Here is a 53,890-nt window from a genome sequence, read left to right on the forward strand (position 1 = left end):
CAGGATGGTCTCAAAGCCCTCCGGTTCTTCCTCGACCAGAGAAGCAACCTATACCCGGCCGCTGACACTCTCCTCCGCCTAGCGGAGCTGGTCCTTACCCTCAATAACTTCACGTTTGACTCCTCACATTTCCTCCAAATACAAGGCGTAACTATGGGCACACGCATGGGCCCCAGCTACGCCTGCCTCTTTGTCGGCTACGTCGAACAGTCCTTGTTCAATGCGTACCAGGGTCCCATCCCCGACCTCTACCTCCGTTACATCGACAACTGCTTTGGGGCCACCTCCTGCACCCATACACAACTGACTGACTTCATCCACTTCACCACAAACTTCCATCTGGCACTCAAATACACCTGGACCATTGCCGACACTTCCCTACCATTCCTTGACCTCACTATCTCCATCGCAGGCGATAGACTTCTGACCGACATCCACTGTAAACCCACTGACTCCCATGGCTATCTGGACTACACTTCTTCCCACCCTGCTTCCTGTAAGGACTCCCATCCCCTACTCCCAATTCCTCCGTCTACGCCGCATCTGCTCCCAGGATGAGGCGTTCCACACCAGGGCATCTGAAATGTCCTCATTTGTCAGGAAACGGGGGTTCCCCTCGTCCACCATAGATGAGGCTCGCACCAGGGTCTCTTCCATACCCAGCAACACTACTCTCTCTCCCCATCCCCGCACTCGCAACAAGGGCAGAGTCCCCCTAGTCCTCACCTTTCACCCAACCAGCCGTCACATAAAAGTAATCTTCCGTCAGTTTCGCCACCTCCAACGTGACCCCACCACTCGCCACATCTTCCCATCTCCCCCCATGTCTGCCTTCCGCAAAGACCGCTCCCTCCGTAACTCCCTTGTCAATTCTTCCCTTCCCTCCCGTACCACCCCCTCCCCGGGCACTTTCGGTTCCCACCTTGACTCCGTTCAAGGACCCAAGCAGTCGTTCCAGGTGCGACAGAGGTTCACCTGTATCTCCTCCAACCTCATCTATTGGATCCGCTGCTCTAGATGTCAGCTGATCTACATCGGTGAGACTACGCTGAACACCTCCGCTCGGTCCGCAAGAACCTACCTGCTCAGCACTTCAACTCCCCCTCCCATTCCCCGTCCGACCTATCTGTCCTGGGTTTCCTCCATGGCCAGAGTGAGCAACACCGGAAATTGGAGGAACAGCACCTCATATTCCGCTTGGGGAGACTGCATCCTGTGGGCATGAACATTGAATTCTCCTAATTTTGTTAGCCCTTGCTGTCTCCTCCCTTCCCTCAGACCTCAGGCTCCTCCTCCTCCTTTTTCCTGCCTTCTCCCCGCCACCCCCCATCAGTCTAAATAATGGTTTTGGCCCGAAACGTTGACTATTTCCTTCGCTCCATAGATGCTGCTGCACCCGCTGAGTTTCTCCAGCATTTTTGTGTGCCTAAGATTTAATAGGAATCTGACCCGAAACGTCGCCTATTCCTTCTCTCCAAAGATGCTGCCTCACCCGCCGAGTTTCTCGAGCATTTTTGTCAGCGGGGTGAAGGCTGCGGACGCCAATAGGATCAACAAACTCATCAGGAAGGCTGGCTCCATCAGAATTGGATTCATGAGTGGTAGTCTTGGAGGGGAGAATGATCCTCAAACTGTGGAGCATCCTGGACAATACAGCTCACCCCCTCCAGGACACACTGGTCAACCTGAGGAGCACCTTCAGCAACAGACTGGTTCCTCCAAGATGCAGGACAGAACGCCACAGGAGATCCTTCTTCCTTGGGCTATCAAACTGTACAACCCCCCTTCTGTAGGGTAGACTGACTCTATGTTGGGGGAGGTCCAGAACCAGGGGTCACAGTTTAAGAATAGGGGATAGCCCATTTAGGACAGAAACGAGGAAAGATATTGTCATCCAGAGTTGTGAATCTGTGGGATTCTCTGCCACAGAAGGCAGTGGAGGCCAATTCACTGGATGTTTTTAAGAGTTAGATTTAGCTTAGGGGCTAAAGGAATCAAGTAATATAGGGGAAAAAGCCAGAATGGGATACTGATTTTAGATGAGCAGCGATGATCATATTAAAAGGCGGTGCCAGCTCAAAGGGCCGAATGACCTACTCCTGCATCGATTTTTCTATGACTCCCCTTCTCTCTCCCCCCAATCTTTGCACATCCCCAATCCTGGACTTTGCACTCGTCATTTTGATTTCATGCATCTTGTCGTGTTTTAGACAGTCGACCAATTTCCATCCTGGGATAAATAAAGTTTTATCGAATCAAGAGCTATTCAGTCCTAAAGTGAACGGAGCTAAGCAGGTTGAAAAGCAAGACCTTTCAGGATAGTGATCGGCAGATGGAATTAGTTCATTACTTTCACGTTTTCAGTAAATGACATTAAGTGCAAGAAAAAATCCAGTAAAGTCTGATGAAAGATAGGCTGAGGCAGACAGTAGGTCCGATGAGTGGACAGCACTACGCTGGTACGCGTGACATTAATCCATCACCCTACGTCACTCCCTCCCACTGGCCGTCAGCTGTAGAATAAATGGCCCCAACACCACTGGCCCAGACTGGGCCTCTACGTCAGCGGAGGAGAGGAGAATGTTCCAGAACACTCCCCTCTCTTCACGAGGCACGGGCAGACTATACATTCCTGACCCAATAACACCACCAGGATGTTCATGGCCAAAGGCTCGACTCCATCTCTGCAAGAACCCAACACTTGAAAGCTGCAAGATGGAATGAGAAACACACTGAATGCGCAGGCCATCTGCAAATCCACTCAATCAGTGGGACTGTTGTAAATTAGTTTACAGATACAGGACCTTCGGCTCATCGCGTCCTCACCGACCAGCACATCCTACACAGCAAGGTCATAAGGAATGGTAGAATTAGGCCATTTGGTCCATCACGTCATTGAATCATGGCTGATCTATCTCTCCCTCCTAACCCCAATCTCCTGCCTTCTCCCCATAACCTACACCCACACTATTCAAGAATCTATCTCTGCCTTAAAAACTATCCACTGACTTGGCCTCTATTGCCTCCTGTGGCAAATAATTCCACTAGGTCAAATTCACACTTTTACCAGGGCAATTAACCTACAAACCTGTACGTCTTTGGAGTGTGGAAACCAGAGCACCCGGAGAAGCCCACCTGGTCATGGGGAGAACGTACAAACTCCGTAGAGACAGCACCCGTAGTCCGGATGGAACCCGGGTCTCTGGTGCTGAGGCAGCAACTCTACCGCTGCACCATCCCAATGTATACAATTGTGTGTGCGCGCAATAAGACTTTACTGGATTCTACACGAGCAAGTCCCCAGTAACAGATTCACAGGGCAGTGAGCGGGCGATGTCCCATGGATATCGCCAGGCCCCACGACTCCTGTACACCACACACTGCAACACAGCTCAGTCTGAAAAGATCAAGCTTCACTTTATTGTCTGTACATATTTACAAGCATCCAGGTTGTGACACCATCCGCCCACAACCTCTCCCCATGGTCACGGGGGACGAGGACCGACGGTCGGACTGTGCCGGTAATGTGGGCAGGCACTGCGGAGAGGAGGCACAGACCGGCCGGCTTGTGGGGCCATCAGCACCGAGCCTCTCGCCAACAATGGGGGCAAGTCACCCCCTCCCCCCCCCAGGGAGGTTACAATCTCTCCCCCACCGTCTGGGTGAGATGTTCCCCTCCCCCAGAGTCTGGGTCAGATGGTTCCCAATCCCTGACCCTCCCCCCTCCTCCAGTGGCCAGTGGTCAGGGCTGGACACCTCCTCCTGCAGCAGCCAGTGGTCAGGGGCTGGACACCTCTCCTCCTCCACTGCTGTGTTTCTTCTTCTTCTTCTTGCTGCCGGGCGTGATGACGGTGGGCTCGGCTGCCGGCAGTTTCCGCCGCAGCTTCTTGCTTTTGCCGGGGGTCTCCTGCATGCCGTTGGACACGCTTTCCGTTGCATCCTCCTCCTCCTCTTCCAGTTTCTGCTTCTTCTGTTTATGCTTCTTCACCACCTCCCCGTCAGTGACCTGTAGAGAGGGGGGGGAGATCAAAATCAGATACACACTGGCTGGAGGTTTATTATTGTCATGCGTACGGAGATTCAGCTAAACCCCCCCACCCCGGGTTATTCAAAAGATGCTGCCGGTGGAAGAATGGACGAGCCCAGAGATGAAGTCGGGCCCTGGACCGGAGACTGCGGCGGCTGAACTCACGGCCCTCGGGTCGACGGCCACCATCTTGCCCGGGACCACGCCCGCCCACAGCCTCGCTTGGGTCCGCCGCCTGGTGGGGAGGCTGCTGCTCTAGATGCTGCCTCTACCCCCCCTCCCCCTCTAAGCAGTGGTGAGTATTGGGACCTATAGGTGAGTGGTGGAGTATTGCATTCGGGAACCAGCCCTCCCCTGCGATGCCGCGCCCCCCCCAATCTCTACCTCCCTCTCCCTCTTGCCGTTTCTGAGCAGTTGGGGGCTATGCACGAGTGGGGGATGGGGTAAAAGGAGTGAATGAATAATATTAATATAATATCAAGGGGGGGTAGTGCGTGTGTGTGTGTGTAGTGTGTGCGCGTGTGTAGGGGGTGGTTAGTGTGTGTAGGGGGTGGTTAATGTGTGCGTGTGTGTAGGGGGTAGTTAGTGTGTGCAGGGGGTGGTTAGTGTGCGTGTGTGTAGGGGGTGGTTAGTGTGTGCAGGGGGTGGTTAGTGTGTGTGTGTGTGTGTAGGGGTGGTTTGTGTGTGCAGGGGGGGGTGGTTAGTGTGTGCGTGTGTGTAGGGGTGGTTTGTGTGTGCAGGGGGTGGTTAGTGTGCGTGTGTGTAGGGGGTGGTTAGTGGGTGTAGGGGGTGGTTAGTGTGGGTGTGTGTGTGTAGGGGGTGGTTAGTGTGTGTAGGGGGTGGTTAGTGTGTGTGTGTGTGTGTGTAGGGGGTGGTTAGTGTGTGTAGGGGGTGGTTAGTGTGTGTGTGTGTGTGTAGGGGGTGGTTAGTGTGTGTAGGGGGTGGTTAGTGTGTGTGCGCGTGTGAGAGACGCTGCAGGCCACACACCCTCCTCCCCGCAACCACGCATTGAGAGGACGGGACCCAACGGGTCCCACTTGGTCTAGTTATACATAAACACAACCAAGACAAACTCAAGTACAATAGGTAGAGCAAAGGGAAATATACAGAGTGCAGAATATAGTTCTCAGCATTGTAGCGCATCAGTTCCACAGACAAAGTCCAATGTCACTTGCCCAAGGTCACTTGTCCAACCTGTCACTTGCCCAAGCAGTTGTCCCCACTTGCCTTAAAGCCACCTCCATCGTGCCAGTGCCAAAACACTCCACTGCGGCAAGCCTCAACGACTTCCGCCCAGTTGCACTTACTCCCATCATCACCAAGTGCTTCGAGAGGCTGGTCCTGGCACACCTCAAAAGCTGCCTACACCCCACACTGGATCCCTATCAGTTTGCCTACCGCAAGAACAGGAGTACGGAGGATGCCATCTCAACAGCACTTCACTCCGCCCTCTCCCACCTTGACAACAGAGACACTTATGTAAGAATGCTGTTCATCGATTACAGCTCAGCATTCAACACCATTATACCATCAAAACTGATCACCAAACTCGGTAACCTGGGCATCGACCCCTCCCTCTGCAACTGGATACTGGACTTTCTAACCAACAGACCCCAGTCTGTGAGGTTAGACAAGCACACCTCTTCAACCCTCACCCTGAACACCGGCGTTCCTCAGGGCTGTGTGCTGAGCCCCCTCCTCTACTCCCTCTTCACCTATGACTGCACACCTGTACATGGTACTAACACCATCATCAAGTATGCAGATGATACAACGGTGATTGGCCTCATCAGCAACAACGATGAGCTGGCCTACAGGGAGGAGGTCCAGCACTTAGCAGCATGGTGCGCTGACAACAACCTGGCCCTTAACTCCAAGAAGACCAAGGAGCTCATTGTAGACTTCAGGAAGTCCAGAGGCGGCACGCACACCCCCATCCACATTAACGGGACGGAGGTGGAACGTGTTTCTAGCTTCAGGTTCCTGGGAGTCAACATCTCCGATGACCTCTCTTGGACCCACAATACCTGTACTCTGATCAAGAAGGCTCATCAGCGTCTCTTCTTCCTGAGGAGACTGAAGAAGGTCCATCTGTCTCCTCAGATCCTGGTGAACTTCTACCGCTGCACCATCGAGAGCATCCTTACCAACTGCATCACAGTATGGTATGGCAACTGCTCTGTCTCCGACCGGAAGGCACTGCAGAGGGTGGTGAAAATTGCCCAACGCATCACCGGTTCCACGCTCCCCTCCATTGAGTCTGTCCAAAGCAAGCGCTGTCTGCGGAGGGCGCTCAGCATCGCCAAAGTTTACCCTCCTACCATCCGGGAGGCGCTACAGGTCTCTCCGTTGCCGAACCAGCAGGTCGAGGAACAGCTTCTTTCCGGCGGCTGTCACTCTACTAAACAACGTACCTCGGTGACTGCCAATCACCCCACCCCCCCCCGGACACTTATTATTTATTTTTTATTCAAATCGTTTGCTATGTCGCTCTTCAAGGGAGATGCTAAATGCATTTCGTTGTCTCTGTACTGTACACTGACAATGACAATTAAAATTGAATCTGAATCTGAATCTGATGTCCATAATGGGGGAGAGGGGAATCGGACATTACCCTAGCTTATGGAAGCTGCAACAGGATATTCTGCCCTCTGGTGTTTTTCTGGTGTACTTATGTAGTTACAAAGCTTTTCACTGAATCTCAGTACACGTGACTATAATAAACCAATACCCACACTGAACAGAGTCAGTCAGAGAGCAGGAACAGGCCCATCGGCCCAGCCTGTCCATGCCGACCAAGATGCCCCATCAACGCTAGACCATCTTGTCTGTGTTGAGCACAGTACCTGTCCTATCCATGTACTGGCCCAATGTAAATGCTGCTTAGTCCCTACCTAACTACCTCCTCTCTGGCAGCTCATTCTAGACAGCCATCACCCTCTGTGAAAAAGTCACCCCTCAGGTTCCTATTAAATCTCCCCCCCGACCTTAAACCTATGTCCACTGGTTCTTGATTCCCCTAGACTGAGTAAGAGACCCTCGCTCTCTCCCCCTCCCTCTCCTTTTTTTCACCAGCTGGTAGCGCTATAATTAAGCCCATAGCGCTGTTCGTTTAAATTCCCATGCTAAACTGACAGCGTGGATAAACAGGCAGGTCTAACCTTACAAAAATAATCCAGATCTTAAAATTTAAAATACTAATATATAATTTTTAGAGTTACAGTATGAGTTTTTATATCTTTGCATTTTTTAAGCAGCAAGATAAAACAGGAAGTCGGGCCAATTTAAAAAAAATCCGTATTTTACAGAGCAAATCCGTACATCCGTATTCTTATCGCATTTCCGTACAAAATACGGAAAATCCGTACTACTTGGCAGCTGTCTATATCATCTTGCGCTCGAAGTCCCAGCCTGCCCCAAGCTCTCCCATGCCATTCACTGCGACCCCCAGGTTAAGAACCACTGCACTATACTATCTCTATAAGATCACCCCTCATCCTCCCGCACTCCAAAGAATAGAGCCCCAGCCTGCCCCAACCTCTCCCTGTAGCTCACACCCTCCCTCTAGTCCTGGCAACATCCTCGTAAATCCTCTCTGTGCCCTTTCCAGCTTGACAACACATTTCCCAGAGCAGGGAGATAATTGAAGGGTCCTGATCCGAAGCACCGCCTTTCCTTTTCCTCCACTGATGCTGCCCGGCCCACAGTTCCTCCAGCAAATTGTGCTTTGCTGACGATTGCAGCGCTTGCCTTGCCCGTGCCCCGGACTCACCTGTTGGTCGGTTTTAATCCTCTTCTCCGCCGGCTCTCCCTCCTCAGCCTCGTCCCCCTCAGCTGCCAGAGCCTCCAGCGCCTGCTTCTCTCTCTTCTTCTTCCTCTTCTCTTTCTTCTCCAGTTTGCGTTTCAATTTTGCCGTCACCTCAGCTGCCTGGAGACAAAGCGCTGGTCAGAAGCCTGGCCTGGTGTGGTGCAGACCCACCCCCACCTGTGTAAACGGGGCAGGGGACCACTCCAGTCTTCACCCAAAATAGTGACATATCCCCCTCACCCATTGTACCCCCAATGTCTCAGGGAAACAAACCCACATCTTCCCCCCTTCCAATCCCGGTCAGAAAGCAGCTCTCCCTCCCCCCCGCCCCAATGCCAGGCGGATCTGATGGGATCAGACTCATTAAATCAGTTTTCCCCTCCAGAATATGATGTCAGGAGGTCGACTTCACATCATTTCCAACAGATCCAGGCACAGAAAGGCCCTGAGCCCAACCCCCCCCCCCCCATGCTGTTCAGGATGCCCCTAACCCCATCCACACATCCTAACATATCTTTTAAAAATAATACCTTTAGTACTCCCCCCCCCCCTCCGTCCCCTAAACCCCCTTCTCCCCACCCCCCTCCCTCTGTCTCTGCCCCTCTCTGTGTCTCTACTCTTAATAATATTAATATAATATCAAGGGGGGGGGGGGGGGGGGGTAAGTTAGCGTGTGTGTGTGGGGGGGTGGTTAGTGCATGTGACGCCACATGCTGCCCGCGCACCGCAACCGGGCGTTGGAGGAACAGACCCAACGGGTCTGCACTTGGTCTAGTATCTTTTAAAAATAAGAGTCTTTAGTATCATCTCCCGTGAAAGTGGGAACAGTAAAAACCAGGTGAAGGTGTGGCAGAGGAGGTGACCTGTATAAGATGGACTGGTTGCACCTGAGCTGGAGGTGGGACCAGTAACCTGCCATCGTGCTACACTGGCAGGTTTACACTGGAGAGGGTCGCAAGCACAACGCAGGCAGAGGGAAGTGTGGGAGCAAATACTCCAGTCACAAAGCAAGGTTAGGCAGGTGGGGTGGGGTGGGGTGGGGAGAGAAAGACAGAGCGAGAGGTCTACTCCGCCCTTCAATCATGGCTGATCTATCTCTCCCCCTTAACCCCATTCTCCTGTCTCCTCCCCGTAACCCCTGCACTAACGAGGCACGACAGGCAGGTGAGAGGTGAGTTGCCTATTTGGTTTCTAAGGACATTAGTGTTGAAAGAGGCCATGCTTGAAGCTTCACCCAGTGAGCAGGCTACACAGGTAGAACGGAGAAACAGGAAAGGATGATCATTTGACGGGACTATATTCCAGGCCGCCCGGCATTCAGCAGAAGGGGTAGGTGTGTAGGGGGATCGGCAGGTAGCTGTGTGGTGGGACACAGTTTAATGCACGCACGGTTGGGCCCAGGCAGCAAGACAGGGACTCCCCCCCCCCCCCCCCCCCCCCCCCCCCCCACCTCACTGGCTGGCGGCCTCCTTCATGACATCGACGTTTTTGCGGGGAGCCTCCCCGGTCTCGTAGAAGGCCAGTCGTTCCTCCACCTGGTCTCGCAGCTTCAGCCCAAACACACTGGTGAGGACGTCTGTGGACAGACACACAGGCCGGCTCAGTGGGTGGCCCTGTGACCCCCAGTCGCCCACCCCCCCCCCCAACCCCTTGAGGGGGCAGGGCACCAGGTCTGACGCAGGTGAGGAGGATGTCAGTGGATAGTCCGGGTCGGGGAGTCGCCCCATCACCCCCCCACCCCCGGACCCTCCATGGTATGGCGAGTCCCCTCAGACACACCCCGAGTGATGGAACCGCACGCTAACCCCCCCTCCCCCGGGCAGGTGGTGCTCAGATCCAGGTTGTCAACATTCACGCGAGTGAGATGCTGTTGACGAAAAATGCAACATCACAGCAGCGCCGCCCGTCCTTCCCCCCTCCCCCCCCATATCTCCTGCCCCTACCCCCCCCCCCCCCCCCAACCAGCCCCAGCATCCCGTCACCCCCCCACCGTAGCCCCGACCAGTCCCCACCCCCCATTACCCCCCCCCCCCCCCCCCCCATGCCTGCAGCCCCAGCATCCAGTCACCAAACCCCCCCCTCCCCCCGTGCCTGCGGCCCCCCCAGACTGACCGGAGAAGCAGTCGATGCGGGAGGCGATGGTGCATTTGTTGGCCAAGTAGCGAGAGATGCGGCCCTTGTTTTTGGTTGCCGCTCTGCCGATGAAGGTGGAGTGGAAGATCAGGCCGTATTTGGGGGTGTTGCTCTTGGTCTTCAGCGCCCTGGACAAGGGGGGGCGGGGGGGAGAGCAGAGGTTAGAGCGCTGCGTTCACCCCCTACGCTAGGCTCAGCTGCAGGGGGGAGTCACGCTACAGTGATACAGGACAGCAGTCAGGAAGCATTTAGAGTATTGAGCAGTTCTGGCCACCCTGTTGTAGGAAAGATGTGGTCAAGCTGGAAAGGCTACAGAGAAGATCTACTAGGATATTGCCAGGACTAGAGACTCTGAGCTACAGGGAGAGATTGAGTAGGCTGGGTCTCTATTCCGTGGAGCGCAGGAGGATGAGAGGTGATCTTATAAAGCTGTACAATCATGAGGGGAATAGATCGGGTAGGTGCAGACCCTTCTATCAATAACCTAAGGACCTAGGTTTAAGGTGAGGGGGAAGATTTACTCGAATCCAAGGAGCAACTTTTTCACCCTGGTGGGTGTGTGGAACGAGCAGCTAGAGGTAGTTGAGGCAGGTACTGTAACATTTAAATACACCCCCACAGGTAGGAAAGGTGTAGAGGGGTAAGGGCCAAAGACTGGCAGGAGGACCAGTGTAGATGGAGTATCTAGATTGGCATGGAGGAGCTGGGCCTGTTTCTGTGTTGTGTGGCTGAACACCTCCTTCCACCAAGAGCTATTAGCCACAGAAAGACCAGCCTTGGCACACACAGCGAGTAGAGCTGGTGCCACGGCACCAGAGTGGGGGGAGCAGAGTATGTCTTGAAACATACAAGATTGTTAAGGGTTTGGACATGCTAGAGGCAGGAAACATGTTCCCGATGTTGGGGGAGTCCAGAACCAGGGGCCAGTTTAAGAATAAGGAGCAAGCCATTTAGAACGGAGACGAGGAAACGCTTTTTCTCACAGAGAGTGGCGAGTCTGTGGAATTATGCCGGTGGAGGCAGATTCTTTGGATATTTTCAAGAGAGAGCTAGATAGGGCTCTTAAAAATAGCGGAGTTAGGAGATATGGGGAGAAGGCAGGAACGGGGCACTGATTGGGGATGATCAGCCATGATCAGATTGAATGGCGGTGCTGGCTCTAAGGGCCGAATGGCCTACTCCTGCACCTATTGTCGATTGTATCTGGCCGGTAAACTCTTGACCAACTCAGTGGGTGGTGGGAAACGGGAAATCAATGAGAGGTGGTACAGCACGGAACCAAGCCCTTCTCCCAGGCCAACCAAGATGCCTCGTATTCCTGTAAACATTTCCTATCCACATACCTGTCCAAATATATCTTGTGAATGTTGTGTGTGATGGCAGTGTTGGAGACCACAGTGGGTGCAGAGATCTCCAGTGCAATAGAGACCTCTACAGTGGGGGGGGGGGGGGGGGGGGGGGGGGGGGGGGGGGGGGGGGGATGTGGTCCTGCAGTGCCACCGAAAGCCTCATGTGGGAGTGGATGTCCAGCCCCACCCTGAAACACGGCGCGAGGGAGGGAGAGGGCTGTTCAGCGGCTGGCGCAGGCTCTCACACACACTGCACACAGTGCGTCAGTCAGCCCCATGCCAGGCTCCTGGCATCATCACAGCCCCCCAGCAGCTGTACCTGAACAAGGCCTTCTCTGCGCCCAGGATCTGCACTGTGGAGGCCGGGTACTTGGCCAGGTTGGTCAGGCTGCCCGCGTGGGAGATCAGCCGGGCTCCCACCTGCAGAAAGACAACAATGTCAATGTCAGCTCCCCATGTCCACCAACTACCACCCCCCCACCCCGGTGACCAGGTACACAGTACAACACGCCATTCAGCCCGCGTGGGAGAACAGCGGGACTCCCACCTGCAGATAGACAACACAGCCCCCCCAACATCCATTACCACCATCCCCCCCACCCCTCCCTGGTGACCAGGTATGCAGGGCAACAGGCCATTCGGCCCGCATTGACTGTGCAGAACATGATGAACCCTTCCACCCAGTCCCTGTGCTGAATATAGAAACATAGAAATTAGGTGCAGGAGTAGGCCATTCGGCCCTTCGAGCCTGCACCGCCATTCAATATGATCATGGCTGATCATCCAACTCAGTATCCCGTACCTGCCTTCTCTCCATACCCCCTGATCCCCTTAGCCACAAGGGCCACATCTAACTCCCTCTTAAATATAGCCAATGAACTGGCCTCAACTACCCTCTGTGGCAGAGAGTTCCAGAGATTCACCACTCTGTGTGAAAAAAGTTCTTCTCATCTCGGTTTTAAAGGATTTCCCCCTTATCCTTAAGCTGTGACCCCTTGTCCTGGACTTCCCTAACATCGGGAACAATCTTCCTGCATCTAGCCTGTCCAACCCCTTAAGAATTTTGGGGTTGGACAGGCTAGATGCAGGAATATGACGCAGGTTAAGCTGATCTGTGCCTGCGAGTGATCCAAACCCGCTGTTCCCCAGGTATCAGCATGTCCACCCAGAAGCCTCACACACCACTGCTGGCTGCTGGGACAATGAGCAGTTCACAGATGAATGAGCTCCACCAGCTCAGCAACCAATCCCGCATGCGTACAAGCTGTGTTGCCCGCTGCCCACACAGTGAATCACAGCCCCGACAGGAATATGTGATGGGCCCGCCCAGAGTGCCCGGCCTTCACGCTGAGTTCCTCCAGCATTGTGTGTATCTGCGGTGCTCGTCTACACTGATGGGAGTATCTCAGCACCATGTCTCTCCCCACCCTGCCCCGCTGGGGGTCTGAGCTCCACGTAGACCACCAAACGGCATGGCAACACTCACCACTTCCCCGATGAGCGTGGCCAGGTTTGGAGCCACCTGGTTCATCTTGGAGCGCAGGTAGTCCTGCAGGGTCTTGCGGTAATCAGCCAGGGACACCACTCTGTTGGAGAAGCTCTCGATGTTGATCAGGTCGATGGGAGAGATGTCCATCCCTGGCATAACGAGAAGGTGTTAGTCACAGCGACGCGGGCACCAGACGCCACAGCGACACGGGCACATGCAACCTATATGCATAACACAGCAAAGAGTAGCCGGAAGCCAGAGGATTGGGAAACTTTCATAGGACAACAGAAGGAAACAAAACGGCAATACGGGCTGAAAAGATGAAGTACGAAGGGAAGCTGGCCAGGAATATAAAGAAGGACAGTGAAAGCTTCTTTAGACATGTTAAGGGAAAAAGAGTAGCAAAGTCAAATATGGGCCACTTGAAGGCAGACACGGGTGAAATTATTATGGGCAACAAGGAAATGGCAGGAAAAAAAAAAGAATAAAGGGGAGGTCATTTAAGACTGAGGTGAGAAAAAACTTTTTCACCCAGAGAGTTGTGAATTTATGGAATTCCCTGCCACAGAGGGCAGTGGAGGCCAAGTCACTGGATGGATTTAAGAGAGAGTTAGATAGAGCTCTAGGGGCTAGTGGAGTCAAGGGATATGGGGAGAAGGCAGGCACGGGTTATTGATAGGGGACGATTACAATGAATGGCGGTGCTGGCTCGAAGGGCCAAATGGCCTCCTCCCGCACCTATGTTTCTATGGGACCCGGACAACTCAATTCCACGCCACAGCTATGGGAATGTAATCCTAGGTCAGCACAGCAGGTACAGCTGCTGCCTGACAGCGCCAGAGATCTGTCCCATTCTCAGGACAGTACGGCGTAGACCAGAGTTCAATTAGCGTCAGTAATTGTCCCTAATCCCAGCAGAAGCGGTGGGCTGAAGTGCCCGTCCCGTGCTGTATCTCCATAGAAAATAGGTGCAGGAGGAGGCCATTTGGCCCTTAAAGCCAGCACCGCCATTCATTGCGATGGCTGATCTAAATCTGATCATGGCTGCTCTAAACTAAAATCAGGTGCCATCCATGTGGAGTTTGCACGTAACAATGTGCACGGGTGATCGCTAGTCGGCATGGACACGGTGGGCCGAGGGGCCTATTTCCATGCTGTATTTCTACACTAAACTGTTCAAAACGAGGAACAGTATTGAACGATACCTGGGGCTGTGGCCCCGGGTCCACCTGCAGCTCGTAGCCCGACAGGATTAACCACCAAAGGACCTGTTCCCTGCCACAGCAGCCCACAGCACAGTGCATGTGTAGCCAACACTATCTTAAGAGATAGAGCAGAAACAGGCCCGCCCGCTGACCAGCAATCCCCCTACTACACACTATGGACAATTTACGACAAAGCCAAATAGCGTACAAACTTAGTACGTAGAAAAATAGGTGTAGGCCATTCGGCCCTTCGAGCCAGCACCGCCATTCAATATGATCATGGCTGATCATCTAAAATCAGTACCACGTTCTGGCTTTTTCCTCATATCCCTTGATTACACAATTCCTAAGAGCTAAATGTAACTCTCTCTCTCTCACTAGAAAACATCTAGTGAATCGGCCTCCACTCCCTTCTGTGGCAGAGAATTCCAGATTCACAACTCTCTGGCTGGGAGTATTGGAGTCTTTGGAGTGTGAAGGAAACCGGAGCTCCCGGAGAAAACCCACAAGGTCACTGTACAAACTCCGTACGGACAGCACCCGTAGTCAGGATTAAACCCGGGTCTCTGGCGCTGTGAGGAAACAGCTCTACCACTGGGCCACCGTGCGCCCACCTCAGACAGCACCCCCCCCCCCCCCCCCACCCACACACACACAGAATTCACCCATGGAGCTGCGGGATGCGTCGAGGATGGCCTGGGCCTTGGCACTGTCCATCACAACCTCCTCCAGCATTGGCAGACTCTCCTCAGACAGCTCCTTACGGTTACCGATCAGCTTGGCCAGCCGGCAGTAGGTGTAGTTCTCAGCAACGATCTTGATCAGCTCGGGGAAGTGGTACCCGTACCACTCTCTGTGGGGAGACGGGACCGCAGTTAACAGAGGGGGGGCAGGCATCGCCGCTCCCCAAACCCCCACAAAAACATGTCTCCCTGACAACAGTCCAGTCCAGGCCACAGCAAGGGCAGGGCTGGGGTGTAACAGGGACTTGCTCTGTCTCCCCATCACTATACAGATGCTGCTGAGTGAGCACATTCTGTGGCAAGTGGGGGAGAGCACCAGACCATCCCTCCCCCCCCTTCTTCTTGATCCATTCCTTCTCTCCAGGAACCACCATCTGCAGTTCTTCCTACACACTCAGTTACCCCAGCACTTCATCTCTTCCTGGGGTGGAGAGAAGCTGTAGATTCCAAGTCCATGTCCACCCATCACCCAATGAGGGTTTACCGGAGAGGGGAATGGCCAAACAGTTACCTGACTCTCATGGAGAAGGTGTTGATGTCCTTGTCCAGCTGGTCCAACAAGCTGATGGACTGGATGATCATGTTGTCCACACGGTTGATGTTGAACTTGACCTTGGCCCGGGAGTAGCTGTGGCCCAGCCCCAGCTGGGCTTTGGCAGCAGAGAGGGCCGTCAGCCCCTGGATCAGCGAGTGGAAGTGGAGGCGCACACCTAGAGACGACCAGTCACGGCAGCCGGTGAAGTAGGACACACACACACACAACCCTCAACACACCCACCGACACAGCTCCACCGCTGGAGATCGAGCAGCTGAGACAGAGCAGCTTGTCCAGCTCCTGAGGACAAGGGAACGGGGTGCTGGGACACTGGGGGGGGGGTGGTCTGAAGATAAGGGCGGCAAAGGGGGATGTTGGCACACTGGCCTAGTCAGGGAATTGAATATCGGAGGTACACAAAAAAGCTGGAGAAACTCAGCGGGTGCAGCAGCATCTATGGAGCGAGGGAAATAGGCAAAGTTTCGGGCCGAAACCCTTCTTCAGAATTGAATATCGGAGCTGGGATGCCAGGAATAGCTAATGTTTAATGAGTTTAAAGCACAAGTATGAGGTGGTGCATTTTAGGAAGTCTAACGTGGGCACAACCTACACAGTGAATGGTGAGGCTCTAAGGAGTGCTGTAGACCAGAGGGATCTAGGAGTGCAGGTGCACAGTTCCTTAAAGGTGGAGTTGCAGGTAGACAGGATGGTCAAATAGGCTTTTTCAGTCAAGAGTATTGTAGACGTTGGGACATAGGGAGGCAAAGGCACCTTTGTGTATATTGCCCTTCATTTGGCAGGGTATTGGGGAGACATTTACAAGAAACCTGTCCAGGTACATTGATAGAAAAGGTTTAGAGAGATATGGGCCAAATTCAGGTGAACGATTCTTGCTTTGTCGGGCATCTTGTTCAGCACGGACATGTTGGGCTGAAGGGCCTGTTCCCCGCTGTATCCGTGTGTCTTTAACACTGGGGCAGCACTAACACTAGCCTAGAGACACACACCCCACACATCAACTAAAGCAGGCACCATAGAAGAATAGTCTGGCTCAACTCCAGTGGAAAGCAGACAGACTGATCCACACCACAGCCTGACTTGGCAGTATAACAGCCTGCAGTGAAGGAGATTAGTAGAAACTAGACCAAGTGCAGACCCGTTGGGTCTGCTCCCCCAATGGTGTGATCCCCCAACCCAATATTCCACCATGCACCCGTCTCCTCCAATGGAACTGAAGCCATTCTCAAAAGTAAGATTCCAGCACTGCCCTGCCTCCCTCAGCAGTGGATTTAAAAAAAAATCCAATGGCACCTCCTCTGCCTGCTGCAGCAGTGAAAAGTTCAGTGTTCCTGTCTTGCAACTTTGTTTTGAAGTGTGTTGGAAGCTGACATGTAAATGGAGAAGCCAGTTTATTTTTGAAATACTTGGGGGTGGGGGAGGAGAAGGGTTTGATTAAAAACGTGTACTTCAACACGACGAAATGTAATGAGCAGATACTTAGAAAGAAAAGCGAAATCTCTAACACTAATGGAGAAAGATCTCGGAGATTGAGCGTCTGGATTGGGCATGGCAATGAATCAAAGGAAGAAATGCAGCCGGCAGCCGTACATGCAAATGGATCCATTCCGATTGGACATCTGCGAGCATCGGCCATTCCGATTGGACATCTGCGAGTATCGGGCACGAATCAAAAGGCAGAAAGGGATCCGGACGGCAGCCGGACGGATAGCCCCAGAATTTTATAGATATATACTAGACCAAGTGCAGACCCGTTGGGTCTGCTCCCCCAACCCAATATTCCACCATGCACCCGTCTCCAAAAGTAAGATTCCAGCACTGCCCTGCCTCCCTCAGCAGTGGATTTTAAAAAACAATCCAATGGCATCTGCCCTGCCTGCTGCAGCAGCAGTGAAAAGTTCAGAATGTTCCTGTCTGGCAACTTTGTTTCGAAGTGTGTTGGAAGCTGACATGTAAATGGAGAAGCCAGTTAATTTTGAAATACTTGGGGGGGGGGGGGGGGGGGGGGGGGAGAAGGATTTGATTAAAAACGTGCACTTCAACACGACGAAATGTAATGAGGAGCGGATACTTAGAAAGAAAAGCGGAATCTCTACCGAAATGGAAAATATCTCGGAGATTGAGTGTCTGGATTGGGCGTGGCAATGAATCAAAGGAAGAAATGCAGCCGGCAGCCGTACATGCAAATGGATCCATTCCGATTGGACATCTGCGAGCATCGGCCATTCCGATTGGACATCTGCGAGTATCGGGCACGAATCGAAAGGCAGGAAGGGCGCCGGTCGGCAGTCGGTCGGATGGCCCCAGAGTGTTATAGATATATAGATATATATAGAAGATATATAGATAGATAGATAGATATAGATAGATAGATAGAGAGATAGATGGTGAACATTGCCTCGCCCACCATGAAGAGATCTACAAGGAGGCACTGCCTTGCAAAGGCGTTGATATAATATCAAAGGTACACAAAAAGCTGGAGAAACTCAGCAGGTGAGGCAGCATCTATGGAGCAAAGGAATGGGTGACCCGAGGTCACGACCCAAAACTTCACTATTCCTTCGCTCCATAGATGCTGCCTCACCCGCTGAGTCTCTCCAGCTTTTTGTCCACTTGCGATTTTTCCAGCATCTGCAGTTCTTTCTTAAACTCTTAAGATATAATATCAATACTCCCATTGCAAAGGTGGTTCAGGAACCTGAGAACCGTCACCTCCAGGCTCAAGAACAGCTTCATCCCAGCACCCAGCAGGCTTGTTGAACCATCCTAGCTCAGTAACACTCGAGGTTTAGGTTACATCAGAAACATCAGGCTCCACAAGTGCAAGGTCTGGTTTACCTCCAATAATGGATAATTTTTTGCATTGTTGCACCTGTGTCGTTGCATGAATCGACCTGCAAAGCTGCAGTGAGCTTAATAGTTATGTTCATAAGTGATGGGAGCAGAATTGTGTTGAACTTGACCTTGGCCCGGGAGTAGCTGTGGCCCAGCCCCAGCTGGGCTTTGGCAGCAGAGAGGGTCGTTTGTAGGCCATAACCACTGACACCCGTACTAATCAAGAATCTATCTATGTCTGCCTTAAAAATACTCATTGGATTGGCCTCCAGTCATCTGCAGCAAAGAATTCCACAGATTCACTGCCCTCTGACTAAAGAAATCCCCCCATCCCCTTTCTAAAAGAATGTCCTTTAATTCTGAGGCTATGACCTCTAGTCCTAGACTCCCCCACTAGTGGAAACATCCTCTCCACATCCACGCCTTTCACTATTCTGTAAGTTTCAATGAGGTCTCCCCTCATTCTACTAAACTCCAGTGAGTACAGGCCCAGTGCCAACAAACGCTCGACTCAGGCCTGCAGTTGTGGTGTTGCCGCCCAGTGACTCTCACCTCGAAGGATCTCGGCCACCACGCCGCCCGCCTGGCACAGGATACCCAGATCCTCGTGGATCGCCGCTGCCAGCTTCGGGTCGGCCACGCCAAGCACCACCTTCCTCTTCTTGCCCGCAGGCGGCATGTTGGTCTCCAGCAGCAGCCTCAAGTCCTCGTGGAGAATACCTAGGATGGGGCAGCAAGGGGCCGTGGTAAAGGGTCACAGTCAGGGACAGGAACGAGCTCAAGCTCTAGTATCAGAATTAGGCCATTCGGCCCATCAAGTCAACTCCGCCATTCAATCACGGCTGATCTATCTCTCCCTCCTAACCCCATAACCCCAGACACCCACACTAATCATGAATGTGTGCCTCAGTGCTCAGTACCACTTGTTCACTTCACAGGAGCTCAGTGGATTGACAGATTTATAGATAGGTCATCATTGCACTGAGGAGAGCCCACAGCCCCCAGTTACCCCACCCCAGACACAATGATTGTGATCTGCCCAACACACAACTGTCCCCTACACCCCTCCTGCCCACACTGGTCGCTGGAACCGCCACCTGCAGCTCCATGCCCAACCCTCCCACGATAATGCGAGGTGCCACCATTGTGAAGTAGAACCAGGGCAACTACAGTGAACACAGGGCCATGGGAGTGTTGTAGAGCAGAGGGATCTAGGGGTGAACACAGGGCCATGGGAGTGTTGTAGAGCAGAGGGATCTAGGGGTGAACACAGGGCCATGGGAGTGTTGTAGAGAAGAGGGATCTAGGTGCACAGGTACTCAGTTCCTTGAAAGTGGCATCACAGGTGAATGCGTTGCGTTGATCAAGAATGTTTTCATCAGGCAGGGTGTTGAGTACAGAAGTCGGGATGTTGTACAAGACGTTGGTGAGGTTGCATTTTGGAGCATTGTGTTGAGATCTGGTCACCCTCTATAAGGAGGATGTTGATAAGCTTGAAATATAGAGAAGATTTACGATGAAGTGGCCAGGACTTGAGGACCCGAGCTGCAGTGAGAGGTTTGAGCACGTTAGTTCAATCATATCTCACCACTCCCCACACAATTCTTTGGGATGTGGGAGGAAAACGGGACATATGGAGGAATCCCACACAGTAACAAGCAGAACATGCAAACTACACACAGACAGCAACCAAGGCCATGATTGAACCGGGGTCTCTGGGGCTGAGGCAGCAGCTCTACCGCTGCGTCACTCTGTACTACCAGCCAGCACCACATTCTGGGAAAACTTTAAAAGCTCATCGAACTCATATACTCCAAGCTCACCGCCGCCCCGCCCCCAGTAGGCTGGTAGTGCTTAGTACAAAGCTGCAAAACCTCATGTTCAGAATCAACCCATCTCCTGTTAGACCCAAACAGCAAACACTCACCTTCAGATACAGCATTGATGTTCTCCAGGGCACCCTGCGCAGATTTGAAGGGATAAAAGGCCACCAGTTTAACAATGTTGTTGAACTTGCCAATGGTCAGAACAGACTCCTCCACCTGGAACAAGGAGAAACAATGGACGTGGTGAGAAAGGGAGGTTGGTTCATGTGATGGTCTGGGCAGGGTCCACAATTCCCTGCAATTCCTGATGTCTTGGATGGAGCAGTTCCCAAACCAAGAATGTGATGCATCCTGATAAAACGCTTTCCATAACCAAACCAAACCCAACCTTTCACAACCAGATGCTGGAGTTACATCAGTAGTGGGGAAGATGCTGGAGTTACATCAGTAGTGGAGAAGATGCTGGAGTTACATCAGTAGTGGGGAAGATGCTGGAGTTACATCAGTAGTGGGGAAGATGCTGGAGTTACATCAGTAATGGGGAAGATGCTGGAGTTACATCAGTAGTGGGGAAGATGCTGGAGTTACATCAGTAGTGGGAAGATAGAAACATAGAAATTAGGTGCAGGAGTAGGCCATTCGGCCCTTCGAGCCTGCACCGCCATTCAATATGATCATGGCTGATATTCCAACTCAGTATCCCGTACCTGCCTTCTCTCCATACCCCCTAATCCCCTTAGCCACAAGGGCCACATCTAACTCCCTCTTAAATATAGCCAATGAACTGGCCTCAACTACCCTCTGTGGCAGAGAGTTCCAGAGATTCACCACTCTCTGTGTGAAAAAAGTTCTTCTCATCTCGGTTTTAAAGGATTTCCCCCTTATCCTTAAGCTGTGACCCCTTGTCCTGGACTTCCCTAACATCGGGAACAATCTTCCTGCATCTAGCCTGTCCAACCCCTTAAGAATTTTGTGAGTTTCTATAAGATCCCCTCTCAATCTCCTACATTCTAGAGAGTATAAACCAAGTCTATCCAGTCTTTCTTCATAAGACAGTCCTGACATCCCAGGAATCAGTCTGGTGAACCGTCTCTGCACTCCCTCTATGGCAATAATGTCCTTCCTCATATTTGGAGACCAAAACTGTACGCAATACTCCAAGTGTGGTCTCACCAAGACCCTGTACAACTGCAGTAGAACCTCCCTGCTCCTATACTCAAATCCTTTTGCAATGAAAGCTAACATACCATTCGCTTTCTTTACTGCCTGCTGCACCTGCATGCCTACCTTCAATGACTGGTGTACCATGATACCCAGGTCTCGCTGCATCTCCCCCTTTCCCAATCGGCCACCATTTAGATAATAGTCTGCTTTCCCGTTTTTGCCACCAAAATGGATAACCTCACATTTATCCACATTGCTTGAGTTACATCAGCAGCGCTGCCAGGTTTTGTCAGAGCATTTTAGTTCTAGTACCTGAAAATCAGTATTTTGCTGAGGAGATCAGTATTTTTACGCAGTTCCATTTTGCTGAATTAAAAAAAAATGTATGTGCAGTCATACCATGCAAGAATACAAGAATGCATAACTTTGCTACCAATTGACACGTCTTCCATGCACGCACCTTACTTGACAGTGCATCATTGCCATCTCTTTGTCTACTGCTGTTTGAACGGCTGCTTCCTGCTTTTAGCACCAGATGATGATGTAGAAGCCATTTTGGAAGCCTCCCTCTCTCTCCCTTTCCCTCCCTCTTATTCCTCTCTGAACAGTCTGTGACCCATTGCGCTATGTGTAAAGCTCCAGCTCGTAGCGCTATAATTAGAAACACGTTTAAATCTCCACGCGCTAAACTGACAGCGCTGTTTAAACCTGTAGCAGGACAGGCCGATCAGAGCTTACAAAAATAATCATTCAGTTCATGAAATTTAGAATACTAATAGATTTAATCTGCTATAATTTTGAGTTACAGTATGACTTTTTATATCCTTGCATTTTTTAAGCAGCAAGATGAAACAGGAATTCGAGCCGATTTTTAAAAAGTCCATACTTTACAAAGCAGATCCATACATCCGTATTCTTATCGCATTTCCGTACAAAATGTGGAAAATCCGTACTACCTGGCAGCTCTACATCAGTAGTGGGGAAGATTCTTGAGTTACATCGTGAGTTGCTGGAGTTACATCGGTCCAGACACAAAATGTCACCTATCCATATTGTCCAGAGATGCTGCCTAACCCAATGAGATACTGGAGTCTCTGTGTCAGTATTTTGACTGTTCCTCTGTGAAAAAGTTGAGTTGTGAATCTGTGGAATTCTCTGCCACAGAAGGCAGTGGAGGCCAATTCACTGGATGTTTTCAGGGGTTAGATTTAGCTCTTATGGACACAGGGAAAAAGCAGGAACGGGGGACTGATTTTAGATGATCATACCATATTGAATGGTGGTGCTGGCTCGAAGGGACAAATGGCCTACTCCTGCACCTATTTTTCCATGTTCTCTGGTTTTCTGGGCAAGAGATTGCACCTACTGAATCTATTCCTCTCATTATTTTGTACACCTCTGAAAGATCACCCTTGCCCAACCTCTGCCTATAGTTCAGGTCATGGCTTTAAGTGCTAGAGTAACTCAGTAGATCAGGCAGCATCTGTGGAAGGGACAGATAGGCGTGATATTGTGGTCACTCTTCCCTAGTTTTCCCACCCTTTCTTGATGCAGGTTCCCAATCTTGCCAATCTGGAAATCTCTCCACCATTAATTAGTACGGGTGTCAGAGGTTATGGGGAGAAGGCAGGGGAATGGGGCTGAGAAGTAAAGATAGATCAGCTATGATTGAATGGCGGAGAAGACTCGATGGTCTGAATGGCCTAATTCTGGTCCTGGATCGTATAGATGTTTACACTGCAGGAAATCACCCGCCACACCGTCAGTGTAAGCGTGATTCGCTAGCCGACGTAGATCAAAGCTCCCGGGATTAAACCCAGTTGCGGACTCGTATACTTCCTTCAGTAACATGTCTTCCATCAGCACCAGGCCAAAAAGTCCCCGACGACAACACCCCACGTAAACTCATTCTGCCCGCCTGGTTTGTCAAGCCCAGGCCCTTTAGCCACAATCCTCGCCCTTCATTAACTTTATCCCACCTTTGCATTTGTCCTTCCTGATGAATAACCTGGAAATTGCACCAATCCAGTCACCCAAAACCACAGTCGAACACAGAACAGTAAAGGAACGGTTCCACAGATAAAAGATTGGCTGTCTAGCTTATCTATGCCACCATTTTATAAACAAATATGATTTTACAACAGGGAACAGGAACAGGCCATTCAGCCCATAATGTCTGTGCTGAGCATGATGCTCTGCCTCTGCCTGCGATTCATATCCCTTCATTTCCTGCATATCAGACTATTAAATGCCACCATCTTAACTCCCACAAATCACGTGTTGATGGCAAAGAGATCAAAGTCAATCACGGCCACAGTTATCATTTCACCCACCTTCTTCTTCTTCTTGCGTATGGCGTGCACAGTCTAAAGTTGTAGGACAACTTGTTCTAGTTGATCTTATTTGATTGCATTCGTCGAAACAGGACGGACCACATGAAGGTTGCAATCTCCCACCTTAGTGGACAGGTATTTACATAGTACTGTTAATTTAGGCATAGTTCTGCACTTGTCTATTTGCAGCCCACCTTGGGCTACTGCACTTTATCCCTTTCGGCCCCCACCTTGGGCTACTGCACTTTATCTCTGCCAGACTGGTTTAAACCAATGCAGCAGCAGCCTTCACTGCAGATACTGGGCTGAGCCAAATACACTGGAATATTTGTCATTTGTATTGATTTATTGTTGCCAAATGCACTGGAAAAAAAATTGTTTTGAGTGCTATCCTGGAAAATCACGTCATAATTTGGACTTGTGCTGTGCAACAAGAAGTAATTACTATCCTGCAGACCACTGGTTTACTCAAATGCCCAGTTTTAAGCACAACAGTCACACAAGTGAAAGGACAGTTACATTTTCAAAAATCTATATACTGGGTATATCATTGTCTGGGCAAAGACCCCACAACCGTAAGACCCTGTAACCTCCTGATGGAATAAGCATAGAAACTGGGAGAATGTTAAAAACACATAACTACACTAGTCATAGAGTGATACAGCATGGAAACAGGCCCTTCAGCCCACACCAGCCAACAATGTCCCAGCTACAGTAGTCATAGTGATACAGCATGGAAACAGGCCCTTCAGCCCAACTTGCCCCTACACCGGCCAACATGCCCCAGCTAGACTAATCCCACCTGCCTGCGCTTGGTCCATATCCCTCCAAACCTGTCTTATCTATGTACCTGTCTGTTTCTTAAACATTGGGATAGTCCCAGCCTCTACTACCTCCTCTGGCAGCTTGTTCCATACACCCACCATGCTTTGTGTGGATAAAGTTACCCCTCAGATTCCTATTAAATGTTTTCCCCTTCGCCTTACACCCACGATTCCCCCACTCTGGGTACACTTTGGAAGACACTGCAGATGCTGGAATCTGAATTAGGCCATTCGGCCCATCAAGTGTACTCTATCTCTCCTAACCCCATTCTCCTGCCTTCTCTACATAACCTCGCACGAATAAAGAATGTGTGCCTCAGTGCTCAGCACCGCTTGTTCACTTCACAGGAGATCAGTGGATTGACAGATTTATAGATGCATCATCATTGCACTGAGGAACACCTATAGCCCCAAGCACCTCCCACATCTGTGATAACTGTGTCTCTTAAATGTTCGGATAGTCTCAGCCTCAACTACCTCCTCTGGCAGCTTGTTTCATACACACCACCCTGTGTGAAAAAGCTATCCTTCAGATTCCTATTAAATCTTTTCCCCTTCACCTTAAACCTCTACGCCTCTAAGATCACCCCTCATCCTCCTGTGCTCAAAGGAATAGAGACCCAGCCTACCCCAATATAGCTCAGACCATCTAGCCCAGGCAACATCCTTGCAAATCTTCTCTGTACCCATTCCAGCTTGACAATATATTTTCTACAACATGGTGCTTGGAACTGAATACAATACTCTAAATGCGGCGTCACCAACGCCTTGTACTTCCCAGGCTCCGGACAGATTATTGGACTCACAGCATTCAAGTTATAGGAGTAGCATTAAGCCATTCGGCCCATCGGGTCTACTCCGCCATTCAATCATGACTGATCTCTGCCTCCTAATCCCGTTTTCCTGCCTTCTTCCCATAACCCTTCACCCCAGTTCTAATCAAGAACTTGTTTATCCCTGCGATAAAAAATATCCACTAACTTGGCCTCCACAGCCCTCTGTGGCAATGAGTTCCACAGATTAACTACTCTCTGACTAAAGAAATTCCTCCTCACCTACTCTCTAAAAGAGCACCCTTTAATTCAGAGGCTATGACCTCTGGTCCGAGACTCTCCCATCATCCTCTCCACATCCACTCTATCTATGCCTTTCATTATCCTGTAAGTTTCAACAGGGTCCCCACTCAACTGTCTAAACTCCAGAGAGTACAGGCTGTCAAAACGCTCAGCATTTCAAGATGTACCAACTGGCCCATTGCAGACTAATGGCAAGTAAGTGCCAAGTGACACACTAGAGCTTGATGCCGCGAACACCACGGCTCTGTGGGGGAGGGCCACAGTCTAGGCCAACTGGTATGTCAACTGTTAAAGACAGGTGCCAACACTACCAACTACATTAGTGAACATACAGACATCAAGAATACTTTTAATGGGCTTTGCTGAAGATACACACAAAATGCTGGAGTAACACAGGCATGCATGTTTTTTTTCACATGCTTGTGTCTAGTTAACTGTATTGTATATAGTTTTATTTTGACTTTAGTCTTTGGAGAAAATGCCATCTGCAAAAGCTGCCTGGCTGGCTGAGCTCCATCAGCACTTTCGACTTTTTAAATAACAAAATTTAACGTGAGCATGTACAAAAAAATGCTCTAAAGTTAAAGGGCAAAACACAACTCAGGTCAGGCAGCATCTGTGTTGGGAATGGACTGACGAGATCTCAGGACAAGGGAAAGTGTAGAAACAAGGAGTTGCAGAAGCTGGTTTACAAAATAAGACTTGGAATAAATCAGCAGGTCAGAGAGCATGGCTGCAGAACATGGTAAGGGGTACAAGGAGTAAAAGAGGTAAACATGGCTATAAAAAGAAAGTAGCAACTGGATATCTTCACAGTGGATACTAAAGGACTCATCTCATCTCGCACATCACTTGTTTGCCCTTCTGCCCTCAGGAAAGCGTTACAGGTCCATCACAGCACACACCACAAGATTAACAAACAGTTTCTACCCCCCGCCCCAAGGCCATCACCACTCTGAACTCAACACACACACCCCCCACCGCCGATATTTTGTACTGCCACAACACTATACTGTGAAATATTGCACAATATGATGAGGTTTTTGTTATTTAATAATAATAATAAATTTTATTTATGGGCGCCTTTCAAGAGTCTCAAGGGCACCGTACAAAAATTTAGCAAGTAGAGGAAAAACATGTAAGCGGAATGAAATAAATAGATACATGACTAGTACACAAATTAAAGACAGAAATTCAGTTCAAAACACAATATGAGGCAATTCAAGCACAGATGAAAAGGGAGGGGGACGTGGGGCTAAGGATAGGCAGAGGTGAAGAGATGGGTCTTGAGGCGGGACTGGAAGATGGTGAGTGACACGGAATTGCGGTTTGGGGGAGGGAGTTCCAGAGCCTAGGAGCTGCCCTGGAGAAGGCTCTGTCCTCAAAACTGCGGAGGTTGGACTTGTGGATGGAGAGGAGACCGGCTGATGTGGATCCGAGGGACCGTGAGGGTTGGTAGGGGGAGAGGAGGTCAGTGAGATATGGGGGGGGGGCAGATGGTGGAGGGCTTAGTAGGTGAGGACCAGGATTTTGTAGGTGATCCGGTGGGGGATGGGAAGCCAGTGAAGTTGTTTGAGGACTGGAGTGATGTGATGCCAGGATTTGGTGTGGGTGATGAGTCGGGCGGCTGCGTTCTGGAATATTTATTATTACTTATGTTCTGGATATTTGTTATTACTTATCTGATATGTTGGAGCTTCGCTCGGGCAGTGCGCCTGAAATGTTGTTGTATGTATTTACAATGACAAAAGTGTATTATCATTGTATTATTATTATCATAATTATTATTGTTGTGAAAGTAGTCACACTGCGGCTGAGATTCAAGTTAGGCCGAGCATCAACCAAGTGGGCAATGGCGCAGCTACTCTCCACCCCTCCCTCCCAGCTCATGGGGCCACATGTGGGGGGTGGGGAACGAGTGCAAGCCAGGGGGTAAGACAGGGAGGTGGTGGGTGGGTGAGGGCCGTCTCTGTGGGCAGAGGGAACTGGGAATGGGGCCGTGAATCTCCCCTCACCTGGGGCAGCAAGAGGCCGATCTCCTCCACCTCCTTCACGGCCAGCAGCGCGTATCCGGCCGCATGTTCGAACAACACAACAGCACTGGGGGTGAGAGACGTGAGACCTGTCCTGCTAAATGGGGGTACAAGACCTACAGGGAGGGGGGGAGAAGAGAGAATGATTCGACCTAAAGCATATAATCTTTACAATAGTTACCAGTTGCAACTAACAAAGGTAGCCCTTTCTTGCTGGCTTAAGTCCTAAACCTCCAGTTTAAATTCCATTTGGGGGGAGGAACAGAAACCAAGAGACGGGGATCAGAGACGGCAAACACTTCCCTCCCACAAGACGCCATCCCCCTCTCCTCAACCAACCACCCCCCCCCCCCCCCCCCCCCCCTCCTCCCCTCCCCCTCCCGAGGGGAGTCCGGCCCCGCTGCCAGCGCCCTGTGGGACGGGGAGACGGCAAGTTCTCCCCCTTTACCCGGGGACAGGGACGGGAAGGGCCCTTCACAACCACGCGGACAAGCCTCGGGCCAACAACAGGCCGCTCGCAGCTCCAGCGCGATGGTCCCCGCGTGGTCGCCCGCGTCAGGTTCGCCCGCCCCGCCGTGCGGATAGATCCTCACCATCTCCTCCCTCCCGCCGCCGCCGCCGCCAAATGGCCGCAACACCGTGGCACAGCCTCTTATACCCGCCCCCACCCGGCAGCAACGCGCCGCCTCACTGGCTGCTGCACAGCGCCCAATCACAGCACCAAAGATACTGTGCAAGATCTTAGGGCTCTGCTCTAAGATCTTGCACAGTTTCACACACCAACACATACACTCTCTTACTTACACATACACACTTACTTACGTGTATATGTGAAAAGAAAGAGATTAGTTAAAACAAATGTAGGTCCCTTGCAGTCAGAAACAGGGGAGTTGATCATGGGGAACAAGGATATGGCGGACCAATTGAATAACTACTTTGGTTCCGTCTTCACTAAGGAAGACATAAATAATTTGCCGGAAATAGCAAGGGACCGCGGGTCAAAGGAGTTGGAGGAATTGGGTAAATGGAAGGGATTAAATAAATGCCCCCCCAGCTAAATCTCCCGAAAACAGGGTGTCACAACATCCCAGAGTACTTAAGGAAGTAGCTCCAGAAATAGTGGATGCATTAGTAATATCTTTCAAAACTCTTTAGATTCTGGAGGAGAGTTCCAGAGGATTGGCGGGTAGCAAACGTAACCCCACTTTTTAAGAAGGGAGGGAGAGAGAAAACGGGGAATTACAGACCAGTTAGCCTAAGATCGGTAGGGGGGAAACTGCTAGAGTCAGTTATTAAAGATGGGATAGCAGCACATTTGGAAAGTGGTGAAATCATTGGACAAAGTCAGCATGGATTTACGAAAGGTAAATCATGTCTGAGAATCTTATAGAATTTTTTCGAGATGTAACTAGTAGCGTGGATAGGGGAGAACCAGTTGACCTGGTCTTTTGACAAGGTACAAAATGCTAAATGGTCAGCTCGACATAGATTACAAGACCTACATCAAACCCAAACCAATTAGGAGCAGACGAGGGCATTCGATCCAATTTGAGATTCCAGCTAACAAGACAGATGTATACAGCAATTCGTTCTTCCCCCGCACAATTAAAGCATATAATAGTCTTCACCCTACAATAGTTACCAGTTGCAACTAAATGTAAGGTAGCCCTTTCTTCCCAAAAAACCCTTTCTGGCTTAAGTCCTAACTCCACCACCTCCAGTTTAAATTCCATTTGGAATATTTTGGAGGAACAAGAAACCAAGAGACGGGGATCAGAGACGGCAAACACTCCCCCACCCCTCCCTCCCACAACAACGGAATCCCCTCTCCCCCGATACATTACATAGCTTTGGCGTGGAATTGAGTACGGTCCCCAGGTCATCAGAGACGGTCAACCGCCCCCCCCCCCCCTCCCCTCCCCCTCCCATAGCTGTGGCGAGGGGAGTCCGGCCCCGCTGCCAGCGCCCTGGGGACGGGGAGACGGCAAGTTCTCCCCCTTTACCCGGGGACAGGACGGGAAGGGCCCGGAGCCACAACCACGCGGCCGGGCCCGAAGCCTCGGGCCAACAACAGGCCGCTCGCAGCTCCAACCGAGCCAGGCCTCTGTCGTCTATCATCCCCTCTCCACCCCGCCCCGTGCCCCGATGGTCGCCCGCGTCAGGTTCCGCCCGCCGTGCGGATAGATCCTCACCATCTCCTCCCTCCCGCCGCCGCCGCCAAATGGCCGCAACCACGTGGCGCAGCCTCTTATACCCGCCCCCACCCCGCAGCAACGCGCCGCCTCACTGGCTGCTGAACATCGCCCAATCACAGCACCAAAGATACTTTGCACCAAAGATCTTAGAGCAGAGCCTTAAGATCTTGCCTTAGAGCAGAGCCCTGAGATCTTGCACAGCACAGACACACACTTACTTAGTTTCACACACCAACACATACTCTCTTACTTACACATACACACTTACTTACACACACACTTACTTACAGACACACACGATTACTTACACTTACACACACATTTACCTACTTACACACAAATACAAACTTTCTCCCTTTTACCTTCCGCCCACAATATTTAATATGTAGTTTGTTTTGTTTTGCACAGTCCGTGAGCATTGCCACTTTTCATTTCACTGCACATCTCGTATGTATGTGACGAATAAACTTGATTTGACGTGCACATTTACTTACTTACACATACACACACATTTACACACACTTATTAACACACACACACACAAACACTTACTTACTTACACACACTTCTGCTTCTGCTTTTTTACTGCACAACCGCCCACAGCTGGGTTATCTATCTCCTGCAGGTCACGCTCACATGGGCACTGGTTGCAAAAGGTTTATTTTGATTTTTATGTGGGCAAGTTTGGTGAGATGATCCATGTCCAAGTTGTCAAGCTGTCACTTGAAGAATGACATAGAAACATACATAGAAAACAGGTGCAGGAGTAGGCCATTCGGCCCTTCGAGCCTGCACCGCCATTCAATATGATCATGGCTGATCATCCAACTCAGTATCCTGTACCAGCCTTCTCTCCATACCCCCTGAACCCTTTAGCCACATCTAACTCCCTCTTAAATATAGCCAATGAACTAGCCTCAACTACCTTCAGTGGTAGAGAATTCCAGAGATTCACCACTCTATATGTGAAAAATGTTTTTCTCATCTTGGTCCTAAAAGATTTCCCCCTTATCCTTAAACTGTGACCCCTTGTTCTGGACCTCCCCAACATCGGGAACAATCTTCCTGCATCTAGCGTATCCAACCCCTTAAGAATTTTGTAAGTTTTTATAAGATCCCCCCTCAATCTTCTAAATTCTAGCGAGTACAAGCCAAGTCTATCCAGTCTTTCTTCATATGAAAGTTCTGACATCCCAGGAATCAGTCTGGTGAACCTTCTCTGTACTCTCTCTATGGCAAGAATGTATTTGCTAAGATTTGGAGACCAAAACTGTACACAATACTCCAGTTGTGGTCTCACCAAGACCCTGTACAACTGCAGTAGAAACTCCCTGCTCCTATACTCAAACCCTTTTGCTATGAATGCTAACATATCATTTGCTTTCTTCACTGCCTGCTGCACCTGCATGCCTACTTTAAATGACTGGTGTACCATGACACCCAGGTCTCGGTGCATCTCCCTTTTTCCTAATCGGCCACCATTTAGATAATAGACTTTCCTGTTTTTGCCACCAAAGTGGATAACCTCACATTGATCCACATTATACTGCATCTGCCATGCATTTTCCCACTCACCCAGCCTATCCAAGTCACCTTGCAACCTCCTAGCATCTTCCTCACAGCTAACACTGCCCCCCAGCTTCATGTCATCCGCAAACTTGGAGATGTTGCATTCAATTCCCTCATCCAAATCATTAATATATTAATCATTAATAGCTGGGGTCCCAGCACTGAGCCTTGCGATACCCCACTAGTCACTGCCTGCCATTCTGAAAAGGACCCGTTTACTCCTACTATTTGCTTCCTGTTTGTCAACCAGTTCTCTATCCACATCAATACTGAACCCCCAATACCATGTGCTTTAAGTTTGTATACTAATCTCTTATGTGGGACCTTGTCAAAAGCCTTCTGAAAGTCCAGATATACCACATCCACTGGTTCTCCCCTATCCACGCTACTAGTTACATCCTCGAAAAATTCTATAAGATTCGTCAGACATGATTTACCTTTCGTAAATCCATGCTGACTTTGTCCAATGATTTCACCACTTTCCAAATGTGCTGCTATCCCATCTTTAATAACTGACTCTAGCAGTTTCCCCACTACCGATGTTAGACTAACTAGTCTGTAATTCCCCATTTTCTCTCTCCCTCCCTTTTTAAAAAGTGGGGTTACATTAGCTACCCTCCAGTTCTTAGGAACTACTCCAGAATCTAAAGAGTTTTGAAAAATTATCACTAATGCATCTACTATTTCTGGGGCTACTTCCTTAAGTACTCTGGGATGCTAGACAGATGATGTTTCAGGTCGAAGCCCTACTTATACATTTTGACAGTGACAAAACTGCTGGACACAGGCCGACTCTGTGTTCACTTGCTCTTGCACGGAGATGAAAAAGAGAAGTTTGGTTTTGTACTAATGGGTGGGTTGCAGGGGGCTGTAAGCGAGAGCTGGACTTTCTTCCAGATTCTCCTTCAAACTGTGTCTCCATGTTAGTGAAGATCAAACCAAGGAACTGATTGTGGACTTTGGAAGGGGTAGGATAGGGACCCACAATCCTGTTTATATCAACGGGACGATAGTGGAAAGGATCAAAAACTTCAAATTCCTGGACGTGCATATTTCTGAAGATCTCTTCTGGTCCGAGAACACCTGCAATTATAAAGAAGGCACATCAGCGCCTCTACTTCCTGAGAAAATTATGGAGTTGGTATGTCAAGGAGGACTCTCTCGAACTTCTACAGGTGCACAGTAGAGAACATACTGACTGGCTGCATCGTGGTCTGGTACGGCAACTTGAACATCCAGGAGCAGAAAAGACTGTAGAAAGTTGTGACCACTGCCCAGTCCATCACGAGCTCTGACCTCCCCATCGAAGGGATCTATCGCAGTCGCTGCCTCAAAAAGGCTGCCAACATCATGAAAGACCCACACCATCCTGGTCACACACTTATCTCTCTGTTGCCATCAGGAAGAAGGTACAGGAGCTTGAAATCTGTTACATGTCGGTTCAGGAACAGCTACAAACACAACATCAAATAAGCTCCGAACAATAACAGTCTATTTTACTATTGCATTTTATGTTATTTATTGTGTATATATGGTTTATGGTTATAGACACACTGAACGTTTATCTCCTGTTCTGTACCACATTTACAATATTCTGTTGTGCTGCAGCAAGCAAGAATGTCATTGTCCTATCTGGGACACATGACAATAAACTCTCTTGACCCTTGTTTCCCCCCGGGTCTACTTTCAGAGCAATCACTCCTAAATAAATGAAAGCAGTCCACTTTGGAACATATTACAATCAAACACTCTTGACTTTCTGGAAAATATATTTCAGAAGTTGAAATAGTTGATGTATTATTCCGATTTGTGTAATTCTTATTTTTTACATCCAAATTTTGACAGTGACAACACTGTTGATGCCATCTAGTCGGCTGTTTGATTATTTGGTCTTGGTTTGACCCGAAACATCATATGTCCATATTCCCCAGAAATCCTGCATGACCTGCTGAGTTACTCCAGCACTTAGTGTGTATCTTTGGTGTAAACCCTTCCTTCTTATCTCAACCTGTTGCCTGGCCTGCTCTTACTCCAGCACATTGTGTTTTCATTACAAAATTAGGTCATTTTATAATCCATCTTGAAGGGGGAAAGTTCTGGCTTTGTGTCTGGCGAGTGGCTTGCGGGATGGATGGGTGGGGGGAGTGGAGGTCTGTAAGCAGGAGCATTTTCATCTAGGTCCACCTTCTGACAATCACAATCACAATAATACTTTATTAGCCAAGTATGTTGTATGTTTTGCAACATATGAGGAATTTAATTTGCCAAGTCAGTCATACCAATAAAAAGCAACGGAACACACAAGACACATTTTAACATAAACATCCATCACAGAGACTCCACATTCCACTCTGTGATGGAAGGTGAAAAAAAAATTGATTTCTTCCCTTAGGTCTCCTGCGGTCGGGGGCCTTGAGTCTTCCGTTGACGGGATGATCTTGACTCCCATAGTCGGTAGCGGGCCCTCCATGTTGAGGCGATCTGCTCCTGCACTGTCAGGGATGTCAGCTCCCCTGCGCCGGACGATCGAACCTCGTGTCGGGGCTGGTCCAACCTTCCGCGACGTTGGAGTTCCCGACATCCACGGCCTCTCCCGAGACTGAGAGCTCCCGATGTAAAGACGGCAGGCCGTGGTTGGAGCGATATCAGGCAAGGGATCGACTCTGATGTAAGTCTACAGCTCGCAGTGGGCCCCAAGGTCAGTCCGAGGTGGCCTCCAGCTCCATCGATGGTAGGCCGGAGAATGCGATCCAAAAATTAATCGCATCTCCGGCAAGGTAAGACGCTGAAAAAAATGTTTTCCCTGACCCTTCCCTCTCTCCACACATAAAACAAGCCAGAGAACATTTACACAAACTTTTAACACATACTAAACATTAAAAAAAACAGACTGTTGGCGAGGCTGCCAATCGTACGGCGTCCCTCACCGTGTACGTGAAGGTCGTGTTTCCCCGCAGGTCCGCATTTGTGACAACAACTCCCAAAGAAATTAAAGCAGCGATTCTCCTTGTTGCCCCCCACGTGCCAGATAGACGGTGACATAATTACTGATACCAAGAAGTTACTCTGTTTACTTGGTCTTGCATAGAGGGATAAGGGAAAAGTTCTGGTGTAAGCAAGAGCTGCATTTTCACCATTGCCCACCTTCAGACTGTCTGTCTCCAGGTGAAGAGCTGAGGGTGAGAAAGGCCAGGAGGCCAGGATCAATGAAATTACCACCGACAGCACGCTGCTGGCATGTCCCATTGTTGGCTCGGGAAGGTGTGATCTCAAGACACAAACAATGTGGAGAACTTTGGAACTGGTAACACCAGAAAGAAGGGTGGGGGGAGGGGGGTAGAGGGGGAAGTGTACGTAGAAGTCACTTCTCCTTCTAAGCAGGAGTAACTATGACTCCCTGGTAGACAAAATTGCTGGAGAAACTCAGGAGGGAGAGTTGATCCCTCTGCAATTGGATCCTCGACTTCCACATTCACAGACCACAGTCTGTTCGTATTGGTGGAAGTGTGTCAGCCTCGATAACAATCAGCACGGGAGCACCTCAAGGCTGCGTGCTCAGCCCCCTGCTGTACTCACTCTATACCCATGACTGCGTAGCCAATCACAGTGCGAACTCCATCATCAAGTTCGCTGACGACACCACTGTTGTGGGGCGTATCACTGATGGGGATGAGTCAGATTATAGAAGAGAGATCGAGCAACTGTCCATATGGTGCCAGCACAATAACCTGGCCCTCAACACCAGCAAAACCAAGGAACTTATTGTGGACTTTGGAAGGAGTAGGAGGGTGACCCACAGCCCCATTTATATCAACGGGTCAATGGCTGAAAGGGTCAAGAGCTTCAAATTCCTGGGCGTGCACATCTCTGAAGATCTTTCCTGGTTCGAGAACACTAATGCAATTATCAAGAAAGCTCATCAGCGCCTCTACTTCCTGAGAAGATTACGGAGAGTTGGTTTGTCAAGAAAGACTCTCTCTAACTTCTACAGGTGCACAGTAGAGAGCATGCTGACCGGTTGCATCGTGACTTGGTTCAGCAATTTGAGCGCCCTGGAGAGGAAAAGACTACAAAAAGTAGTAAACACTGCCCAGTCCATCATCGACTCTGACCTTCTTTCCATCGAGGGGATTTATCGCAGTCGCTGCCTCAAAAAGGCTGGCAGTATCATCAAAGACCCACACCATCCTGGCCACACACTCATCTCCTTGCTACCTTCAGGTAGAAGGTACAGGAGCCTGAAGACTGCAACAACCAGATTCAGGAATAGCTACTTCCCCACAGCCATCAGGCTATTAAACCTGGCTCGGACAAAACTCTGATTATTAATAACCATTTTCTGTTATTTGCAGTTTATCAGTTTATTTATTCATGTGTGTATATATTTATATCATGGTATATGGACACACTTATCTGTTTGTAGTAAATGCCTACTATGTTCTGTGTGCTTAAGCAAAGCAAGAATTTCATTGTCCTGTACAGGAACTCACTTGAACTTGAACTTGATGGAAGAGGGGGAACAGAAGGAGGAATGGACGATGGTGACGTATAAGAAACAACAGAGGGTTCAGCCCAAAGAGCCGAGGCCGGAAAGGGCTGGTAAGTCCAAAAATAAATCCAAAAAAAGATCTCTCTCCGACAGAAGGCAGCAACCTCTCCTCGTCGGAGGATGAGGTGACTGTGAAGTCCCAACGACGCAGACCGAGGAAGAAAACAGGGGAGGAAAAGAGAAAGACCACGCTGATCATCCCCCAGGAGACCGAGAGCAGAGAAATGGCCGAGGGGCTCCAGCCCCTGGAGACTGGGATCATCGCAGCGGCCGATGGGGCCCAGCTCCAGGCGACTGGGAGCATTGCAGCGGCCAATTGGGCCCAGCTCCGGGAGACCGGGAGCATTGCAGCGGCCAATGGGGCCCAGCTCCAGGAGACCGGGAGCAGTGCAGAGGCCGATGGGCCTCAGCTCCGGGAGACCGGGAGCAGCGCAGAGGCCGATGGGTCCCAGCTCCGGGTTTCCAGGAGCAGTGAATCAGCCACCGTACCCCAGCTACAGGAGATGGAGGAAGCGGCGCACCCAGAAGGGGGTGAATGAGTAGGTCCCCCCAACGACACCTTGGGTTACGCCACAGGAAACCCACCTCGTCGAGGATGTCGGCACCGAGTTCCTGAGCCCAGGAAAGCTGAGGCAATTCACCAAAACAATGGGCATGAGGGGGCACGAGAATGGTCAGTGATTCTAAAAGACAATGGAGCTCAAACTGGCATCTTTCAATGTGCGCAGTGTGAAGAGCACTGCGCGATGTGTTAATGCCTTACAGTACCTGGCCAAGGTCAAGGCAGATGTGACTTTTCTCCAGGAGTGCGGGTTGCCACACCTCCGCTGTTATCAGAGGTGGTCGCGATGGTGGATGCACGGACTGTCACTGTCGGTGTGGTCGGGGGGCAATGACTGTCGCACTTCCGGCCTGGGGATCTTGCTGCGGGGAGGGAACTTCGCCATCAAGGAGGCTTTCGACAAGGTCCCACATAAAAGATTAGTATACAAACTTAAAGCACACGGTATTGGGGGTTCAGTATTGATGTGGATAGAGAACTGGCTGGCAAACAGGAAGCAAAGAGTAGGAGTAAACGGGTCCTTTTAACAATGGCAGGCAGTGACTAGTGGGGTACCGCAAGGCTCAGTGCTGGGACCCCAGCTATTTACAATATATATTAATGATCTGGATGAGGGAATTGAAGGCAATATCTCCAAGTTTGCGGATGACACTAAGCTGGGGGGCAGTGTTAGCTGTGAGGAGGATGCTAGGAGACTGCAAGGTGACTTGGATAGGCTGGGTGAGTGGGCAAATGTTTGGCAGATGCAGTATAATGTGGATAAATGTGAGGTTATCCATTTTGGTGGCAAAAAAACAGGAAAGCAGACTATTATCTAAATGGTGGCTAGACCTGGGTGTCATGGTACACCAGTCATTGAAAGTAGGCATGCAGGTGCAGCAGGCAGTGAAGAAAGCGAATGGTATGTTAGCTTTAATAGCTAAAGGATTTGAGTATAGGAGCAGGGAGGTTCTACTGCAGTTGTACAGGGTCTTGGTGAGACCACACCTGGAGTATTGCGTACAGTTTTGGTCTCCAAATCTGAGGAAGGACATTATTGCCATAGAGGGAGTGCAGAGAAGATTCACCAGACTGATTCCTGGGATGTCAGGACTGTCTTATGAAGAAAGACTGGATAGACTTGGTTTATACTCTCTAGAATTTAGGAGATTGAGAGGGGATCTTATAGAAACTTACAAAATTCTTAAGGGGTTGGACAGGCTAGATGCAGGAAGATTGCTCCCGATGTTGGGGAAGTCCAGGACAAGGAGTCACAGCTTAAGGATAAGGGGGAAATCCTTTAAAACCGAGATGAGAAGAACTTTTTTCACACAGAGAGTGGTGAATCTCTGGAACTCTCTGCCGCGGAGGATAGTCGAGGCCAGGTCATTGGCTATATTTAAGAGGGAGTTAGATGTGGCCCTTGTGGCTAAGGGGATCAGATGGTATGGAGAGAAGGCAGGTACGGGATACTGAGTTGGATGATCAGCCATGATCATATTGAATGGCGGTGCAGGCTCGAAGGGCCGAATGGCCTACTCCTGCACCTAATTTCTATGTTTCTATCACTGAGGTCAGGGAGGTGGTTGCGGGGCGTCTCCTCGTGGTGGATGCTATGTACCGTGGTTCTCCGCTCTGGCTGATAAATGTGTATGCCTCGCCCGTGCGGAGCGAGCAGCTGGCCGTTCTCCAGCAGCTCCCAGTGCTGTTGGCCACGTCCCGGCAGCTCGTTCTGGCCGGTGACTTCAACTGCATCATTGATGCGGCTGGACGATCCGGCAGTGCCGACAACAGACTGGACAGCACGTCCAAGTTCCTGATGGAAATGGTAAAAGACGCAAAGCTGCACGACGCCTTCAGCGACCCTGCAGGCGGGTCCCAGCCACGGTTCACCTGGTCGAGATCGGACGGTTCAGCCCGATCCCGGATAGACTTCGTCTTCACGATGAAGGCCGTCACGGTGAGACACACCGACCTCATGCCGGTGTTCTTCTCTGACCACTGCCTCCTTCAGGCTTCCTGTCACCTACTGGAGGACCAGAAGGCAGGCAGAGGGACGTGGAATTTAAACATAAAGCTGTTGACCCCAGAGAACATTGAGGAGCTAAAGAGGGACTACGCATGTTGGAGAACGGTGAAGTCCCTCTTTGACTCCCCGATACTCTGGTGGGAAGCAACCAAGGAGAACATTAAGATGTTCCTCATAGTTAAAGGGGTTCAGAGACAGAGTCAGAGGGAATTGTGCCAACTCCAGACAGATTTGCAACAACTGCTCCTACTGCAGTCGAGAGGGGTGGATGTGAGGGAGCAACTTAGAGAGGTGAAGGACCGGCAAGCTCGGCTCTTTACCTCTGAATCCTCCAAGATCATATGCCGATCCAGGGTCCGCCATGTGGAGCAGGATGAGACGTGCTCACGTTTCTACTTCCATAAGGTTCACAGGGGGAGCTCTGTGATGAACAGCCTTAGGGAGGAGGACTGCCTGATAGCATCCTCGCAGACGGACATGCTGAGGATCTGTAAATCCAGAACTCACCAACAAGCACCAAGACCTGGCTTGGCTGGGGGTGAGGGGAGCCCTCCCAGTCAAATCCTTCCTGCACCATCGGAACCTCACTACCAACACACGCTGCCCTTGGGACGGCTGCTATGGAGTTGGTTGCCCACCTCTTTGCAGTTTGGATTTGCAAAAAGAGTCTGGAGAGGTATGCAAGGGTCCCTGGAACGCTTTATCCCGAACAGCTCCGTCACAGAGGATTCTGAGATTTACAGACTGTTCCCAGGGACACATTCAGAGACTGACATCGAGTGCTGCTGTAAGGTCATCAACGGTGAAAGCAGCTCTTTGGTCTGCTCGAGCGTTGTTCACCACCTAGCAGAGCGAGATGTCCGCCAGGGAATGTTGCCGACTGGCCCGCTGCAGACTACAGGAGTACGTGCTGAGGGACTCACTGAAGCTCGGTGCAGCCAAGGCTCGGTGGGGGAGGGCCACAGTCTAGGGTCCTTCCACTGCAGGACATGGGGGCACGGTATGGTGGAGACGCCCCTCAAAATAAGGGAAGGTATCCCACGCCAGGGGGCCACAAGAGTGGCACGGGTGGGGGACAGATTTGTGTAATTCGAAAAATGTATAAACTGTATTGAACAATTTGTATAGCCTCCGAAAATGTCGGATTAAATTTTTTCACACGGTTCACGTATTGTATATATTTATTATTTGAATAAAGTGTATTTTGAATTTTTTTTAAAAAGGTTCTCCCAGGACGAGGCTATCACCCTTGCACTTCGGGTGTGCTGACGCTTGCGATGTCCTCAAATGCGGGATACTCGACTGCAAAATTTGTGGTAGTGGGGGACTGCGTTCGCGCTCTCCCCTGATTTACAAATGAAAAATAGAGTTAATGCACACAAACCTCATATATGCTGGAGGATCACTCGTGTTGCCGTGGCGTTGCCGCCTTACAGCGCCGGACACTCCGATTCCATTCGGGGGAACTGCAGCTGTGCAAGAAGCAAAGATCCTATAGACCACTCCTGCTAAATCTCATGGGCTGACGTGTAGTGCGCAACGGTGCGAAACGTCGGCCATTTCAGTAAACCTGAATCGACTTTAGTTATCCCTCTCACAGTGTAATCAGCGTTGCGGGGGAACAGTTTGTGTGTGTGATAAAGGGTTAGTTTCATAATTTATAATTCTGTTAATTCATAATTCTGTTTACTTTTATTAATATGTTAATATATTATAATTCTGTTAATTTTCTTTTTTTTAAATGTATTTTAAAACACCCCTTTTTAAATGGCTCTGGAGTTTAGAAGGATGAGAGGGATTTTTATTGAAACATATAAGATTGTTAAGGGTTTGGACACACTGGAGGCGGGAAACATGTTCCGATGTTGGGCGAGTCCAGAACCAGGGGCCACAATTTAAGAATAAGGGGTAAGCCATTTAGAACGGAGACGAGGAAACACTTTTTCTCACAGAGAGTTATGAGTCTGTGGAATTCTCTGCCTCAGAGGGCGGTGGAGGCAGGTTCCAGTTGCTCTAATCTTGGAATGTTCCTTAATCTTTTTGTGTCTATGGAACTGTTTTTCAACAATAAAATTTGTCTGGTCTTCCCAATAGCCAGAGAGTGGAATGAGATCTGTCTGTGATGGTGAGGTAATCTAAATGAGGTATTTGATTTGAGCAAGATTAATAAATGATGTATAACTTAAGGATGATTTTATTCAGCGACCATACACTTGATTAGATTGGGTAGGAAAAAACACACATACATGAATGTGATATAGATGTATATAATCTTATAACACATAGAAACATAAACATCAGAGAAGGGATATGGACTAAACGTGGGCAGGTGGAGCAAGAGTTACATAGAATATGGTGCAGGAGTAGGCCATTCAGCCCTTCGAACCTGCACCGCCATTCAATATGATCATGGCTGATCATCCAACTCAGTATCCTGTACCTGCCTTCTCTCCATACCTCCCGATTCCTTTAGCCACAAGGGCCACATTTAACTCCCTCTTAAATATAGCCAATGAACTGGCCTCAACTACCTTCTGTGGCAGAGAATTCCAGAGATTCACCACTCTCTGTGTGAAAAATGTTTTTCTCATCTCGGTCCTAAAAGATTTCCCCCTTATCCTTAAACTGTGACCCCTTGTTCTGGACTTCCCTAACATCGGAAACAATCTTCCTGCATCTAGCCTGTCCAACCCCTTAAGAATTTTGTAAGTTTCTATAAGATCCCCCTCAATCTTCTAAATTCTAGCGAGTACAAACCAAGTCTTTCCAGTCTTTCCTCATATGAAAGTCCTGACATCCCAGGCGTCAGTCTGGTGTACCTTCTCTGTACTCCCTCTATGGCAAGAATTTCCTCAGATTACGAGACCCAAAACTGTACGGAGAGGAGAGGGGAGGAGGAGAGAGAGAGGGAGGAGGGAGGGAGGAGAGGAGAGGAGAGGAATGTGGAGAGAGGGGGAGAGAAAGATGTGGAGACCGTGGAGAGAGAGAGAGAGAGAGGGGAGAGGGAGAGGAGGAGAGGAGAGGAGAGGGGGAGAGGGGGGGGGGGAGAGAGAGGAGAGAGAGAGAGAGAGGGAGAGGAGAGGAGGAGAGGAGAGAGAGGAGGAGGAGAGAGGAGAGGGGGAGAGGGGGAGAGAGGGGAGAGGGGAGAGGAGAGAGGGAGAGAGGAGAGAGAGGAGAGGGGAGGGGGAGAGGAGAGGGGAGAGAGGAGAGGGAAGAGAGGGGAGAGGGGAAAGGGAGGGGAGAGGGAAGAGAGGGGAAGGGGGAGAGGAGGGGGGAGAGGGGGGAGAGGAGGAGGAGAGGGAGAGGAGAGAGAGGAGGAGGAGAGAGGGAGGAGAGAGGGAGATGAGAGAGAGGGAGAGAGAGAGAGAGAGAGGAGGGGAGAGAGGGAGGAAACAAAGGGGGAGGGAGGGGAGAGAGAGAGAGGAGGAGGGGAGGGAGGAGGAGAGAGGAGAGAGGAGAGGGAGAGAGAGGAGAGGAGAGGAGAGAGAGGGGAGGGAGGGGAGGGGGGGAGAGGAGGGGAGGAGAGAGGAGAGGAGAGGGAGAGGAGGAGGAGAGGAGAGGAGAGAGAGGGGGAGGAGAGGGAGGAGAGGGAGAGGAGAGGAGAGGGAGGAGAGAGGGGGGGAGGAGAGGGAGAGAGGAGAGGAGGAGGAGAGGAGGAGAGGGGGGGGAGGGAGAGGAGAGGAGGAGGAGGAGAGGAGGGGAGAGGAGAGAGGAGGGGAGGGGAGAGGAGGGGAGGAGGGAGGAGAGGGGGGGGAGGAGAGAGGGGGGGAGGGGAGAGGGAGGGGAGAGGAGGAGGAGAGGGGAGGAGAGGAGAGGGAAAGAGAGGGGAGGAGAGGAGGAGGGAGGAGAGGAGAGGAGGAGGGAGGGAGAGGGAGGGGAGAGGAGGGAGAGGAGAGAGGGGAGAGAGAGAGAGGGAGGAGAGGAGGAGGAGAGGAGAGAGGGAGGGGGGGAGAGGGAGGAGAGAGAGAGGAGAGGGAGGGGGGAGAGAGGAGAGGGGAGTAGGGAGAGAAGGAGCGGAGAGAAGAGGGGAGGAGAGGAGAGGGCAGGAGTGAGGAGGAGAGGGGGGGGGAGGAGAAGAGAGAAAGGAGGGGAGGTGAGGAGAGGGAGGAGGAGAGAGGAGAGGAGAGGAGAGAGAGGGGAGGGGAGGGGAGGGGAGAGGAGAGGAGAGGGGAGAGAGGGGGAGAGAGGGGAGAGGGGGGGAGAGGAGAGGAGGGAGGGGGGGAGGGGGGGGGAGGAGAGAGGGGGGGAGAGGAGGGGAGAGGAGAGGGAGAGGGAGAGGGAGAGGGGGAGAGGAGAGGAGAGGGGGAGAGAGGGAGGAGGGTGGGGGAGGAGAGGGGAGGAGCAGGGGAGAGGAGGGGAGGAGGGAGAGAGGGGGAGGGAGAGGGAGAGAGGAGAGGGGAGGGGGAGAGGGGGAGAGGGGAGAGGGAGGGGAGGGGAGAGGGGGGAGAGAGAGGCGGAAGAGAGGGGAGGAGAGGAGAGGGGGAGAGAGGGAAGGATGGTGAGAGGAAGAGAGGAGAGAGCGAGTAGAGAAAAAGGGTGGAGAGAGAGGGGGAGTGCGGAGAGACGGGTAGAGAGAGAGAGAGAGAGAGGGGAGGAGGGGGAGAGAGAGGAGGGAGGAGGGAGAGGAGGAGAGAGGAGAAGGGGGAGAGAGGAGGGAGAGGAGAGGGAGGAGGGGGGGAAGGAGAGAGGGGGGGAGAGGGGAGAGAGGAGAGGAGAGAGGAGGGAGGAGGAGAGAGGGGGGAGGGGGAGGAGAGGAGGGAGAGAGGAGGAGGGAGAGAGAGGGGGAGGGGGAGAGAGGGGAGGGAGGGGAGGGAGAGGAGAGGAGAGGGGAGGGGGGGGAGAGAGAGGGGAGAGGAGGGGGAGAGAGAGATGAAAGGGGGGGGGGGGGGGGGGAGAAAGGGGGAGGAGGAGAAAAAAAAAAACTATAGGGAGAGAAAGAGAGATGGGAAGAGGGGAAGAGGGGGGGGGGGGGAGAGGGGGAGAGAGAGAGAGAGGGAGGAGAGAGAGAGAGAGAGAGAGAGAGAGAGAGAGGGGGAGAGGGGAGGAGGGGGGAGAGAGGGGGGAGAGGGAGAGGGAGGAGAGAGGGGGGGGGAGGGAGGGAGGAGAGGAGAGGGGAGAGGGGGGGGGAGGAGAGAGAGGAGAGGGAGAGAGAGGGGAGGGAGAGGAGAGGAGAGGAGGAGAGAGAGAGGAGAGGGGGAGAGGAGAGGAGAGGGGGAGAGAGAGGGAGAGTGTGGGAGAGAGGAATAGAGAGGGAGAGGAGAGGGAGAGGGGGAGAGGGGAGGGGAGGAGAGGAGAGGGGGAGGGGGGGAGAGGGGGGGAGGGAAAGGGGAGGAGGCGAGGAGGGGTGGGTAGGGGGGGGGAAGAGGAGGAGAGGGGCAGGGAGGGCAGGGAGGGAATGAAATAGAGGGAGGGGAGGAGGGGAGAGGAGGAGAGGAGAGAGGAGAGGAGAGAGGAGGGGAGAGGAGAGAGAGGAGAGAGGAGAGGGGGGAGGAGAGGGGAGGAGAGAGGAGGGGGAGGAGGGGAGAGAGGAGAGGGAGGAGAGAGAGGGGGGAGAGAGGGGAGAGAGAGGAGAGGGAGGGAGAGAGGGAGAGAGAGGGGAGGAGAGGAGAGGAGGAGAGAGGAGAGAGAGGGGAGGGAGGAGAGGAGGGGAGGGGAGAGAGGAGGGAGGAGAGAGGAGGAGGGAGGGGGAGAGAGGAGGAGGGAGGAGGAGAGGGAGGGAGGAGAGAGAGGAGGGGAGAGGAGAGAGAGAGGGGAGAGGAGGGAGAGGGAGAGGAGAGGAGGAGAGAGGGGGAGAGGAAAGAGGAAGAAGGGGAGAGGAAGAGAAGGAGAGGTGGAGGGTGTGGGGAGAGGGAGAGGAGAGGAGGAGGAGGGGAGAGAGGGAGGGGGAGGAGAGGGAGGGAGAGGAGAGAGAGGGGGGAGGGGGGAGGGAGGAGAGGAGAGGAGAGAGAGGAGGAGAGGGAGGAGAGAGAGGAGAGAGAGAGAGGAGAGGGAGAGGAGGAGAGGAGAGGAGAGGAGAGGAGAGAGGGAGGAGAGAGGGTCGGAGGAGGGGGGGAGAGAGGAGAGAGGAGAGGAGAGGGGGGGGAGAGAGAGGGGGGAGGGGGAGGGAGGGGGGAGAGGGGGAGGGGGGGGGGGGGGAGAGAGAAAGAGAGAGGGGAGAGAGAGAGAGAGAGAGGGAGGAGGGGAGAGAGAGGAGAGGAGGGGGGAGAGGGAGGGGAGGAGGAGAGGAGGAGAGAGGAGAGAGAGAGAGGGAGGGAGAGAGAGGGGAGAGGAGGGAGAGAGGAGGGGAGGGAGAGGAGAGGAGAGAGGAGAGGAGAGGAGGGAGAGGGGAGGGAGGGGGAGAAGAGGAGGGAGAGAGAGAGGGGGAGAGGAGGAGAGAGAGGAGAGAGGGGAGGGAGAGGGGAGAGGGGAGGGGGGAGAGGAGAGGAGAGGAGAGAGAGAGAGGAGGGGGAGACAGAGGAGGGGGAGAGAGAGGAGGGGGAGGAGAGAGGAGAGGGTAGAGAAATGAGGGGGAGAGATTTCTGCAGTACAGACAGGAAAGAGTGAACATGTCAACATTGTATAAAATGAGAAAAAAAAGTAAAAGGTCAATAAATGAGGAGGAGGGAGAGGAGGGAGAGAGGAGAGGAGAGGGGAGGGAGAGAGGAGAGGAGAGGGGTGAGGAGAGGAGGAGGAGAGGAAAGAGGGAGGGGAGGGAGGGGGAGAGAGGGTAGTGAGGGAGAGAGAGAGGAGGGGAGAGAGAGAGAGTGGGGGAGGGGAGAGAGGGGGGGGGGGAGAGCGAGGGAGAGGGGAGAGAGAGAGGAGAGGAGAGGAGAGGGGGAGAGGGAGAGGAGAGAGAGGAGAGGGGAGGAGAGGAGGAGGGGAGGGGAGGGAGAGAGGAGAGGAGAGAGAGGAGAGGGGGAGAGGGGAGAGAGAGGGGAGAGGGAGGAGGAGGAGGGGGAGAGGAGGGGGAGGAGGGAGGGAGAGGAGAGGAGAGGGAGGGGGGGGAGAGGGAGGAGGGAGGAGAGGAGAGAGGAGAGAGAGAGGAGGAGAGGACATTTTAAACCCAAATTAAGGGTACTCACAGTGCTGTAGACATGTGTCAGTGCCATTCAAAGCTCTGATTGAGGCACACCACTTGCAGAGACTGATTGAGGCACATCACTAGCAGAGACTGATTGCGGCAACCCACTTCCTGGTTTTATAGTCTCTCCCCCTCCCTCCAGCAGGGGCAGCAGAGAGAATGGGGAATGTTGTAAAAACATTAATATCTCTGTCAATTTTTCATCGAAGGGAAAAATCCTCGGCACACATGCGGCGGAGTGGGGCTCTGAGCGAGGTGGCCATAAATGACGGCCATAGGTGGCGGCGTTCTCTCGGAAGCCGCAGCACAGAAAGCCAAAACCGGTCAAGAACAGAGTTTAATAATATAGATATTATATTTTATATAATATCAGAGATAATATATACATATTTTATATATCAATAAATATATGATATATTTATATAATATTACTCTCCCTATCCCCCCCCCTCCTCCCCCTCTCCCTCTCTCCCCTCACCTCCTCCCCCTCTCCTCTCCCCCCTCTCTCCCCAACCCTCTCTCTCTCTCTCCCCCTCCTCCCCTCCATTAGTGTGAGTGCAGGGGGGGGGGGTAGTTAGTGTGTGATGCATGCATGCCGGCTCCCCTCCCACAACCGCACGTTGGGGGTACAGACCCAATGGGTCTGCACTTGGTCTAGTATAGATTATAAATATTATTTCGAACTCAAGGCCCAGACAAGGGACAACATTACATAAAAATACATTGCAAACCTCCCCGCAACTACCCAGATGTCCCAGCCGTGTTGATCCGGGCCAGACTCCCCACACGCTGTGGAAGGAACATAGGCATCTTTTTGCTTTTTATTGTAATTTTTTGATCTTTTCAAATGTGAATATCTCATAACGACACATTAGCAGTATATTGCACCAACCCACTAAATTTCAATTAATTCAAAATCGAATTAGGGGCGATGATGGAGGGCGTGGGGGGGCGATGATGGAGGTGGGTGGGGCGATGATGGTGGGGGGTGGGGGCGATGATGGCGGGGGGTGGGCGGGGCAATGATAGAGGGAGTGGGGACGATGATGAAGGTGGGGGGGGCGTGATGGAGGGGGTGGGGGCGATGGAGGTGGATGGAGGGGGGGGCGATGATGATGGAGGGGGTGAGGGCGATGTGGAGGGAGGTGGGGCGATGATGGAGCGGGTGGGGGCGATGGAGGGAGTGGCAGGGACGAGTGGGGAGGGAAGTGGTGGGGTGGTGATGGAGGGTGGATTGGGAGGTGATTGATCTGGGTGTCTGGTCTAGGTGGGAGGGGGGGTGTATGGTCGGGGGGGGGGGTGGAGTGGCAGTAATCAAGGGGGAGGGGGCAGTGGTGTCTGGTTGGGAGGAGGGGGGGGTGTCTGGTCTAGGGGGGGGGGGTGTATGGTCTGGGGGGAGCGGGGGCTGTCTGGTCTGGGGGAGAGGGGGGTCTGGTCTGGTCTGGGGGGGCGTCGGGTGGTCGCCAAACCCAGGGCGATGCCTCACCTGCCGGCAGGCGGTGTCCGGGCCCGGAGGGACACTGCGCTTCGCCCCGAGGGTCGGGAGCGGCCGCCATCAGCGCAGTGAGGAGGAGGAGGCAGGCGCCGATGGCGATGATGATCCGGGCGCCGGGAGCGTCCATGGCAGCGCCGGGTGGGGTGCGCGCGCAGCCCAACCGCCAGCGCGATTCAAACGGCGACGGCTCGGCCTCGCGCTCCCCGTCCCGCCGCGCGCACGCGCAGTGGTCCCCGCGCGCTGAGCCCCGCCTCCATTTATCCCGCCATCTTCGGTGCACAAAATGGACGGGTTGCAGGCGGGGGGACCTGTATTGTGGCCGGCAGCTTTGCCACTGTTACACGGGTGGATTTTAAATAGATAGTTGGGTGAGAAACTGGAAATACAAGGATGGAGTTAAAGGGAAAGAGAATTTAGGAAAAGTTGAGAAAGACACCAGAATTAACGGGGCAGAAAGCTCACGAAGGGACAGGAGAGAATGGCCAAGTGAAACAGGAATCGATGTGAAAGGTGAGGTGAATAATGGATTAAAAGTATTATATATGAATGCACGAAGTTAGGGAATAAAGTCAGGGCTGCCAACATTGGGGGTGAGAGTTGGGAGTGAGAAATTGCGTGAGACCAAGTCCGAGGGAGCCAAACGACGGGGGGGGGGGGGGGGGGGGGGGGGCAGTATGGTGGATTGCACAATTCCAAGTCCCCCCTCATTGGAATTGTGCAATATGGTGCATACTGCAGCGAGTCTTTTAACTAACACTGGAATACAATATATATGCTTTAAATTGGCTTTGGAGCGTTTTTGAAAGGGGGAGGCTGTGCGATCACTGACCACTGGCCTTGGGGATACCCGGTGAGGGAGTGGAGCAACTGAGTGGGGAGAGGGTGTGGAAGAAGGGTGTCTCCCCTCCCACGGTAGGAACTTTTTGAAATTTGATGTATTAAAATCATGTTTTAGTGCACTGCAGAAATATGATTTCAATGTTTTTTGTATGAAGCATTTTTAAAAGGGAACTTTTTAAGGGGTAACTTTATCCACACAAAGGCTGATGGGTGTATGGAACAAGCTGCCAGAGGAGGTAGTTGAGGCAGGGAACATCCCAACATTTAAGAAAAAGTTAGACTGATACATGGATAGGACAGGTTTGGAGGTATGGACCAAAAGCAGGTAGCGTAGCTGGGACATGTTGGCGGGTGTGGGCAAGTTGCGCCGAAGGGCCTGTTTTCACACTGTATCACTCTATGACTACATTATACTTCCACCATGCATGAATGCTTCAAAATCAAGTGATCGAGTTTTATTGCCATATAGGGGGGTTGCACGTAAAGTCACTGGGTTATAGGGTTCGACGCACGGAGCCACTAAATCCAACTGGAAGACATCGTCACTTCCGGTATATGTTATTAATGCTAGAAACGCGTACTTTCCTACCTGTTAAAAACCGCCAAAATGTTGAATTTTTGCGCTGAAAAAAATTGTGGGTGTCGGGGTAAGTGTGAGAGACATGTACCCAACTTCAGAATTCCAAACGTGAAGCGAAATGAAGGTATAGAGAAGCGAGAACTGAAGGGACTACAGCAGCTAAAGTGCTTGGTAAACATTGAAAATATTGGGAATTATTGCGTTTGCTCACTGCATTTCATCAACAGTAAGGCATTATTTGTGTTTTTTCTTGATTCCTTTGGTATCTAAAAATTCTCAGAAGTGATAAATCTGGCAGGAATAGGCCATTCGGCCCTTTGAGCCATCACCGGCATTCAATGTGATCATGGCTGATCATCCACAATCAGTACCCTGCCTTCCCCCCATATCCCTTGACTCCGCTATCTTTAAGAGCTCTATCTAACTCTCTCTTGAAAGCATCCAGAGAACCAGCCTCCACTACCCTCTGAAGCCGAGAATTCCACAGACTCACAACTCAATGTGTGAAAAAGTATTTCCTCATCTCTGTTCTAAATGGCTTACCCCTTGTTTTTAAACTGTGGCCCCTGGTTCTGGACTCCCCCAACATCGGGAACATGTTTCCTGCCTCTAGCGTGTCCAAACCCTTAATAATCTTATATGTTTCAATAAGAATACCCTCACATCCTTCTAAACTCCAGAGTGTACAAGCCCAGCTGCTGCATTATATCAACATATGGCAGTCCCGCCATCCCGGGAATTAACCTTGTGAACCTGCACTACATTCCCTCAAATTTAGAGACCAAAATGCACACAATACTCCGGGTGTGGTCTCACTAGGGCCCTTTTTTACTCTTTACTCCTATACTCAACTCCTCTTGTTATGAAGGCCAACATGCCATTCGCTTTCTTCACTGCCTGCTGTACCTGCATGCTTATTTCAGTGACTGATGAACAAGGACCCTCAGATCCTGTTGTACTTCCTCTTTTCCCAACTTGACACCATTTAGATAATAATCGGCCTTCCTGTTTTTGCCACCAAAGTAGATAACCTCACATTTATCCACAATAAATTGCATTCAGATTCAGATTCAATTTTAATTGTCATTGTCAGTGTACAGTACAGAGACAACGAAATGCATTTAGCATCTCCCTGGAAGAGCGACATAGCACATGATTTGAATAAATAATAATAAGTGTCCAGGGGGGGGGGGGTGGTGATTGGCAGTCACCGAGGTATGTTGTTGAGTAGAGTGACAGCTGCCGGGAAGAAGCTGTTCCCCGACCTGCTGGTTCGGCAACGGAGAGACCTGTAGCGCCTCCCGGATGGTAGGAGGGTAATCAGTCCATGGTTGGGGTGAGAGCAGTCCTTGGCGATGCTGAGCGCCCTCCGCAGACAACGCTTGCTTTGGACAGACTCAATGGAGGGGAGCGAGGAACCGGTGATGCGTTGGGCAATTTTCACCACCCTCTGCAATGCCTTCCGGTCGGAGACAGAGCAGTTGCCATACCATACTGTGATGCAGTTGGTAAGGATGCTCTCGATGGTGCAGTGGTAGAAGTTCACCAGGATCTGAGGAGACAGATGGACCTTCTTCAGTCTCCTCAGGAAGAAGAGCATCTGCCATGCACCTGACCACTCACCCAACCTGTCCAAGTCATCCTGCATCCTCATAGCATTCTCCTCACAGTTCACACTGCCACCCAACTTTGTGTCATCTGCAAATTTGCTAATGTTACTTTTAATCCCTTCGTCTAAATCATTACTATATATTGTAAATAGCTGCGGTCCCACCACCGAGCCTTGCGGTACACCACTAGTCACAGCCTGCCATTCTGAAAGGGACCCGTTAATTCCTACTCTTTGTTTCCTGTCTGCCAACCAATTTTCTATCCATGTCAGCACTCTACCCCCAATACCATGTGCTCTAATTTTGCCCACTCTGAATGATTTTATTGCAGGTTTGAAAATCAGAAACATAACCCTGGTACCCCCTCCCCAACCAACACAGACAGACCCCAGTCTGCATAAAATGGACCCTGCACCCTCTCCTTCCCATTCACTACTTCGCACCTACTTATGGCAAGACTCCAGTATGAAAAGACTGGACCATTTCCCACCCCAACCAACAATTCACACCCACTCACAGCCTGACCTCAGCCTGCAAAGACCGGGCCCTTCTATACCCACCCCCCTTCAATCACCACTTCACACCCAATTACCCACACTCTCCTTGCTGAACAACATCACTTCATCAACAATAAAAATAGAGGAGGCAGAGAGGCTTTTCACGTCAGCAAAGCCGGAAATCTCCAGGACCTGACAATATTTCCCCCTCTACCCTCAAGCTCTGTGCCAAACAACTGGCACTGGTCTATACAGACATTTTTAACCAGTCCCTGCAAACAAGTACTGCCCTGCCTGCTTCAAAGTCTCCACAATTGTCCCTGTATGCAAAAAAACAAGGATTACTTGACTTAATGACTACAGGCTTGTCGCACTGACCTCTGTAGTCATGACGACACTTGAAAGGCTTGTGCTGGCCAAGCTGAAAAATATCACGATCCTCCTGCTGGATCCTCTACAGTTTGCATATCGGGCCAACAGATCTGTGGATGACGCAGTCAACCTGGGCCTGATCTTCATCCTACAGCACCTAGACTGCCAGGGGAACTATGCGGGGATCCTGTTTGTTGATTTTAGCTCTGCATTCAACACCATTGTGCCAGAGCTACTACACTCCAAACTTTCCAAGTTGACTGTGCCTGAACCCCTCTTTTGGTGGATCACCAGCTTCCTGACAGACAGGAAGCATGTGAGGCTGGGAAAGCACATCTTGGACTCGCAAACCTTCAGCATAGGAGCACCACAAGGCTAACTCTCCCCTCTCCTCTACTCTCTCTACACCAATGACTGCACCTCCACAGACACCTCTGTCAAGCTTCTCAAGTTTCTCAACCCTGATTGGACTGATCCAGGATGGGGAGGAATCTGCCTACAGATAGGAAGTGTCACAGCTGGCGTCCAAATGGAATGCAAACGTCCCCGGGTGTTGTACCTCTTGTGAACAGGTTCACCCACTTAGAAGCTGTCGGGACAGAAGACGTTGTAGTGGCCATTTGGCCTGTTTTGCATGTCATTGTGGATGGCATATGCCTTTAAATTTTGGACTGCCCGTTATATTGTGGGTGGGATTTATGACGTGTTTTTGGGCGTGTTTGGAGCTTAGATGCTTGCGCAGAAGTTTAGTTTTTAGATTAGTTTGTAGAGCCATGGGGAAGGGTAACCCTTCTACCATGTAAGAGCCACATGTAAGATCATGTAAGAACCTGTAAGAACATGCAGATCTTCCCAGTGTTATGGAGACACGAGGAGTTTACTAATGTCTAAAGCAATAAGCTGGAGCGAAGAAGATTGCAGTAATGAGTCCGAAGAAGTTTGGATGTAAGTTTTCTATCACCAATAAAGCATTTATTCATCAAAAGACTGTGTTTGAAGTCATATCTGAGAAGAAGCTCTGAAGGTCTGTGAGTGAGCTTGCATGTGTTTAGAAAACACCCCCTTCAACCATGCTCATCCAAATAGCGGCTAGGGTGCTAATTACCTGAAAGATATGAAAATCTGCCGCTAGAGACGTTATTACACTGAGCGGCGGACTGGTTTGCGAAGCAAAAATGGCTGCTGAGCCAAAACCAAAGAAGCCAACGTCAGGCAACACCATTGTAGTGGGAGACTCCATTGTGAGAGGTACGGACAGGGGTTTCTGCGGCAACAGATGGGATTCGAGGATGGTGTGCTGCCTTCCTGGTGCCAGGTTCCAGGATGTCACGGACAGAGTGCAGAAAATCCTCGAGGGCGAAGGTGAACAGCCGGTAGTGATAGTGCATGTCGGCACAAATGATGTCGGTAAGAAGGGGAAGAATATTCTGCAGCGTGACTTTAGAGAGGTCGGAAAAATGCTGAAAAGCAGGACCTCCAGGGTTGTTATCTCTGGTTTGCTTCCAGTTCCTTGTGCTGGCGAGAGCAGGAACAGGAAGATACGGGACCTGAATGTGTGGGTGAAGAACTGGTACACGGGGCAAGGATTTAGATTCTTAGATCACTGGGGTCTGTTTTGGAGTAAGGGGGAACTGTACAAAAGGGACGGATTGCATCTTAACAGGTGGGGGAACCAGCATTCTGGCAGGCAGGTTTGCCACTGCTACACAGGTGGTTTGAAACTGAATAAGGGGGGTGGGGTGTCAAATGGGATAGTCGAGGATGGAGTTAAAGGGAAAGGGTTTCTTAAATGTGTGAGCAGAGAGACAGAGGGCTGTAAAATGAGGGTAGAAGCAATAGGTAGCAAGGTGAAAAGTAAAAGTAGCCGGCAGACAAATTCAGGACAAAAATCAAAAAGGGCCACTTTTCAACATAATTGTATAAGGGGTAAGAGTGTTGTAAAAACAAGCCTGAAGGCTTTGTGTCTCAATGCAAGGAGCATTCGTAATAAGGTGGATGAGTTGAATGTGCAGATAACTATTAATGACTGTGATATAGTTGGGATCACGGATACATGGCTGCAGGGTGACCAAGGCTGGGAGCTGAACATCCAGGGATATTCAATATTCAGGAGGGATAGACAGAAAGGGAAAGGAGGTGGGGTACCGTTGCTGGTTAGAGAGCAGATTAACGCAATAGAAAGGAAGGACATTAGCTTTGAGGATGTGGAATCGATATGGGTAGAGCTGCGAAACACTAAGGGACAGAAAACACTAGTGGGAGTTGTGTACAGGCCACCTAACAGTAGTAGACAGGAAATTAGAAATGCGCGCATCAAAGGTAAAACAGTTATAATGGGTGACTTCAACCTACATATAGATTGGGTGAATTAAATTGGCAGGGGTGCTGAGGAAGAGGATTTCTTGGAATGTATGCGGGATAGTTTTCTATACCAACATGTCGTGAAACCAACGAGAGAGCAGGCTATTCTAGAATGGGTATTGAGTAATGAGGAAGGGTTAGTTAGCAGTCTTGTTGTGCGTGGACCCTTGGGCAAGAGTGACCATAATATGGTTGAGTTCTTCATTAGTCACTGGAGAGTGACATAATTAATTCAGAAACAAGGGTTCTGAACTTAAAGAAAGGTAACTTTGAGGGTATGAGACATGAATTGGCCAAGATAGACTGGCAATTGATTCTTAAAAGGTTGATGGTGGATATACAATTGAAGGCATTTAAAGACTGCATGGATGAACTACAACAATTGCTCATCCCAGTTTGGCAAAAGAATAAATCGGGAAAGGTAGTGCATCCGTGGATAAGAAAGGACATCGGGGATAGTATCAAAACAAAAGATGAGTCCAGCAGAGGAGGACAAAGGGCTTAATTAGGAATGGGAAAATGGATTATGAAAGACAATGGCAGGGAACATAAAAACTGACTGTTGATAGAGAAACACGCTGTGGCAGAGAGTTCCAGAGATTCACACTCTCTGTGTGGAAAAGTTCTCTCATCTCGGTTTTCTAAAGGATTCCACTTATCATAAGCTGTGACCCCTTGTCATGACTTCCCCAACATCGGGAACAATCTTCCGCATCTGGCCCTGTCAACCTTAAGAATTTGTAAGTTTATATAAGATCCACTCTAAATCTCCTAAAATTAAGAGAGTATAAAAA

At 50.9% G+C, this 53,890-nt stretch overlaps 1 protein-coding gene and 4 non-coding genes across 5 annotated transcripts; 1 reads left to right on the forward strand and 4 right to left on the reverse strand.

The window, feature by feature from the left end:
• Positions 1 to 3,398: 3,398 nt before the first annotated feature.
• nop56 (NOP56 ribonucleoprotein homolog) lies at positions 3,399 to 29,516 on the reverse strand. Its single transcript, XM_055630665.1, is given in 13 exon segments — positions 3,399 to 4,006; positions 7,800 to 7,951; positions 9,286 to 9,411; positions 9,948 to 10,096; positions 11,637 to 11,737; positions 12,804 to 12,955; positions 14,677 to 14,864; positions 15,266 to 15,464; positions 18,695 to 18,862; positions 20,070 to 20,184; positions 27,381 to 27,514; positions 27,847 to 28,095; positions 29,402 to 29,516. Coding segments are annotated over 13 exon segments (2,076 nt in total). The 3' UTR covers positions 3,399 to 3,778.
• LOC129693936 (small nucleolar RNA SNORD57) lies at positions 8,187 to 8,257 on the reverse strand. Its single transcript, XR_008722932.1, has one exon. It is a non-coding gene; the product is annotated as a small nucleolar RNA SNORD57 (small nucleolar RNA).
• Positions 9,662 to 9,732, reverse strand: LOC129693937 (small nucleolar RNA SNORD56). Its single transcript, XR_008722933.1, has one exon. It is a non-coding gene; the product is annotated as a small nucleolar RNA SNORD56 (small nucleolar RNA).
• Positions 24,609 to 24,681, reverse strand: LOC129693938 (small nucleolar RNA snoR14). The gene has a single exon (XR_008722934.1). It is a non-coding gene; the product is annotated as a small nucleolar RNA snoR14 (small nucleolar RNA).
• A 9,942-nt stretch (positions 29,517 to 39,458) lies between the features above and the next one.
• On the forward strand, positions 39,459 to 39,629 carry LOC129693935 (U1 spliceosomal RNA). Its single transcript, XR_008722931.1, has one exon. It is a non-coding gene; the product is annotated as a U1 spliceosomal RNA (small nuclear RNA).
• Positions 39,630 to 53,890: the final 14,261 nt, after the last annotated feature.

This window comes from Leucoraja erinacea, unplaced genomic scaffold, assembly GCF_028641065.1.
Source record: "Leucoraja erinacea ecotype New England unplaced genomic scaffold, Leri_hhj_1 Leri_485S, whole genome shotgun sequence".
NCBI classification, from domain to species: domain Eukaryota; kingdom Metazoa; phylum Chordata; class Chondrichthyes; order Rajiformes; family Rajidae; genus Leucoraja; species Leucoraja erinaceus.